Here is a 72,089-nt window from a genome sequence, read left to right on the forward strand (position 1 = left end):
TCCACCAAAAACTTACAATGATCACTTATTTTGGGAAGCACAGGTACATCAAAGCATATTTCATCATTCACCACTAGAGCATTCTTGGGTGAATGCAATGTAACATCTGTTATTTGGGCCTCAACACATATGTTGGTTTGATAATGGGCTGAATTGAAAAAAGTATGAGTGATTGTGGTAGCCCCTTTAACAATAGACAACCCACCCCATCTCCAAAATCCCAGTGATGAGTCAAAAGAGGAAAATAGCCATTCAATAACACCTTAAAATCTATCTCTGCTTCATTCACAATGCAGTCCGTTGGAAAGATTTTACTAATAAACAACTTAAAGACTTCCAAATTGACTGACTGGTGTTCCCTACTTACAGAATGATATGGGGTAACCTGAACAGTGTAGTTTCCAGGAGACATGTAAACATGAGAGGCTGAGCTTCCAGAGGGATCTTTCAGTACCGAACCATCTCCAAAGTCAAAAGTCAGTTTTATTTGTGTGCCTGCAGACACTTTGCAAGTGATTTCAAAGATGCAGTTAAGTTCAATGGAGCCAGTGTAATTCAGCTGGAGACCAGAGACAGCTTCAACTACCTGCACAGCTATATAGTTAGTCAAGATTGACAGGGTGCTGTTGGCACAAATGGTGACATCGTATGTCCCGGGTCTTTTAAAAACATGGCTGACTTTACTGTGATAGTCCTTCACTTTACTGGAGTTGTTGCCAAAGTTCCAGGAGTAAATCACTCCATATGAAGAGGGCCATAGTGAGACCTCGAAGACGATGGTGTGCTTGACCTGACATACAATTGAGGACGATGACACCAGCAATCCTTATATTGGAGTCCTTACTTTAACTGTTAAAGTCTTTTCAATATGGTCAAATTTGTTGTAAGCTGTTATTTTCAGTGTGTATTCACCTAAAAAAAATAACAAAAAATAATTACAATTAAAAAATTTGAAGGACAATTGCTACATTTATACACACACACACACACACACACACACACACACACACACACACACACACACACACACACACACACACACTGGCGGCCAAAAGTTTGGAATAATGTACAGATTTTGCTGTTATGGAAACAAATTGGTACTTTTATAGTCAGAACATTAATAACGTGAAAAATGACTATTACAATTGAAAAAGATGTTCAGAACGTCTTAAACTACTTCAAAGAGTTATCATCAAAAAATCCTCCACGTGCAGCAATTACAGCTTTGCAGATCCTTGGCATTCTAGCTGTCAGTTTGTCCAGATACTCAGATGACATTTCACCCCACGCTTTCTGTAGCACTTGCCATATATGTGGCTGTCTTGTCGGGCACTTCTCACACACCTTACAGTCTAGCTGATCCCACAAAAGCTCAATGGGGTTAAGATCCATAACACTCTTTTCCAATTATCTGTTGTTCAATGTCTGTTTCTTTGCCCACTCTAACCTTTTCTTTTTGTTTTTCTGTTTCAAAAGTGGCTTTTTCTTTGCAATTCTTCCCATAAGGTCTGCACCCCTGAGTCTTCTCTTTACTGTTGTACATGAAACTGTTGTTGAGCGGGTAGAATTCAATGAAACTGTCAGCTGACGACGTGAGATGTCTATTTCTCAAACTAGAGACTCTGATGTACTTATCCTCTTGTTTAGTTGTACATCTGGCCTTCCACATCTCTTTCTGTCCTTGTTAGAGACAGTTGTCCTTTGTCTTTGAAGACTGTAGTGTACACCTTTGTATGAATTCTTAATTCTTTTGGCAATTTCAAGCATTGTATAGCCTTCATTCCTCAAAACAATGATTGACTGACAAGTTTCTAGAGAACGCGGTTTCTTTTTTTGCCATTTTTGACCTAATATTGACCTTAAGACATGCCAGACTATTGCATACTGTGGCAACTCAAAACAAAGACAATGTTAAGCTTCATTTAATGAACCAAATAGCTTTCAGCTGTATTTGATATAATGGCAAGTGATTTTCTGGTACCAAATTAGCAATTTAGCATGATTACTCAAGGATAAGGTGTTGGAGTGATGGCTGCTGGAAATGGGGCCTGTCTAGATTTGATCAAAAAATAAAAGAATAAATAACAATTGTGATGGTGCTGTTTTTTTACATCAGTAATGTCCTGACTATATTTGTGATCAGTTGAATGCCACTTTGGTGAAGTAAAGTACCAATTTCCTTCCAAAACAGCTAAATCTGTACATTATTCCAAACTTTTGGCCTTCAGATCTTTATTAGGTTAGTGGTTCTCAACAGTTTTTTCCTTAGAACTCAGATTTTTCATTACAAAAGAAGCATTTTTTTCCTCCCTTATAAAATTTGGTAAGCCTATTTACTTTGCTGAATTAACTTTACATGATCATATGGTTTCTTGCATTTTATTATATGCATTTAGTTTTGTGCTGTCCACCACCCTATCAAAACAGACCTGTGACCCACAGGTTGAGAACCAATACTTCAGGTTTTTTTTTCAAATGTCATCAAATCTTTACTGCTTTCCCTATACTAGGTGATGGCAAAGAACCCTATGAGCTCTTAGTTAATTAGTTAATCAGTTAATAGCTGAACTTGCAGTAATTTCCATGTATATATATGTATATGTATATATATATATATATATATATATATATATATATATATATATATATATATATATATACACACATACATACATACATACATACATACATACAGGGTTGGGGAGTAAAGAAATACATGTAATTCATATTTAAAATACAAAATATAATTAACTGTATTCCACTACAGTTACAATTTAAAAAATTGGTAATTAGAATACAGTTACATTCAAAAAATATTTTGATTACTAAATAGATTATTTTGCATTTTATTGTCATTTGTTTCATTTAATATTTAGTGCTTTCAGATGGAACAAATGATTCGATCCAAAGTGCATTTAAACAGCGGTGAAACACTTTCTTATGATGTGTTACATTCATACAAGCAGACAGAGAAGTAAGTTTGAAGTAAGTTTGGAGCAGAAGAAATAGAAATAAACCATGTGTAAATTGTCATCTTTACGCTAAGCTAAAATGCTATTTCTAGCCTATTTACATGCATGTTACCAAACACGATCATTTTTTTATATCAAGAAAATTCAAGTTGGATCATAATTTCCTTTTTCTAGTAAGACCTTTGATATTAGGGCAAAATCATATTTGTATTGTTTTCCTGTAAAAATATCTAAAAATCCTTAAAACAAGATCAGTTTGATTTATCTTGTTTTAGAAACAGCACTGCATAAGATATTTAGGTTTTTCAGAGAATGTATTTTTAACATGTGTATTTTGTCTTACTGTACTGGCAGAGTTTTTATAGTCAAAACAAGTGAAAAAAATCTGCCAGTGATGAAGTAATCCAAAGTATTTAGAATACTGACCTTGTCTTTCATCTCTAAAGCAGCAGAAACTGGGTGACTATTAGAAGTCGAATTATCATCTGGAAAGATAAGTAACAGTACATCATAATACAGCATAATATAACCTATTAAAGAAGTCAAATGTACTTTCCTAACTTTAACTCAGTTAAAATAATTACATGTTAAATATAATATTAATTATAAATACTGGGGCAGTGGTGGCTCAGTGGTTAAGGCTCTGGGTTACTGATCAGAAGGGCAGGGGTTCAAGCCCTAGCACCACCAAAATGCCACTGTTGGACCCTGCACTCTGACCCCAGCTTAGCTGGGATATGTGGAAAAAAAAGAATTTCACTGTATATGTGCAAATGTGTGATAAATAAATATTATTAATTATAGCTTTAACTCCAATGGTGTAGAGAGTTGAGGTGTTTACAGCAATGGCTACTGAAGCTGTAAACAACTGTAGATAAAACTGATTAAGCATCCAAAAATGTTTTAAAATGCAGTAGAAATAAATGTTTAGAAACATTTCCCAAAATATCATGCAAATACCATTAGCCCGTAAAAATGTTAAAAGGTAACTGGCAAAATTTACAAAAATGACAAAAATCACAGGATTACCTACCTGTGGTAGCACAGTTACAGGGATATGAGACACAACTCTCAAACTCAGACTCTGGGAGTTCAGGCTGTTTGAAGCTATGATGTTTAGTGTATGTTCCCCTAGACTTGAAAGCACCATGTACACATGAGAGAACCATATGTCAGGAGTTTCCCTCACACATTCTCCATCAATCTCAAGCATCTTAGCAGGGCAAGACAGCCCTTCTGTCAAGTGTAGCGTCCACGTAAAGCAAGCTGATATCTCACACAACTCACGCGAAAGATGTCTGTGTTTCAGGTCTATTTCTTTCGGTGTGCGAAACGTTTCCAGCACTTTGGGTGTGAGACGCCAAAATACGGGACAAATGGCGGTGGCAACCCTAGCTGTCATTCTGCCTAACATCTCCTTTTGTGTTTCACAGGGGAAAGTCATATGCATTTTGAAAATCATGAGAATGAGTAACTGATGGCAGAATTTTTACTTACTGGTTGAACTATCCCTTTAGGAGCCATGCCACTAAGTGAAGCAATGCCACTTACACTAATGTGTGTGTAATTAGCAATCGGGGGCAATTTGAGTGACATGTCTGCCATCAAGTGGAAGAACGGTGGTGTTGCAGGGTAGTGGGGAGGAAGGGAGAATGCATAAGGGCTGCATAGATGGGCAGACAGATCTCAAGCAGGTGGCACCAATACTGCCGGCTGGCACATCCACAAGTGGTGTTACACATGGTCATCAGTGAAGAGCAGCTGAAAGGATTCAACAGAGAACTACAGCCTGATAGGGAGAGAGTGCAAGAGGTACACTGTGCGTGTAATCTGTAATGGTCTTTTTCAGAATATACAGCTACTTTTTAATGACAATTGACAATTGATAATTTGATAGCAAAGTATATTTTGCTAATTAGCAGCACTTAAAGACCCCATGAAAAAGCTTGACGAGTGCAGTTTTCTTTACTGTATTGAGGTATTTCCTATTGAAATTGGAAGTTAAGGTGGGACATATCGAAGGACTCATCGCTTGATTTTAAATAACCAGTAGCCTTTAATTTATGCTACAGCCATGAACTTGATTTGCTACTTGCTGTTGCTAGTCAGAAGTATGTGGTGTTAGGGAGGGACATTCTCAAACAAGAGAGCATTTTATTTTAACAAAATGAGTGAGTGCAAGAGGAGTCATCAGTATTTTTGACAATTTTCCTGGAAGAGAAATTCCAGCTTCCAAGCAACAGCTATAGAGCCTGCTAAAAGTACATTTTAAGAAAACTAGCATATAGCTGACCTCAAAAGCTGGGCTGAAAAACTCACAAAAATCCAGTTTTGAGTGATAAACATTTGATGTGTTGTTTTATTTTGAAAATGATTTTTAGGAGTGTAAAGAACAACATACTGCACAGTTGATTGATTTAATGTGAAAATACCACAAACACAAGAAAATAATAATAATAAAATTTGTATTTATTTTTAAAAACTATAAAAAGGAATTGCACTGTCTGTAAACATATTTTGTCTGGCAACATTAATTTTGTTACTGCTGTGTCCAAATATGTACAAATACCTCTTGATTTTACAGCACAAAAAAAAATAAAAAAAAAATAAACAGACTCCAAAAAACAGACAGCCTGCCATAAACTCACATGATTGGTTGAGCCAATGTAGCTATATCAGGATGCTCAAACAAACAAAGGAATTTTTTTGTAGCTCCACAAAGCCACAATGTTCCCACTTTTTGAGGGGAACCAACCTACGAATGACTTAGTCCTTGTTGACTCTTGCATTTAAGCAGGGATAGGAGAAAGCATTTTATCTTTGTAAAAAATGACATACTTCACCTTTTATTTGCAGCTGTCAGTAGGAGGGACATGCATTTATCAAGTAACACATGTGAAATGTCAGCACTCACCCGGTGGTACTAGATGATGACTTGGGCTACGGTAAGGCCGTACAATTTGCACTTTAGCAAAAGACAACTGATCACTTGGCTGCGTCACCAAATCCATAGACAGCACTCGACCCTCGTGACTGAACCAGAGACCTGGGAACAATATAATCTGTGGACACAGAGAAATTGACCATTGCTCTCACAATCGTTTAACATAAAGTGTGCATTGCAATAACTTATTCACAATACATTCCAAGAGCATTTACTTTGTAAGCTCTTATTTGGGAGATTATGCATTTGTTCTCTTCTCGTTTGGTTTGCTGGTTTTAGCTGGATTAAATTGGTCATAGCTGGTGTCCCAAACCCTCTAAAACCAGCCAAAATAATAGACCAGCCTTGATTAACAACAATTCAGTGAGATTATTTTCTTTACCATAACCCTTTGTTGTCCTGGGTCTGGTGGAGAGGGTAGCAGTTGTATCTGGGACACTGTGTATATGCCAGACATTAGTGGCACACCTTTCATATAGCTCTCCAGAGATGGCAAAGACGCTTTAAAAAGAAAATGAATGGCAATGCTGTCAGATAGGAGCTCTGGCAAAGGTTTTGTCACGCTAAGTGTGCTTTGTCACTCCCTAGCTGCTAAAAGTAAATTGATAGCAAACTAGCTCTGGGTGATAAAAGTATTTTATTTCCAGAGATAATCACTGTTTTTTTATCCAGTTATATAAAGTTGCTTGCATTAAGACCTACAAGTAATTATAATAATCAAACCACAAATGATGTGTAGTAAAATAGGAAATTTGACAGGTTCTGATCACGTAGAAATGCATGATTTGCCAGTGCATGTGCATGATGGTGCCAAGGTTAAGTACTTAGATGTTTGTACAAATTCTTAACCCTACAGTAAGAATGAGCAATTATAATAGTAATCCTTGGTTTACCAAACTCCACTCATGCTAATTTGGGTTACATGGCTTGGTTGTATCGACAGTTTTTATCAGCCTACCTGATTCGGTACCTTTTTCTCACATGATGAAATTTTCTTTGTCACATTGTTCATTTATCCACTGCAGAGGCCAGAGCCATTGAAGTACATGCTTCACTTTGCAACCCCCCCCCCATTCCATTCCTCAGCCAGACCCAAACAGGTGCTTCTCTGGATTTCACAGAGATTAAAAGCAAATATAGGATCTGCCCTATTACAGAAGACAGTTGCAATGCAATATAAATCTCTAACAAACTGATTTCCCTTCATGTGTTTCTGTGGGAGAAACCAGGCAGTCAGCTCTGATTTCATTTCAAACCATATGTAACCACATATAAGTCTTGTGATCTCTTACAGTTGAAATGAATTTTGTATGAAGGTCTGAACAGTCACATTGTTCACCGCAGCAAGGTCTCGTCCATCGTCTCTCTGACAGATGTCTCTTGCTTCTAGGAATGTTGATGTAAATATTGGCATCCAGTAACAGTGCAAACATCACGGTAAATTTTTGCTCCCTTTGGGCAGTAACATTCTATTGGAAAGCATGAAATGTTCCAAAAACACTGTGTTTATATGAGGTGCATCCACAAATAGCAAGCACATGCCACATAAGATAATGCTCTATGCTTGAAAACAATTAGAAATAATAATAATATCTATTACCGAGAAAGGTAGGAAAGACATCTCACCACTGAAGCAGCTTGTGAAAACAGAGAATCCATATGAGAGGCAGGTGCACAATATTTGCAATTTTATCTGTTCCCCAGGTAGAGCATACTAATGTGAGTAATAATGAATCACACATGAGAAAGACTTCAAGACGGTCTGTTTCATGCTCTGACAGTGAACCATCCACCTGACCCTGCTCTAACTTTTCCTTCTGCCTATTTGTCAGTACATTCTTTCTCCCTCTCTCTGGCCTCTATTTTTTGTCTTTTCTCTTACTTGTCCTTTTAGTGCTTGGTGACTTATAGCATTGTGCACTTCAACACCGTTTTGCCACCCCTCCCCTTAAACATTCACATGACTTTTGGTTTGTCTCACAACAACAGCCCTAGAAGCAAGTGGACAGAGCTGTAAATCCTTCCTGATGAATAGGCAGTTAAAAGCACTCATCCAGGTTAAATGCGTCATCACCTCCTTTATTACTTTAAATATGTAGAACTGTATAAAATGCAACGATGAAAAAGAGCATTCTGAATTAGGCAAGGCATGAGTGGCACTGTTTGCCCTTGGAATAGAACATCTATTGTGCAACTTTAATTTGCAGAACTGTATAATCCTTTAGCCTATGTCCAGACAAACACTTGAGAACTTGAACATATAGATTGGCCTTTGAGTAAAAAAAAAAAAAAAAAAAAGTTTCTCGAAGACCTTCCAGGACATACTGTTATTCTACTCTCTAATTCAAATGTACAAAAAAAAATAAGGGATGGGAAATGCAGAAAAAAGGAAGCATGAGTTCTTCTTGGGGGACAACAGCTGTTGCTAAGCAACTGAGTAGATAGAGCGAGGGTTGACAGTTATTCTTTTCAAAGCAAAGCAGACAGATGTAACAAGGGTTTCTTGGCTGTACTAGGACATAGCTTTCAGAGGTGGACAATGGAACAGCATCTAATAGTTTACAGCAAAGGGCCAATAAGAATTAGATGATTGATTCAAATTAACTTTCACCAAGGCTTCATGCAAAATGTTGTCTTTACGAGATCAGACAGTATGATTCTTGGTCAAACTATAACACATCAAGGTTGGTGCTTACAAAGAAATAAGAACTTAAAGGGTTAGTTAACCCACATTTTTTTAAATCTGACCCCTTTTGCTTCACTTTCTTTTTTCAGGAACAAGAGGAATAATTTCGAAAAATGTTGACGCTGCTCTTTCCCATACAATGAAAGTGAATGGGAACTGAGGTTATCTGTCACATTCTGAGTAACACATTGTGTGTTCCATAAAAAAAAAATAAAATAAAAAAAAAAAAACAGTTATTTTGGTTTGGAACAACATGAAGGTGAGAAAATAATGACAAAATGCTAATTTTTGGGTGAACTATCCGGTCCTGAATTCAATACATCTATGGTAGACATGACAAGAAATGTATGTATGTAAAAATATTAAATATTTAAAAAACTATTTAAAAAAATTATGATTACAATCATTGTCTTGTCATTGAGGCCATCACACATATCTAAGTGCTCATTAGCTCAAATTAAGATGACCTGTGCATTAAAAGGTGGCAGTGGGGGAAGGGAAGGTTTTAAAAAATACAAAAGGGCAAAAACTTCCATGGTGATGACTCTCAATTAAATAGGCAACTTCTGCTCTTAAATGATGAGCATGCCAATGAAAGGAGCGATATTGTGCAAATATGACAAAGTATAACCTAGTCACAACCCCACCCCCCCGAAAATACGTCCTGATGTCTTATAAACTCTCCCTCTTTGTTATCTAATGGAGTTTTAGTGATGTTAAATGTGCAAAATTAAATGTATACATTATTTGAGATTATAGTCTCCTATAGTTTGTACAAAATTTTACTCTGCCACAACACTGCATCTCACTAAAATATTAGAGGCAAGCTGTTATTCAGGGCTATTCAGTAAAATTAATGAATAATCATGCAGATTATTACACTAAGCATAGCTCAGAATCACTTAAAGGAATAGTTCACCCAAAAATGAAAATTTGCTGAAAATGTACTCGCCCTCGGGCCATCCAAGATGTATCTGAGTTACTTTCTTCATCAAAACAGAATTTAAGCCTTTTAGGATTTCATTTCAGGCCTCCTCCTCTAAACAATGCAAGTGAATATCCTCCATTTTTTGACCGTCCAAAATGCATATTTAGGGTGCATCAAAATAATCCACACGACTCCAGTCGACAAATAAAGGTCTTCTGAACGCAAACAATTGATAATTTTGAGAAACAAAACAATACTGATATACTTTTTAACTACAAATGTTCGCTTCAGTACATCTCTGTGAGGTGCGCTCATGAAAGGGATGACGTAAGCTCGTTGGTAAGGTCACGTGTCACGTGGAGGACGAGTCAGGAAGCGCTACTCTTGGTAGAGTGTGCCCGAAGCCCCAAGGGGGGCGGCATATCCTGGGCGATGGCGTCAACGTCCCAGTGGGCGATCCTCTGTTTGGAGACAGTGCTCCCATTTCGCTGTCCTCCAAAGCAGATAAAGAGCTGCTCAGAGCATCTAAAACTCTGCGTGTGATCCAAGTAGATGCACAAAGCACGCACAGGATACAGCAACGAAAAGGCTGAGTCTGCCTCCTCCTGGGGCAGCTTCGCTTGCAGGTTCACCACCTGATCCCTAAACGGGGTCGTGGGAACCTTGGGCATATAGCTCGGTCGGGGCCTCAGGACCACGTGAGAGTATTCCGGACCGAACTCCAGGCACGTGTCGCTGACAAAGAAAGCCTGCAGGTCCCCTACTCTCTTGATGGACGTGAGCTCAGTGAGGAGGGCAGTCTTCAAGAGACTGCCTTTAGCTTAACTGACTTCAGGGCTCCCCGCAGGATCTGGGAGGATTCAACCTCCTTGCGCCTCTAAGGAACCTGATGATCAGGTCGTGCTTCCCGAGAGACTTACCGTCAACTGCATCGTGGTGCGCCGCAATAGCGGCCACGTACACCTTCAAGGTGGAGGGGGACAGCTGCTCCTCCAGCCTCTCCTGCAGGAAGGAAAGCACCGACTGACTGCGCATCTCAGGGGGTCTGCGCGTCGGGAAGAACACCACTTAGCGAACAGACACCACTTCAAGGCATACAGGCACCTCGTAGAGGGCGCCCTTGCTTAAGTGATAGTGTCTACCCGTCCAAGGGTCAGATATGGAGATTCCAGAGGTCTGGTCGTGGGTGCCAGATGGTGTCCCGTCCCTAAAAGAGGAGATCCCTCCTCAGGGGAATTTGCCAGGGTGGGCTGTCACGAGGAGTGTTACCGAATCGACTCCAAATCAGCTGGACCACCTGGGGGTGGAGTCTCCACTCTCCCCTGAGCGTGACCTGCCGTGACAGCGCGTCTGCAGCACCATGCCCATCTCGAGACTCGAGTCTGAAGCGGTCTCATATGCATCAACCCGAGCGGCGTGACCACCGCTGAGGATGCCATATGCCCCAGGAGCCTCTGAAATTGCTTCAGTGGGACCGCCGTTCTCCGCCTGAATGACTTTAGGCAGTTCAGCACTGACTGCGCTCGCTCGTGAGGCGCGCCATCATAGAGACTGAGTCTAACTCCAACCCGAGAAAAGAGATGCTCTGTACCGGGGAGAGCTTGCTCTTTTCCCAGTTGACCTGAAGCCCCAACCGGCTGAGGTGCCTGAGCACTAGGTCCCTGTGTGCACATAACAAGTCTCGAGAGTGAGCTAGGATCAGCCAGTAGTCGAGGTAGTTTAAGATGCGGATGCCCACTTCCCTTAGCGAGGCAAGGGCTGCCTCTGTGACTCGTGAAGACATGAGGCGACAGGGACAGACCGAAGGGGAGGAGCTTGTTCTGGTATGTACGACCCTCAAAGGCAAACCGCAGAAAGGGCCTGTGCCTTGGTCAAATTGAGATGTGGAAGTACGCGTCCTTCAGGTCTACCGCCGTGAAACAATCTTGATGCCGGACGCTCACTAAAATGTGTTTCTGTGTCAGCATCTTGAACGGGAGTCTGTGCAAGGACCGGTTTAGTACTCACAGGTACAAGATTGGTCGCATGGTTATGTTCTCGCAGTGAGGACATGACCCGTCCACGAATGCTGTCTCCACATGGGCAGCGCCCAAGCATGTGCGACAGCGATCGTGGCCATCGGAATCAGAGAGGTAACGACTACAACCAGGAATTAAACACAGACGGAAAGGCATCTTTAAAAAGACGCACTCCATCAGCGCGACTCTTTTAGAGAAAATATACTCTTTTATTTGCAAGATTATATACTCTTTTAGGCTGTTGAAGTGCCCAGGGGCATTCTCTGCACTCAACAGTGCACGAGGGGTAGAAAATGCTGTAATGCGCCATAAATCCAACAGCTTTCTCTGAGATGAATGGAACGGCAGAGGGATTCAGCTCGCCGAACTCAATCGCTCGGCTCCGAAGAAAAAATCTGAATGAGTGGTTGCGAGCCAGCTCCTTTTATACCTGTATGTCCGGGGGAGTGGCATGAAAATCCCACTTGCCAATTCTCATTGGCCTTTTCTCAAAGATCAGAGGTGTCTGGGGCTCCCAAGAGCGACCCCAAGTGTCACTACATCGACAAAATGTCAAGTGAGTGACAGAGAGGGAACATTCAGGCTTTGTTTCCCCTAATCCTTCTGATACACATGAATAGCATGCTGAGCCCAAAGGGAACAGCTACTAAGACAGTTCTTGCCTATTTTATGGAAAAGAGAGACAGTCTAATCTTTAACAGTTAAGGCGGCAGAAGTTTAGGGAATATAAATGGATATGGAGTCAATAAAGTGGATTAAAAAACACCAACAGGACAATGCTTGTGCTGTTTAATGCTCCATGAAAAGCATATCTCAAAAAGCAGCAAGTGCTTGTAAGTTTGTATTGATCTGCTGAAAAACTGAGCCTTTCTTTCTGCTGAATAAAATCTAGTCTAGTTCAAATTTTTTTAATATCCTGTCCCACTCGGAAATGTGTCACATTACGGAGGTTCTAACGGTTAGAATCTAACCCTAACACTTTTTATATATATATATTAAAAAAAATATATATATATATACATAAACTCAGCTAAAAAAGAAACTTCCTCTCACTTTCAACTGCTTTTATTTTCAGCAAACTTAACATGTGTAAATATTTGTATGAACATAAAAAGATTCAACAACTAAGACATAAATTGAACAAGTTTCACAGACATGTGACTAACCGAAATGGAATAATGTGTCCCTGAACAAAGGGGGGGGGGGGGGCAGATTTGCCAGTTCTTGCTGTGAGATGTTACCCCACTCTTCCACCAAGGCACTTGCTAGTACCCGGACATTTCTGGGGGGAATGGCCCTAGCCCACACCCTCCAATCCAACAGGTCCCAGATTGAGATCCGGGCTCTTCGCTGGCCATGGCAGAAAACTGACATACCTGTCTTGCAGGAAATCATGCACAGCATTGAGATTGCCTGCAATGACAACAACCTCAGTCCGATGATGCTGTGACACACCGCCCCAGACCATGACAGACCCTCCACCTCCAAATCGATCCCGCTCCAGAGTACAGGCCTCAGTGTAATGCTCATTTCTTCGATGATAAACGCGAGTCCAACCATCACCCCTGGTGTGACAAAACCATGATTCGTCAGTGAAGAGCACTTTTTGCCAGTCCTGTCTGGTCCAGCGAAGGTGGGTTTGTGCCCATAGGAGACATTGTTGCCGGTGATATCTGGTAAGGACCTGCCTTACAACAGGTCTACAAGCTCTCAATTCAGCCTCTTTCAGCGTATTGCAGACAGTCTGAGCACTGATGGATGGATTGTGCATTCCTGGTGTAACTCAGGCAGTTGTTGTTGCCATCCTGTACCTGTCCCGCAGGTGTGATATTCGGATGTACCGATCATGTGCAGGTGTTGTTACACGTGGTCTGCCACTGCAAGGACGATCAGCTGTCCTTCCTGTCTCCCTGTAGTGCTGTCTTAAGCATCTCACTGTATGGACATTGCAATTTATTGCCCTGGCCACATCTGCTGTCCTCATGGTGTTTTTCAGAGTCAGTAGGTAGGTCTCTTTAGTGTCCTAAGTTTTTATAACTGTGACCTTAATTGCCTACCGTCTGTAAGCTGTTAGTGTCTTAACGACCATTCCACAGGTGCATGTTCATTAATTTTTTATAGTTCATTGAACAAGCATGGAAAACACTAATGAAAAAGTTATTTGGATTTTTACAAAATTATCTTTAAAATACAGTGTCCTAAAAAAAGGGACGTTTCTTTATTGAAGTCAGAAGTTTACATACACTTAGGTTGAAGTCATTAAAACTCATTTTTTAACCACTCCACAGATTTAATATTAGCAAACTATAGTTTTGGCAAGTTGTTTAGGACATCTACTTTGTACATGACATGAGTAATTTTTCCAACCATTGTTTTCAGGCAGATTGTTTCACTTTTAATTGACTATATCACAATTCCAGTGGGTCAGACGTTTACATACACTAAGTTAACTGTGCCTTTAAGCAGCTTGGAAAATTCCAGAAAATGATGTCAAGTCTTAAGACAATTAGCCATTTAGCTTCTGATAGGTGGTGTATTGAATTGGAGGTGTACCTGTGGATGTATTTTATGGCCTACCTTCAAACTCAGTGACTCTGCTTGACATAATTTTTTTGGACCTCCACAAGTCTGGTTCATCTTTGGGAGCAATTTCCAAACACCTGAAGGTACCATGATTATCTGTACAACAATAGTACGCAAGTATAAACATCATGGGGCCACGCAGCCATCATATTGCTCAGGTAGGAGACACATTCTGTCTCCTAGAGATGAATGTAGTTTGGTGCAAAAAGTGCAAATCAATCCCAGAACAACAGCAAAGGACCTTGTGAAGATGCTGGAGGAAACAGGTAGAAAAGTATCTATATCCACAGTAAAATTAGTCCTATATCATCATAACCTGAAAGGCTGCTCAGCAAGGAAGAAGCCACTGTTCCAAAACCGCAGTAAAAAAGCCAGACTACAGTTTGCAAGTGCACATGGGGACAAAGATCTAACTTTTTTGGAGAAATGTCCTCTGCTCTAATGAAACCAAAATTGAACTGTTTGGCCATAATGACCATCGTTATGTTTGGAGGAAAAAGGGTGAGGCTTGCAAGCTGAAGAACACCATCCCAACTGTGAAGCATGGGAGTGGCAGCATCATGTTGTGGGGGTGCTTTGCTGCACAAGGGACTGGTGCACTTCACAAAATATATGGCATCATGAGGAAGGAAAATTATGTGGAAATATTGAAGCAACATCTCAAGACATCAGCCAGGAAGTTAAAGCTCAGTTGCAAATGGGTCTTCCAAATGGAAAATGACCCCAAGCATACCTCCAAAGTTGTGGCAAAATGGCTTAAGGACAACAAAGTCAAGGTATTGGAGTGGTCATCACAAAGCCCTGACCTCAATCTGATAGAAAATGTGTGGGCTGAACTGACAAAGCGTGTGCGAGCAAGGGAGCCTACAAACCTGACTCAGTTACACCAGTTCTGTCTGGAGGAATGGGCCAAAATTCCAGCAACTTATTGTGAGAAGCTTGTGGAGGGCTACCCCAAAAGTTTGAGCCAAGTTAAACTGTTTAAAGGCAATGCTACCAAATACTAAAAGTGTATGTAAACTTCTGACCCATTGGGAATGTGATGAAAGAAATAAAAGCTGAAATAAATCATTCTCTCTACTATTATTCTGACATTAAACAAAGTAGTGATCCTAACTGACCTAAGACAGGGAAAGTTTTCTACTATTAAATGTCAGGAATTGACCTTTCAAAAGTTTGGGGTCACTTGCCTGAAATGTTTCTCACAATCTTAAAAACCTTTTGATCTGAAGGCGTATGCTTAAATGTTTGAAATTAGTTTTGTAGACAAAAATATAATTGTGCCAACATATTAATTTATTTAATTACACAACTAACATTTTATTAAAAAAATTTAAAAAAAAATTAAAAATGTTTTTTTGGGGAAATGGATGACTTGGCCGAATAAATAAGAAAAGCAGCCACTAAGTGCCCAGCATATGGAGGAAGGAACACTTATGTGAGAATGCTGTTTGTAGACTACAGCTCGGCATTCAACACCACAGTGCCCTCCAAGCTTGATGAGAAACTCCAGGCTCTGGGCTTAAACAGTTCGCTGTGCAGCTGCATCCTGGACTTCCTGTCAAGCAGACGCCAGGTGGTTAGAATGGGCAGTAATATCTCCTCATCACAGACCCTCAACACGGAGCCCCACAGGGCTGTGTTCTCAGCCCACTCCTGTACTCCCTGTAGACACATGACTGTGTGGCAACACACAGCTCCAATGCCATCAGTAAGTTTGCTGATGATATGACGGTGGTAGGTCTAATCACTGACAATGATGAAACAGCCTACAGAGAGGAGGTGCACACTCTGACACGCTGGTGTCAGGAGCACAACCTCTCCCTCAATGTCAGTAAGACAAAGGAGCTTGTGGTGGACTTCAGGAGAAGAGAAAGAGAACACAGCCCCATCACCATCAATGGAGCACCAGTGGAGAGAGTCAGCAGCTTCAAGTTCCTGGGTGTCCACATCACTGAGGAACTCACATGGTCTGTCCACTCTGAGGCCGTTGTGAAGAAAGCTCATCAGCACCTCTTCTTCCTGAGATGGCTGAGGAAGTTTGGAATGAACCGCCACATCCTCACATGGTTCTACACCTGCACTGTAGAGAGCATCCTGACTGGCTGCATCTCCGCCTGGTACGGCAATAGCACTGCCCACAAACGCAAAGCCCTGCAAAGGGTGGTGCGAACTGCCAGACACATCATCGGAGGTGAGCTTCCCTCCCTCCAGGACATATATACCAGGCGGTGTGTGAAAAAAGCTCGGAGGATCATCAGAGACTCCAGCCACCCGAGCCATGGGCTGCTCTCACTGCTACCATCAGGCAGGCGGTATCGCAGCATCAGGACCCGCACCAGCCGACTTCATGACAGCTTCTTCCCCCAAGCAATCAGACTTTTGCACTCTTGATCTCTCACGATCAATATACATCAGCACTGCACTTTATTAATCTTATTATCTCACACTGGACTGTCATAAATTATATTCTCTCTTAACAACACACTGGCAACTGACTATCAACCAACATTCTGAATGTCAATACAGTACAATACAACCTACTGTACATTTTATATATACTGTATATACTATTTAATTTTTTTATTGTATAATGTGTATTCTATATTGAGTGCATTGTATAATGTACATTGCATGTTATTATTTGTATATTGTGTTGTGTGTAATTATGTGTATATTAGATTTTAAATTGTGTTGTGTAAATTTGATGTTTATTGTAGATTGGTATATGTCTCATCACTGTCATGACTGCTATGTTGCTCGGAACTGCACCTAAGAATTTCACACACCATTGCACTTGTGTATATGGTTGTGTGACAATAAAAGTGATTTGATATAGATGGGAACTCCTTCAATACTGTTTAAAAAGCATCCCAGTGTGATACCTCAAGAAGTTGGTTGAGAAAATGGCAAGAGTACATTTCTTCAAAATCTAGGCAAAGTGTGGCCACTTTGAAGATGCTAAAATATAACATAGTTTTGATTTATTTAGGATTTTTTTTTAGTCACAACATAATTCCCATATTTCCATTTGTTATTCCATAGTTGTGATGACTTTACTATTATTCTAAAATGTGAAAAAATACAATAAAATGCATAAGTGACCCTAAACTTTTGAACAATAGTGTGTGTGTGTGTATATATATATATATATATATATATATATACACACACATATACACACACACACACACAGTACTGTGCAAACGTTTTAGGCACTTGGGAAAAATGTTGCATAGTAAGGATGTCTTCAAAAATAATGCCATGAATAGTTTTCATTTATCAAATAATGTCATACAAAAGTCCTGTAAACATAAAAAAAAAGCTAAATCAATATTTTGTTTGACCACCTTTGCCTTCAAGACAGCACCAATTCTCCTAGGTATACCTGGATACAGTTTCTCTTGGTTGTTGGCAGATAGAAGAACTGTGGCAAATTCTCCAAGAAGTCTCTTCTTGTAATCCCAGACTGACTCTATATTCAGTGGGGGGCTCTGTGGGGACCATGCCATCTGTTGCAGGCTCCCTGTTCTTCTATTCTATTCTGTTTGCAAAAGAAATGTTTGGGAGTCTAAAATGTGTATTTCCTATTGACACACTAAAGCTGAAAATATAAATAACCATCTTAAGACAAATGTTTTTGTGAAGCATCTATGTGCCTAAGACTTTTGCACAGTACTGTGTATGTATGTATATATAGATATTTCTAGATTGTAATAATTAGATTTTTTTAAGTGCAAGGGATTAAACATAGTACATTTACAAGGTGTTAAGTAAAAACTTTTATTAGAGTAGCACATTTAAATACATAACTGTACAAATAGAAAGAAATTAAATATTCCGACTGACGAAGTAGGTGTGGCAGTCCACTGCTATATTTTTAGACACATATCAAAAGACAGCATCAAAATATTTCAGAGTGGGTTACCAGTAAAAAGAATCCAAACCAAAATGTGGTAAGGTGGCAAAGTCTCTCACACCATGTCCACTAGTTTAAATTTATTCTCCTGTTTCGTGGGGATGATATTGATAAAGGTCTTGTAGAGAACTGCACCCTTGGGAAGTTTTGGGATCATGTCCCGGGTTTCAGCACTTCTTGGTGGAGGAATGTACACCTCCTTGGTGAACCTGACAATACCGTCTTCTAGGGCATAAATTGTTTTGTTGGTTCCAATACCGACCTGTGAGGACAGGCAATAAGAGGTTAATTCATATTTGTTAAATCTTGTTTACATTACGTTCATTTCTGAGATACGTCACACTGTCCCGAATGAAGCCATATTTCAAAACTTATACTAAATCAATGCTCTTAAAAATGCCTCCATGCATGCATCTATAATCCACAATCATTTTCTATTGTATACCTGGTTGTATTAAGTGTTTTGATAAAAAAAAAAAAAAAAAAAAAAAAATTCACTAAATGAATCAAAGTAAATCCAATCAAAATTAATCTATATGCTGCCTTTGTGTTGTCAATCTTGTCATGTCTTGTGAAAACAGGTACACGACTGATATTCATAGGAAATGTTTAATTCAAGACATCTTACATGGGCTCCAGGATGCCAGCGCATTAAACCTTTCCGTTGTGTTGCGAGGATGTTGCCAGCATGCACAAAGTTCCCTTGGAAGAAGATAAGGCAGAAAATGGGTTGTAATGCAAGACAATGAAAGATGTTAAGACACCTTTTTGCAAAGTTTAGCTAGAGTGAAATTAGTGTACAAAAAAAATCTATCTCCATATATTTCTTGTATATGCTCAGATCAAGATCAGTGGTCTTAAAAACAGTACCATCTTGTTTCTTGAAACCATATCTTCGGCCAGCACTCTTCCCTCCCAGGTTTTTGCTGCTTCCTCCTGACTTCTTTGAAGCAAATCTCGACAATACAACTGTGGGTGTTTGAATTGACAGCAGAGTGCCTGCAAAAATATAAATAAAAAATCCAGCAGAAATTATTGTCTGAAACACGTTTGGTGTTGAAACGTTTCTCCACGATGTCATCATTTTGATATAAATAGATGAGTGCTGTAAAACAAAAATAAGCTTAACCATTAACTAACTGAATTACGATTTACAAAAGATAAGCCACATCGGTGTTGTATCTTAATAGTTTCATAAATAACCGTTTGAATGCTTCGGAGTCTGTTGTCAACATTGAACACATGCTTACTTAAAAGGTGTGAGTGAGTTGAAGGTTAATGTGCTACCAACTACCGAATGTCATTACAAAGCGTTGAAAGAAAGAAAAAATGCTCATCTATAATAAGTAATTCACATACGACTCCAGACTAGCGCGCTGTATCACAACAAACATTACAAAATATATTCCACTTACAAGCTCTGGATTTAAGCATCAAGGACGCGAGCGCCGCCATTTGGAATCACGTGATTGTAACGCAGCGGACGAGCTTCCGTCATTCTCCAGAACCCGCGAACTGCGGAACTTGATTCGCGTGAGGAGAGAGAGAAATTTAAAGTTCACGCAATTGTCATTCATAGAGCTAAAGCTGAAGCTGTAATAGAATGAGCAGTTGTACTTTTTTATTTTCTGTGGTCCGTTGTCTCGAGCAGGAAACTTGAATTTTCCACAGTCCTCTTTATGTCTGCGCGTGCAGATGTAAACAGTCGACTGAGGTCAGAAATGTTGCAGTTCCGATCTGATCGTGTGTGATTGCATATGGTAAAATGAGCTTTGTTTGTTTTTTTAATCGAATATAAATTCGTCCTTTTTCAACAAAGTGATATTGTAAAAATATTTTAGTAGTTCCATAGGTCAGAGTTACAAATGTTGTAGATGCTGGGACTCTTCCTGTTTTGTTCAAGAGCTTCCTACATTAATAATTTCACTGTAGAAAATACAAAGAGGATTTCTTGAGGATTTACAACAAATATGCTATTGCTTGCAAAAATACCATAGTAACCAGAGTCTGCAAAAGAATACCATAGTTACAGTTACTGTGTTATCCAACACCATTAAATAAATTAAATGAATAATAATAAAAAATAAAAAAAAAATAATTCTGGTCAGATTTTGCAAGATCTTTTCACTGCTTGAAGGAAATTCCATATTAATCTATTCTGATTTTATAGTAACAACTGAAGTAATTTTGATATTTTGCTTACATTTTTAATTTGGTCTCTCCTTTCAGTGCATGTAGATCATTGGATGACATCTCAGCATGACCTGCACCAGTAAACCTGGATTCCTCATAAGTGACAGTGACTCCAGTGATACAGATGAGCTGCCTGTGTTTGATTTCTCACAGTCAAAACCCAAACAAGCCAACTTGGTGGTTTTAGAAAGTTCAGACTCAGAAATGCACCTGTTGCTGATCCAGTTTCATCAGAGGTTCATGTTCCTTCTAGAGCTGCTGGATGTGACGTCTTTATGGTTAGCAGTGACAGTGAGGAGGAAGAGGAGACCATGATTCCTTTAGCTGTAAGGCTAAAACAGAAACAGCACGGTCTGCCTAAAGCAGCCACTGGTGCAGGAAAGTACCAGGCTTCTAATGCGGTTTCTAAAGGATGTTCACGCCTCTTAGATGTTCCATCTATATAAGCTGCACATTATATCAACCCTGAGGCCCAGCCAGTAGAATATAACAATATCTTCAACACTGTAACAAGGAAGTGCAGCTGTGACTACGAAGCACAGCCTGCAGGGGAGAATGGCACTTACCTGTCCAAACGCAAGAAAACCCCAGCAGAATTGGAGGCTGCCAGACAGGAATCCCTGAGGGAGAGTCATGCGAGAGCATCAGCAGGTAGAGAAGGGGAGGCTGAGAATGGAGAAGAAAGCTCTTGCTGATGCTGTGAAAGCCCTAAAGCCAGAGGAGTGCATCAAACACATGGTGGTGACAGCTGACCCTGGTGGGTGGCAGTGTGACTCCAGTACTGTTATTTTCAGTGCTCTGTGCTCTTTCATAGTTTTCTTGAGTTGTTAAAAAAAACACTGGCATTGACTCCAGTCAGGTCTCCTAAGCAACCAAATTGGCCTGGTTGCTAGGGAGGGTAGAGTCACATGGGGTAACCTCCTCGTGGTCGCGATTAGTGGTTCTCGCTCTCAATGGGGCGCGTGGTAAGCTGTGCATGGATCGCGGAGAGTAGCATGAGCCTCCACATGCTGTGGTTCTCCGCAGTATCATGCACAAGGAGCCATGTGATAAGATGCGTGGATTGACTGTATCAGAAGCGGAGGTAACTGAGACTTGTTCTCCGCCACCTGGATTGAGGTGAGTAACTGTACCACCACGAGGACCTACTAAGTAGTGGGAATTGGGCATTCCAAATTGGGGAGAAAAGGGGAGACGCACTGGCATGAGATATTAAGCTGCTTTTGTGCAATGGATTATCAATGATTAACTGTCTCCTCCCCATAGGCCTGCTGCAGCTGGAATGTGGTGGCACTCTCCTGACTTCCCTGCACTCTGTGGGATGCAGTTGTGCCATAGAGAAGCAGTCTCTTTCTTGCAGTGTCACCTGGGCTAGACGCTCACCCTGCCCTCAGGCATGTTTACCCCCAGCACATACACAAATTATGAAGCCTTGTTCCTTTTGTAATTGGCTTTAAGGCCAGTGACAAAAATATAATGATAATGAAATATAATGAGTACTGGTATATAACTTAACAGTATTAATATACCCAAATAGGACACATACTGTATGTCACTGACACATCAATGCAGTGTGTTCATCTCAGTGTTTTTATCTCAGTAAAATAATGAAATGCAATGTTTTCCATTTTAATCTAGACAGTGTAATTTTTAGAGTGTTTGCTCATCTGCAACATGTCTCTTTTTGTTGTCATACATTCCGCATCTGTATTCACATGATTAAGATACAATGTAAGATCTAATGCAATAAACTAGATGCTTTAAATAAAACTTGATGCTTTCCAGCTGTGTCACTGTTGCACATTTCACAAATTTATCTGTGCCATCTTGTATCTGGTTAGAAATTAGTAATATCTAAAACTCCACATGGTTTTAGAATATTTGAATATTTTGTTTGCAGACTGGTGAGGTGCTGTCCATTCCAAAGTCCCATACTGTAATCCAAGTTCCAGTGGATAACTTTGTGACTATGATTAACAACTACTGCAAATTAGGCACATTATATTCCAGCACTGCGTGATTTTTCTATAGGCCCAAGGCCCATTAAAACTACTTAATTATCCATTAGTAGGATAATTGTTTAATTTGCTGGTTATGCCCTTTTTGTATGGTATAGCATCTAAAGATGGAATTAAAAGAGGTTTGTGGCCGAAAGGGCTCAAGGAGTGTCAGAGCAATTGAAGGTAATGAATATAATTACAGCATCACCTCTCAATTATGTAAAAATTACCCATAAGCTCCTTAAAGTATGCAGTTGCTTAATCTTTGAGAAATGTTTGTCTTTAGAATTGAGGATTTTTTTTTTTTTTTTTTTTTTAATGTGAATAAAAACTTTTAAGACCTGGGTTTTCTGTTTTTAATGTAGAGGCAAAACAATGGTATGTCAACTGAAAGCAGTATATCTCTGACCTCCTGGACTCAGGAGCAGGAACCTAGACAGAACCCTCAGCCTAGATTTGATTGACATAGAGAAGTATTAAGTAAGCAATGCACCAAGAGTGTCAGACATTTATTTATTTTAAAATCGAAGACTTCATGTGAATCCTGTAACAAAAATTTAAGCTTCTGTGCACTTGCCTCATAGACTCCCATATATATATATATATATATTTTTTTTTTCTTTTTTTTTGGAGGGACGAATCAAAATAATTTTCTTTGTTATTCAACAGCATGTCACAGATGCTGTTGACAGAGCTTGAGTTGTATTTAACCTGGAATATTTCTCTTGGGTAACCTATGTTAAGATATTTAAAATGTTTGCTTATTTTCTAAAAATTGCAACAGTAATGGGTTTAAAAACCATCATAGAACAAACATATAAAATACTGCATGCACTTTAGGCTTTATTTTTAATGGCTGACTAATGAAGAGTCTAATCTGATTACATTTATTTTTATAATAAATATTCCTTTGCAGATCGCAGAATTCAAAATGCCAGAAGAAATACTGTAAGGCAGTGCTGGGCGAGGACATGGGACTACAGGGAGGGCAGAAAAAGAGAAGAAAGAAAGATGATATCAATCAGCTTCCTGAGGTCTCAAGAGTGCAGGTGGAGGAGGGAAGCTGAAGTACCTCATTGGCAGTCGAGTCAAATTTATGACTGCATATGCTTTTATACAGTGGTATGTGAGGTTGTCTGAGTTAGCTCTGTCTTTCACTCCCCTCACCTGTCCATCAGGCTTTGGTAGACCTGCAGCTGCACACTAGGGTGCAGGTCCGTTTCTACTCAACCTGGAAGAACTTCACTGATTATATTACCATGTCAACTAAAGCAGTAGCAGAGGCACCTTTCAAGTGAGTGGGAAGCCAGTGTTTATATAAGCCATATTTATCACTTTCCAACCAGCTGAGTCTTCAGCTATTGTGGTTCATTTTTTACTTTTGTGTATCGTTGTTCTCTCCCAGATGGGAGCGAGAGAAGACGGGATTTACATTTTGTTTTGAGAGTGAGTGGGCAGGGGGTCAGAAGGTGGACTGCACAGGGAAAAGTCTTTTGCAGGTTTGGAAGAGGCAGATCCAGCAGTTGAACCGCGTCAGCCCTGATATGGCCATTGCTATACTCTGTGCCTTCCCCTCTCCTCAGCTTCTTGCTCAGGTAAACAAAACAAACAAACACAAACAAATAATTCTGTTCTTAAAGTTTTCCCAAAAACAAAAATTCTGTCATCATTCAGTAAGTAAATGATGACAGGATTTAAATTTTTGTGCAAACTATGCATTTAATTATGTCATTTCTAACAATAGTTACTCTTTTTCCTAACCTTACACTCTCATAATCTACTGACTGTGCACAAATGCACTTATGGCATATCATTGATTTACACTACCAGTCAAAAGTTTGGACACACTTAACTGAATTTATGTGTCATTATTTAAATTTTAATTTATTTTTTTATTTTTTTATTTTTTTTAACTAAATGCCTTTTTGTACACAAATATAATTTCTTTCTACATATACATTCCTGTACAAACCTAAAATTATAATTGACAATATTTAATTTTTTTAATCCATGAGTCGGACTGGATAGTGAAGCAGCCTACAAGTGAATAGCACACATGGGAACACCTTTAATATTGTTTAAAAAACATCCCAGGTGGCACCTCATGAAGTTGAGAGAATGCCCAGAGTGTGCAGAGCTGTAATTTAGGCAAAGGGTGGCTAATCTGAAGGATCTAAAATAAAAGGGGTCTTTTACACTGGCAGTGTCATCCAAAAAAGAACACGGTTCTCATTAAATATTGGTCATATGAAAGCTGTTTTGCGGACTGTGGTACAGAACCTGAGACAACCTGTAGGAGGTTGTCTGAGCTCGGTCGCAATGCAACTGTGGCATGGTTCGCTTTAGTGAGAAAGCAACCTATACTCTGGTCCACACTTGTTCAGGAAGTAAAAAAAAACTTGAGCATGCAACATTATCATTTGCACAAAACACACACACATGCATGAGTGGCAGAGGAACATAAACAGTGCTGCAAATACATTGCTCACAACCAGCTGTCTCCTCAAAAAAGATATAGTCGCCTGAGAATCAGATATTGTCGCCTTCTCCTGGACATGGATATCTGCTGAATTATGGCATGTTACACATAGAGGCACAAGTGGCGTTCACTCTGTTGTGACACCAAATTAATGAAAAACACAAATATAAAATCCTGTGGTGTGTTCTCCATCATGTGCACGTTTGTGATGACGTAAGTTGATGATGGAAAAATCACCAGGGCTCAACAGAATTTGAAAGAGTCTGAAGCCAGACCAACGCCGCAGGGGGCGCCAGGAACAATTTAATCAGATTTGGACTGCAGCATATGTGCCCAGTATAAAAACCACCTAAGTGTGATTTGTTTGTCAATACATTATTCCCATAAATTTAGTAGTGTATGACTTTATTGTAAGATGTGGAAAATAGTAATAAGAAAAAATAATTCGGTGTGTCCAAACTTTTGCTTGTAGTGAATGAAATACTTTATAGTGAGATCTGAGGTCTCATATTTATATTTGTTACATGCAGGCATATGCACGGTGCAAATCAGAGCATGAAAAAGTTGGCCTGCTATCAGACGTGCTTATTCGCCGTGGAGAGGGCATAACGTCTACAACACGCAGAGTAGGTGTGGAGCTTTCCAAACAGCTGTTTCTTCTGATGATGTCATCCTCCGCCAGGCCCTTGATTCTGCAGTATAGGTTCCTCTGTCTGAAATCAAAAGCAATTTGTTACAGGGTCTCAAGTTTTGGTGCATTTTATATAACTGTAAAAGGTTTGGTATTTATTACAGTTAAAATATTTTATGACCTACATGCTTACATTTGAAAGTGCCAGATTTTCAATGTTTTGTTTGTTTGTTCCTACTATACATTTTTTTTATTAATTTTCTTTTTTATTAAATAAGTTCCTTAAAACCATTTATTTTGTCTCCATTAGAACTAGTTATCCTCAAATTTCCTTAGTTCAACATCAAACCTTTATATACCTTTCTGCGCTAGAGAGGTAAACCTTGAAAGTTTCTCTATCATTGGAATGCTTTTTTAGTCTCTTTGTTCTCTTCATCCCCATTGCCTTGGATGCCGAGAAGCCTTTTCAGCATACATCAAAAATAGAGTAAATTCTTAGAAATGCTATATGCTTGCAGTTTTTCACATGCCACTGACCTGCCACTTTGTGGTCTGTAAAGAACTATAAGTCAAACCCAAGCCATTTTTTATTTTATTTTGTCCCTCGCTTTGTATCTTAACACACTCTAGCAGTGTTAGACAGAGTTTTAGTAATTGCAGAAACAACAGTTTCTGATTCTGTTTAGGCTCTTTTCCTGTTAAAGACACTGCAGCATGCCTTTCGGAACCAAAATGGCCCCTTGAGCATGCCGTACTTACTGTCTAAGGACTGTAGAGGCTCATGGCTCATTTCCAGCATATTAGAGAATGGCACCTGACCAAGGATTGCCGTGATGCCTGAAACGAGTAGTGAGGTAACGAGCCATTAAATGTGCTTAAGAGATGAGCTGCATGCTTCATCCCTGTCCCTGAAGGCAGTATTTCCACTACAGTTTAAGGGATGGCGTAACAAACTATGGCTAGTTGGTGTGTACTTGTGCCAAAGGGAATTATACGAGCAGAATTATGGTAGCTTGAAAAAGGATCACCTTGTAGTGATTGTTTAGCTGAATAGAATGAAATCCAATTTTTGTGTACTCTAAATGCCGACTATTATAACTTTTATGACCTAAAGTCTGCAGAGCAAACATCTCCACTGGCTTGTAACAGTTTGAATAGCACTTTAATTTCCAAAAAACTTGTTGCAGGATATTACGACTTGCCTGGATATATAAAAACATTGTAACTTGTCAAAACTGAATAGTCACCCCAAAGATGGGAAATTATACTCACTCTCTTGATGTGTACCATTTGTTCCAAATACACCAAAGCACAAATATCTTTGTAAGTGCTGTTGGTTTATTTTTTCCAATGTGGAATGTGCAGATTTAAATCATGGCTATTCCAGATGATAGATTGGGCCGCTGTAAACCATTTCTGTTCAGGAGAGTAGCAGGCTCTCTCTCTCTCTCTCATGTCTGATGCACATCTGAGATTCTTCCTGTTTCTTGTTGGAGATTAATAGGGATTGGGAGTGGCGGAAGGTCACTGCCGGCCCCTTTTACTCAAAGTCAGTGGAGTGGAAAGCAAAGCAGCGCTGTTAGTCACTGTCTTTCTGTTCATATTCTCAACTCGACTCATCCTTTTGAAAAATGTGCCTTCTGATCGGCCGGCACACAAGACTGAATACCACAAGCAGTGCTGTTTACAGTTTAGTGAGACCGTTTTGTTACCATTTTCCATTCATACTCTTGGGGATTAGGTGCCTTTCCAATTTCTTGGGCTATAGTGTTCTGCCAAAATAATTGCATCTGTTCTGCTGGCCCTTCGTCAACAGTGGCATAACAAAATTCAGCCTCAGTTTCTGTATGCTAAATAATGCATTATCTCAGGCAAAGAGAACTCTGGGTAAAATAGCAACATGGCAATGCATCTGAAATTAGCCTTATATTGTGTTCAGTGTGTGTTTTGCCTCAGCGCTGAGTGAATCTGAATGCTAAAACAACAAGATAGAATGTCAGAGAATCTACAATCTATTTCAGAACACAAGTAGACCGGCCACTGTGGTATTGGTTTCCTTGCCACCAGCATTCAATCAGTGTTTCCTGCCTCTCTTTAAAAAACAAATCATTATACTTCTCTGCATGTTCCTTTTGTTCATTTGCAAATCAGAGACGAGTGATGATTCAAGTGTTCAGATCCAACTATTCAGGGAAACTAGATGCAAGAAAACAACTTTTGCTGCCAGAACTGGGGGCTCATTTTACTTCAGAGTTAAAATGTTGCATTGTTATTGCAGAACTGGGTTTTCTGCCTTGCACTCTCCTACCAGACTGCATATACTATGTACATACAGTAGTTCCTTCACTCACAGTGGATTTTTTTTAATGTGGTTGGCTGAATTTTTTGAAAGCCACATGGTGGCAGAATTGTTTCACACTGCCTATACTATCAGGGTGTTTTTTTTTTTCAGAGGAGGCAAGGGAGGCAGTTCCTCCTCCCAAAAATGTGGATGAGGAAATAATCAACAGTGCAAAAGTGAAACAAAACAAATATTAGGCAATATGAGATCAAATAGTTTGAAAAGAATTCTAGAGTAACACTGTCCAACCTTGAAAAAATTGGATGTCTCCTTTGCCTCCCTTGAGCTTGTTGTGTTCTCATAGAGGTCTTTTAAGTGTCGTGAACATTAGGGGAGTTAGATTCCATAGCACAACGATTGACTAATTATCATCATTGGGTTAATGCCCACATTCGTTTTTTTTTTACAACCAGTTTGCAATTCAGACTGAATTGTTCAAATTGGTGGAAATTGGTTAAATTAAATAATAAAGGAGGTCCATAACACCAGGAAATACTTTTTAATGGCTGTCAAATGGTTTTTGCCCCATAATGGTGTAGTTATGTCATCTTCCAGCAGGGGCTAACTGACCCTTGCTAACCAGCCAAAACCTGACCCCTTGGGACTAATTACAAACTCAACAACTCACGCATTCTCACATATCACCAAGTTTGGTCACGTCTGGATCGAAAGGAACCTGAAATTCCTTTAAATGAGTTTAAGTAAGCTGGATTTTAGTGATGTTTAAAATAAAATGTGCTCTTCCATGCCTGTGACCATCAACACACTTGTGGTGTTTTCCAGGGATTTGTTGACTAATGTTCCGAAAAGAAGGTGACTAATAATAATAGCTGAATAACAGCTTGCAGTACCAAATAAGAGATTTACAAAATATGCTTGTTACTGAATTATCAAGCACAGCGTCAGTTCAGGTGGTCACGTGAGTCAAGCTTGCAAATCAGCTATGCTCGTCTACAATACTGTTCCAATCAAAGTTCCCCCTTCATACATTCTTTCAACCACCTTTTTATTGCTGGATGCTTGCTGCACTCAACACCCTCCTCTATCCCCAGCTCCACCTCTTGAATGTCACATTTATTATTTATTTATTTAGTCATCTCAGCTAGGGCTGGGCAATTGTTTTCTATTTTTCCGATTCAAATTTAAGTTTTGACACATTTTTTCTAGAGGTTTTGCATATTTTATTTTGCAAATGCTATAGTAAGAGGCTGTCAATCCACCAAAGGCTGAATAAGGAAGAGACAAATTTTCATTGCACTTGGCTTGATGCTGCTTCAAATCTGGTCAGCTGCACGTATGTGTGCACTCCAAATGAACGTAACTACTGTAAAGTACAGTAGGTCAACAACATTGAGACTGTTATACAAGACACTGGTAATATTTCCAGTATAATTGAACAATGTGATTGTAGCTCATCTTCATCCATCATGCATGCACCAGCTTAATTAGACCATAACTGGCCTCTGCATTCTGTGCATGTTGATGAACGGTCTCTTTTTCTTTAAATATCCATAATAAAGTTAGTTACACGACAGTTACGGTTGCTTCATATCAAATCATATGTATATATATGGGATAATCAAACATCCACTGCTCCTGGTTCAGATAGACAGCTAATTATTGCTTTGATCTGTGACGTGTTTCAAGTTTACTGTGCCTATAACCAACATTTGGCACGCTATCATTTTGACAAACTTTGTGAGTTGAATTTGAATGATAAATCGTGTGCCCTTTAGGACTGGCTCTATCTGCAGGGTATAGACTTGGTTTAGATAAAAAAATCTTACCTAAATTGGCTTAGTAGTATTTTGCAGTTTTCTTATACTATTATTTCTCAACACCTAGGTTTATTGCATTTTAATTTATTTTACATTTACACTATGTTGACAATTTCCTGTGTGATATCCACAGCTCTCCCTGCTCCATCCATGCATGGCTGCATGGAAGTGCGAGGAGTTTGCCCATAACAGAACCATACTGCCAACACCAACAGATGCTTTATTGCAGAGTCAATAAAGTATTCATTCAAGTATTCAATCTATTCATTTGATGGAAGTGCTCCTGACTGTAATGGTAGTTATTATTTGTGACACAATGGAAAAATGTTTGCCTCTACCCCTGAAACTGTGTAGACATCACTCAAACATTAATTTACATTGGCCTAAAAACACTGAGAAGCAGGGCTGGGTTAGGACTTCTGAGTGCCCCTGAGCATGAACACATTTAGTACGTTTTATATCTTATTGGAGATATTTTTACACTGGATAGTTAATTTTTATAAAAACAGATAATTGCAAGGATCCATACCTGTGAATGGAAATCCGTCTTAGCAGTATCTATTAAAACATTTTTAAAATCCTTATCTAGCAATAACAAATGGCTGTGATTTGCCCATCCTGGCCAGCGATGAGAAAAGTAAGAGGTACTATGTGACAGCAAGTCTACGCTCTGCTTTGATAGTGGTCTGGACCTCTGGACAATAATTTACACATGATTAATTATACTGACAAACTTTAATAACCATTTAAATAAAAATGGACCTAAGACCATTTTAAAAATGCCATTGCATGGTGCCCTCCTGGACGTGGTGCCCCTGAGCATGTGCCCAATTGGCCATATTGTTAATCCAGCTCTGCTGCTGAGAAGGGACTACAGTATGCATACAGTATGCATCCCTAACACACACCACTGAAACATACTAACTGGACAACTTTGTCTCAGTGGAGAACAAACTGGCCTACTGAGCATAAGAGGTACAAATATTAATCATATACACAAGCACATTTCACTTTTTTGCTCGGGGTACTTATTTGAGAAATTATTTTGAGGTTTTTGATGTATTATAAAAAAATACAATAAAAAAAAACCTTTCAAATGTAGATGTATATAAAGCACACCCAGAGATGCTTGATCATGCACTGGAGCCATGCATGAATTGCCTGCTGTCCTAATCAGTGATTAATGTTTGAGAAGTATGATGTAATGGTTTTTGTATCTCCTGCATCCATAATAATGTCGATGTGCTTATTTTAAATGTAAAATTCTGAAACCAGGCTTCTTTTTCATACTTTTTCAACAGTATGTAGTAAATAAATCAGTGGCAAACATATGATGCGGTGGCTTGACAACTGTGCGTCCCATTCAAGGAGGTTGATAATACCCGGAGAAGGTTATTCTTTAGCATTCCCATTCATTTTAAAGGCAGTTGCTTGACTGATGCAGGACCTTTGCATGTAGAGACTCAGTTCTGTGTATGTGAGTTTCTGAGGCAAGCACCTGAGCTGTGGATACCATGTGACTAATCACTCTGAAGCTGCATTAAAATGATGTCATGACAATGATGATTGGCTGGTGGCACAAGAATGCACACAGTACAGAATTGTTCACCAGTGACTATCCTGAGATGTGACATCAAATGGAGCAAACAGGGTAAAATATAAGTCCTTTTCATGCTATTAAGAGCCCTCCCAAAAAAAAAAAAAAAAAAAGAAAAAGTAATTGGTAACAAAACATCTACTATATTATAATGAAGAATTTGTGATTTTTTTTTTTTTTTTTTTTTTTTTTTGTTGTTGTCAGAACTCACAGCTACATTTGAATGGTCATCAAATTAGATTCTTTTAGCCCCCAGAATGGTGTAGTTACAGCATCTCCCAACGGGAGCTAAATGCCCATGCTATCCTGTGAAACCCTAGCCCCTAGGTCCTATTACACTGTGCAGCTTTTACTGTGCAATGTCGCTTCTCAAACTCTTGGTCAATTCTGATTATCTTGCTACAGAGGAGAAACATTTGAGTACATTGAGGTCTGTCCAACTACATCTCAAGCACTTTTAGTATCCTCATAAATATCCCGTTCTAACAGGTCATCAAATAGCAGATAGAGAAATCTTAATGATGGTCCTTACAAAATCTGATCATTATCTCGCTCCCTCTATCTGTTCCATCTCTCTTCACAATCTAAGTGTCGCTGTGGGAGGCTCTTTGCGGCTGCTGTGTGGAATCAGGCCAGGGCTCTGTTTACTCTAGATCCCAGGCCTCATCCCTGCAGGGACCCCTAATCAATGCCCGCCTCTCGCCCTCCTCTCCCGTAGTGACCTGATGTGATCGCTAATTGGGCTATCTGTGTGAAGGCGAGCAAGCCCGCCGTTCTTTCTGCTTGTCAGTGGAAGGCTTAGTGTGTGTGTTTTTGATGTATCTGAGTTGTTTACTTATTTATCTGAAGCATGCACCTTCTGGAGTCTGTAAGGTGGTTTGATGGACTGCGTCCCGGAAGAGTCTCCTGAGGCTCTGCGTGTGTGTGTTGATGTGTTCGAGACACCACAGCAGGTCTGCAGGAGTGTCCTGCACGCCGCCGCTCAGCATTCATTACACGCCGTCACCCTCTGGGGTGTTTTTATTAACATTCCAATCAGTGCCGTGCCAGATTGCTCGATCTGCAGAAACAAATTGGGAATAGTCTTTGATATAAGGTCTGAAAACACTCTGACAAGAGGAGGCACACAAATATGTATTCATGTGCACGGCACATATTGAGATTTAGTCAATGAGCCAAGTCAGGGCCATTACTCCGCTGTTTGTTATTCAAATGACACTACACAACAGAAGCACCTGGAGAAGGCTATCAGTTCCACATACATTGAGATCTTGTTCAACAAAACAACAGGGCTGTGCAATAGAATGATATACAGTGCATCCGGAAAGTATTCACAGCGCTTCACTTTTTCCACATTTTGTTATGGTACAGCCTTATTCCAAAGTGGATTAAATTCATTATTTTCCTCAAAATTCTACAAACAATACCCAATAATGACAACATGAAAGAAGTTTGTTTGAAATCTTTGCAAATTTATTAAAAAGAAAAAAAGAAAAAAATCACATGTACATAAGTATTCACAGCCTTTGCCATGACACTCAAAATTGAGCTCAGTTGCATCCTGTTTCCACTGATCATCCTTGAGATGTTTCTACAACTTGATTGGAGTCCACCTGTGGTAAATTCAGTTGATTGGACATGATTTGGAAAGGCACACACCTGTCTATATAAGGTCCCACAGTTAACAGTGCATGTCAGAGCACAAACCAAGCCATGAAGTCCAAGGAATTGTCTGTAGACCTCTGAGACAGGATTGTATTGAGGCACAGATCTGGGGAAGGGTACAGAAAAATTTCTGCAGCATTGAAGGTCCCAATGAGCACAGTGGTCTCCATCATCCGTAAATGGAAGAAGTTTGGAACCACCAGGACTCTTCCTAGAGCTGGCGGTCGGGGGAGAAGGTCCTTAGTCAGGGAGGTAACCAAGAACCCGATGGTCACTCTGACAGAGCTCCAGCATTTATCTGTGGAGAGAGGAGAACCTTCCAGAAGAACAACCATCTCTGCAGCACTCCACCAATCAGGCCTGTATGGTAGAGTGGCCAGACGGAAGCCACTCCTCAGTAAAAGGCACATGACAGCTCGCCTGGAGTTTGCCAAAAGGCACCTGAAGGACTCTCAGACCATGAGAAACAAAAATTTAACTCTTTGGCCTGAATGGCAAGCGTCATGTCTGGAAGAAACCAGGCACCGCTCATCATCTGGCCAATACCATCCCTACAGTGAAGCATGGTGGAGGCAGCATCATGCTGTGGGGATGTTTTTCAGCGGCAGGAACTGGGAGAGCACTCTGGACCTCAGACTGGGGCGAAGGGTCATTGTCCTGTTGGAAGATGAACCTAAGCACACAGCCAAGATAACAAAGGAGTGGCTACGGGACAACTCTGTGAATGTCCTTGAGTGGCCCAGCCAGAGCCCAGACTTTAACCCGATTGAACATCTCTGGAGAGATCTGAAAATGGCTGTGCACCGACGCTCCACATCCAACCTGGTGGAGCTTGAGAGGTCCTGCAAAGAAGAATGGGAGAAACTGCCCAAAAATAGGTGTGCAAAGCTTGTAGCATCATACTCAAAAAGACTTGAGGCTGTAATTGAAAATAAATTAAAAAATTTAAATTAAAAAAAAATTAATTGGTGCCAAAGGTGCTTCAACAAAATATTGAGCAAAGGCTGTGAATACTTATGTACATGTGTGGGGTTTTTTTTTTTTTCTTTTTTTTTTTTTCTCATTTTTTATTTTTAATAAATTTGCAAAGATTTCAAACAAACTTCTTTCACATTGTCATTATGGGGTATTGTTTGTAGAATTGAGGAAAATAATGAATTTAATCCATTTTGGAATAAGGCTGTAACATAACAAAATGTGGAAAAAGTGAAGCGCTGTGAATACTTTCCGGATGCACTGTATTGAAATCTTGCAATACTTTTTTTAAATATTGCATTGATTTTGGATCCCTGTATCGATATTTTTATTGATCTATTTAAGTATTCATGTCATGTCCTACAGTTCAAAATGTATGCAGCTGGTCATTTAAATCAGAGGTTTTCAAAAGTTTTTTTTTTTTGCCAAGTACCCCCAAAAATAACAATCACCTTGCGCTGGACCCCTCAGAAAAAATGTTATTGTCGCTATGTATTTTGGTGTATAAAGACCAGAGGAAGTGTGATATTGTAAAGACAGTTTTAATAATTAGCTTTTATGTTGTTATTTAACTGGAAAAGAAGTGGGCAGCGGAGTGCGTGTGCTTCACATCCCGTTAATACAGTGGCGTTCTTGGCAAACATAGCAGACCAGGTTCTGACACATGCTAGATTGAAGCATAATGCTTATGTTATTAATTTTTAAGAACTTTAAATGTGTTTTCAAGCAAGCACTAAATGGAGACAGAATCCATAAAAAACTGAAGTGGAGTCTGCATGTAGGAAATAGAATGAAGTGAAAAACAAACTGCCAGTATTTTTTTCTTATTTGAATCGGAACTTCCGGAACGCAATTTAACCCCTGTTTGTAATACTTTGAAAGCGTATCTTTTCTACCCAATGACTGAGTAATGTTAAGTGTGTAAACCTGAAAGCAACATTCCATTAAACTGAAATTGCAATAATGTCAAATTCTGTAAATATTGTTTTTTTTACTTTTCATTTATGAACACTTTTCTTTTCTCTGAAATTTTCCATGGATCCCTAGCCTCCCCTCGCAGCCCCCTTGAAAAACCCCATGTCTAAATAAGCTCAAACTCTGAGAATGGAGACCTATGCGATGTTCACACTAATCTGTTTGAAACCTCCATTTTCATTTTGTGGTAATAGAGAGCATTTTCGAAACACTCCGTTCTAGTAATTCAAGCAGTTCTAGAGTGGATGAGAGGCATAAGCATAGTGAAATTTATGCAGTTACAAACTAAAATGTATTTGTGTGGATGTGTCCTCAGTGTGGTCAGAATCGCTTCAATGAGGTCCGCGAGAGATTCAATCTTAACCTGAGGATTCCCTCTTTCTCTAAAGGACAATCTAGGTCTCTCGCACAGTTTGGTGCAGTTTCAATTGCAATTCAATGATGATTTCATGATGCATTGCAAAATATATTGATTTGTGACGTGAGGTTGTTGGCAAAACCCAGCCCTACAAAACAACCAGTGGAAAGCTGCTGGTTCTTCCTGAAAGTTATGGACACTTTTCTGGTTTTCTCTTGTTCTTCATTGTTGTCTTTATTTCATCTTTCTCTGCAGCTGACTGATTCTCAGAATGGAGGTGGTTGACCGCCACAGTTGCCCGCAAAAACACTTTATTCTCACTGGAAGTCAGCGGTGAGATGGAGAGATGAAGGAAAGACAGAGGATGTCATTCATCGTGTCTCTCAATTCACAGGTCTGTCACACTCCCCTCAACCCCTCAATCCACTGAAGGCTTCACAAGACTTAGTGCTCTACGTTCTCTGGTCAATAGCAATACTTTACCTTTAACATCAAAAAAGTTTATGTGTGTGATACATACTTTCCCACAGCGTGTGCCATTTACTGTGTCACCTTTGGGTTATCCTTCTCCTAACAGGTCTTAGGATCAGTCCTTATTTGTGTTATATCTGCTATCCTTAACCTACCTTTCCTGGTGCTCACTTCATGTTGAATGTGTGAGGATGTCACAATGACGTTAGTGATTGCTGCATGACAAAGGCATCTAAGCTCAACAGGAAATGGAATGATGATAATGACGCATCTTTTAGAAGAGTGGAATGAAAAGACATGGCAGGTTCTTCTTTTAGTGTTCACTCTGTCCAGGATAATACTACATTGTTTATTTCATTTATATGTTGTCTCATACTAAAGGAAAGAAGTACTTTCAGAAATGCATATATGGTGACACCCAAAAATATTTGGATACTTTTGGACACTTAAAGGAATAGTTCGCCCAAAAGTGTTTGTTTTTTTGTTTGTTTGTTTTTACATTTTATTTATTTTATTTTTTTATCATTTACTCATCCTCATGTCATTCGAAACCTGAATACATTTTTTCTTCCATGGAACACAAAAGAGATGTTAAGCAGAATGTTAGCTAATTTATTAATTCCATTGCATTAGTTGAAAAATACCAAGCCAAGTGGCATCTGCAAATAAATTATGCAATACCTTTTCTCTGAACTAACTTCATGTGTCTCGGCCATTTTCTAAAATTGCTTTTAATGGACTGATTTCAAGGTGATTTTTTTGTGAATAAATCATGAAGTCAGTTTCCTTCATAGATTTACCACAGGTGTAGTTCATATTAAAGCAATTGTTCACCCAAAAATTACAATTCTCTCATCATTTACTTACCCTTAGGTCTCAAATTCATATGACCTTCTACTGTGGAACACAAGTGAAGATATTTTAATGGAGATATGATGTGAGTATATCCATACAATGCAAGTCATTGGGGTCTAACACTTCCAAGCTCCAAAAAGATATAAAGGCAGCATAAAAGTAATGCAAATGACTCGAGTGGTTGAATCCATGTCTTCTGAAGAAATACAGAAGCAGAGCATGTGTGTAGCACGTGTACTTGGGCAGAGCTTGTGTAAAATGCTCTGCACATGTGTCAAGCGTGAGGAAGTGTAATCAAGCTTGAAATCATGATCGCACCAAGTAGACTGCAATGTAACTTTTTTGGTCTATTTCACTCCCAAAAAGGATTGTATAGAGTCGTATGGATTTCCTTTATGCTGCCTTTATGTCCTTTTTTGAGCCTGGAATGTTGAACCCCATTGACGTGCATTGTAGGGATACTGTATTTTCACATAATATCTTTGTTTGTGTTCCGCTGATGATTTTGTATTTGGGTGGATGAATGATTTGAGAATTATTATTATTGAGTGAACTATTCCTTTAACTAATGACATGTTCCTCCAATGTTTGACAACCAGAAAAAGTCCAAATACCTATTGTCTTATTCTTACAAATGTCTATTGTTTAATAAAGCTAACAAACTTTGTCAATGAGGAAACTTTTGTTTGTGTGTTTGTGCTGTATATCTTTGGACACTTTAGTATGGCTGAAGTTTCCAAATAGTTTTTGGGACCACTGTACAGTCTGGGAATCTATATGGACATTGCATGTATCAAATGTACAAAATTATATATAAAATTTTAATTAACTTAAATAATATATATATATATATATATATATATATATATATATATATATATATTCTGAAGACTAATTGTAGCCCTTGCATTTTATAAAAACAAAAAGTTGATAACATGCATTGACGAGGTACTAGAAAAAAGAGCTTTTTGTTCTGTGACCTTTATTCATGATTGCTATGAACAGGATTTGCAGCAAGACACTAAGGTTGATGAATCTGCTTATTGGCTAATTGCAGCAGGGTCCCCTTAGCTTTCATGCATTTCTTTTTTATAAATGTCTGCATATTTGAAGTTATTATCCTTGAGATAAATATATTGGAGCATTCAAAATATGAGGGGAAAGACAGTATGCTCCTCCTCCTGTATTCCTAATAAAACACCAAAAACAAAGAAATGCTGCTCTGTAAATCTCTTTTCTTTCTATTTGAAAGTGAGGAAGGTGAGCACTGCTCAAAATGAAAAATGGATGTTCATTCTTTTTATCAAAAGAGCATCTTGCTTTTCAAAGAACTTCTTAGCTGTGGAAATGCTAAACACTATGATGTGAGGCTGGCTTTTTCATCATACATCGATTAAAATGCCCAAGCTGGTAAATAATTCAGGGTATGTGATGTACTTCATATTTCCTGAGCTTTGGGATTTATGTAATTTTCCCAACACCAAATGGTGATTGATAGACTGATAATGATGTAATTATCTTAGCGAGACTTGGTGCGCTCCCATTAAAGAGGATAATGTTGCTGTTGTCCTTCTGGAATTCAGTTGCTAATTTTACCCTTTAAAACTATTACAAAATGACAGTGCACATCTTGAAATGAAGGGATCATTTAAGGAGCAAAGTCTGATGACGCTATGCAAAGGTTAAACTCTTCTTCTGAATCAACTTGTAAAAGTTGAATGTTAATACTTGCACAAAGAATTAAAAAAAATTACAGCCATATTGTTTTATAAAAGGACTTAAAGTTCACACACATTAATAGAGAGACCAATTACTTTAGCTCAACTTCATAATGAGAATGTTGATCAGCTTGGTCTCTCTTTCATGAATCAATCCTTTATTGACATGAATTTCATTATGTATTTCTCTAATTTCTGTTTGGGAATTTTGTGGATTTCTTTCCTGTTTTATATAAAAAAGTAAGAGTTTTATGTTTCGAGTTTAAGGTCGGTCCATTCATCCATCCATCCACCCACCCCTTTTTAATTGTATTAAAAAGCACCATATTTTAGCTAGTGGAATAGAATAATGAAAACAAAGGAACAGAGGAGAGGTTTTCAATGTATGCACTAATTCGAATCTAATATATAGTAGTCTAATATATATAGATTATCTCTGTTAGCAAAGACAGGTTAAAAATTTACCTGGTTACTCTCGCTTTGTCTCTTTGTGAATATACCAGGCAAGGATATGGAAGGGACATTGATGGAATGTGATGTAACCGTGGGCATTGCTAGAGGCAGTCTTCTGGGGCTAAAGCCCTGAGTGAGCCTAGCCCCAAAAGTTTTTTGTTTGGAGATAGCCAGAAGTGGAACATTAGGGAATTAATAGGTAAATATGGGCAATTGTTACTCAGTCGCTTTGATAAGGATGGGTTGTACACTGGCTACAATTATTCAGTTCTCGGAAATTATTAGTTACTAAAACCATGAGGAATTTGTGGCCAAACATGTCAAAGGGGAACAAAACTTTGCAACACAACTGAATCAAGGTACAGACCAGTTACTTTTGTAGTTGGTGATCCAATGTGGTCCAGCTATGCAATAGGGATTTTGCTCCTTTACTCAGAAAACATTTAGTATTGAACTTTTGTCTCAAACATCTCTGACATTACCCGTGTCAGCTAAATTTTAAACTGTGCATACAATTTTCTATTGGCTGTATAAATGTAACTGAAAAAAAAAAAAAAAAAAAAATCATACTGTTAATATCTATTCTTAGTGTATGCATTAATGTAGATTAATACAAAACACATCCTCAAACACTAGACATGTCCCCAGAGTATAAAGCACATACTGTATACTATCAGATCACATTTAAATGGAGCAATCAAGACAAGTTTCTATGAAAAATACCACCCCTGATTTTCACTTCAATAGTTTATAAAGATTATAAATTATGTGTGCAAATACTGGACATGATATGGCCATTGTTAGTGTATTTTGCATTAATTTATTACTAATGTTAAATTTATTGAATGTTACGATTTTCCTTTCTCTCCCCTTCTGCAGTCGAGTGGAGGCAAGATGAAGTTAATGTTATTGTGAGTAATTTCACAGTTCTTTTTGTCTCTCCCCACATACAGGGTAAAAATAAATGATGTGTGGAAAATCGTCGCAGGAATTCTCAGCATTCTAAGTGAGTTTGATTCATGCATTGATAATCGTTCATCTTGTTCATGATATGATGCATTATGCACTGCTGCAATTTATATTCAAAGGCTTTCCCCTCCAGAATGTAAATTTTTAGTGGCAAAAAAACTGATTCCATGTCAAACTAGAATGACATTAATTTTTACTGGCAACATTGCAATTATATATATATATATATATATACACACACACAGTACTGTGCAAAAGATTTAGGCACTTGTGAAAAATGTTGCATAGTGAGGATGTCTTCAAAATAATGAAATAAATAGTTTTCATTTACCACTTAATGTCATACAAAGTCCAGTAAACATAAAAAAGCTAAATCAATATTCGGTGTGACCACCTTTGCCTTTAAAACAGCACCAACAGTTTTTCTTGGTTGTTGGCAGATAGGATGTTCCAAGCTTCTTGGAGAATATGCCACAGTTCTTCTATCTATTTCGGCTGTCTCAATTGCTTCTGACTCTTTATGTAATCTCAGACTAACTTGATGTTCAGTGAGGGGCTTTGTGGGGGCCATGACATTTGTTGCAGAGTTCCCTGTTCTTCTATTCTTTTTGTTATTAAAAGTTTTTATTGATTCCATATAATATATATATATATATATATATATATATATATATATATATATATATATTATTATATTTTTTTAATTATTTTATTTTATATATATATATATATATATATATATATATATATATATATATAAAATAAAATAATTAAAAAAAATAACAGAATATTTGGAATCACATTATATTATTTACAACCCTTCCTCCCAAACATTAACCACCCCACCCACCACCCAACACAAACAGATACCCCAGTGGTCAAATACAATTGACAAAGGCACACAAACAAACAATAAAACAGAAGAAAATATTTAGAAATACATTTAAAAAAGTATGTGTTCAAAAACAAAAAGGCTACAACATACACATTTAAAACAACACGTCTCCCTCCACTGCCCCTCCCCGAGAGCCCTCCAAAAAGGCCAAATATCTGCCCCACCTCCTGATGAACATATCCATGTTGCCTAGCCTTCTATATGACAACTCTTCCCAAGCTGCCACCCTGCCCATCTCCTTGCACCACTCATGAAACGAGGGGGCTCCAGCTGACTTCCATCCTCTAAGGATAACCTGTCTGCCCACCATAACACTAGCCAGGATCCAATTCTTCATGTACTTATCTCCTACATCAATGACTGCCCCATCACCCAAAATACAGAGCCTGGGGCAAAAGGAGATCTGAGTACCCAATACGTCGCCCATAGAATTCTGGACCCTCAACCAGAACTCCTGTATCTTACGACACCCCCAAAAAACATGGATGGTGTCTCCATCTTCTGAATGGCATTGCCAGCAGGTGGGTGTGTCCTTAAGACCAAGCCTATACAATTTAGAAGGGGTCCAATAAAATCTATGTAGAATCTTAAATTGCATAAGGCGCACCCTTGCATCTCTAGATGCAGACTTGACGTTTTTAAGAATCCTAGCCCACAATCCCTCCTCCAATAACAAATTAAAATCTTCCTCCCATAATCTTCTGAGGGAATTTAAAGCTCCGTCCCCCAGACTCTGAATTAGCAGGGAGTAATACACTGATGCCTCATGACCTTTTCCAAAAGCAGTAATCCCAGAGTATCTGTCGCACTAGGGGGGTGCGTGGCACTACCAAAAACAGTGCAGAGTAGGTGGCGCAGCTGTAAATACTTATAAAATTGAGATCTGGGAATCCCAAAATTTTGAACCAAATTTTCAAAAGGTCTCAATACTCCACTCACATATAGGTCACCAAGTGTATTAACCCCCCTCACAATCCAATCTGACCAACAGAAAGGGGACTTATTAATGCATAGTTTAGGGTTCTGCCATATGCTCGAGGCTACGTTTAAATAAATATCCTAATTTAACACTCTGGAAACTTTTGTCCATATCGAGTGTAAATGCAAAATAACGGGGTGTGACTTAACTTCTCAGATTAATTTGATCGAAAGGCTTTGCAGAGGCGACATAGGGCCAAGAGCTTCCTTTTCAATACAAAACCAGGGAGGGGCTCTCTCAGGTGGAAGCGACCAATGAGCCAAATGTCTGAGACCGAATGCATAATAATAAAACAAAATCTTGGGTAGGCCTAACCCACCTTTGTCAATCGGCCTATGTAACTTATTGAAATTTAACCTGGCACGCTTACCATTCCAAATGAAGGACTTCGCTATGCTATCAAATTGCTTGAAATAAGAGAGGGGGACATCTATAGGGAGAGATTGTAACAGGTATTTGAATTTTGGAATACAATTCTTTTTAATTATATTAACCTTCCCAATCATTCACCTGTCCACATCATTCAAAAACCTTTTTATTAAGGGATCAAAACTAATTCTGACTTAATCAGACAAATTTGCTGGGAATAAAATTCCCAAATACTTAATGCCCTGTTTGTGCCACTGGAAGGCACCTGTTTAGAAGGCCGTTACTGGACAGTACGCTGTCAAAGCCAAAGCTTCGGATTTAGACCAATTGACTTTGTATCCTGAGAACTTGGAAAATGTATTAATAATTCTGTGGAGGCAAGGCATAGATCTAGTGGGGTCGGAGACGAATAATAATATATCATCTGCGTAAAGCAGAAGCTCTGTGCCACACCTCCTGCCACCGCCCCTGGAAAATCATCCTCCTTTCTTATCGTGGCTGTTAATGGTTCCAGGGCAAGACAGAACAATAATGGGGAAAGAGGGTAACCCTGCCGAGTGCCCCTATTCAGAGTAAAATAATCTGAAATTAATCCATTTGTTTGTACCGCTGCTAAAGGGTGTCTATAAAGTAAATTAATCCAACCAATAAATGTACTCCCGAACCCATACATTTCCAAAATCTTAAAAAGATAATTCCATTCTACCATATCAAACACCTTTTCGGCGTCAAGTGAGATGGCAGCGACCAGAGACTGATCATTCGCTACTGACCACATAATACTGATGAGACAACTGATGTTATCAGAAGAGCTGCGGCCCGAATAAACCCCACCTGATCTATATGTATAAGAGATGTCATAATCTTACTTAATCGGTTAGCCAAAATTTTTGACAACATTTTTACATCTAGTTGGATCAGGGAGATTGGACGGTAACTTCCTATCATATTTCTTACGTTTAAGAAAAGTAATAACCTTCCTTCTTTTTATGGAGTGCCCCAACTCATTTACATTCCATGTGGAGAGAGACAATCCACTCATATTAACATTTGACATTTTGATATAGGAGAAAAAATAAATTGTGTGTCAAAAACAAAATTATACAGACCATATTGCCCATTAGTGAAAAAATCAAACCCCAAACTTCCCCCTGAACAAAACAAACAGAAAAAAGAAAAATGTGTGCATTAACCCCGCGCACGATAGCGCCAATCCCTTTAAACTCAAAAGGTCCATGAACGCCCACGAGCCCCCACGACAGCTTTGCCATCGGATTGCTCAATTTGTGAGGCAAAATTACATAACAGAGAATATTTTGTAAAATAAACCCCAGCCAATAGGAAGAATGAACACAAAGAACGTGTAGATTCATTCACAGAACTGTCTCAATGGTCTGATCTTCCACAAAACAAATTCCAGCTGATATAAAACCTTTCAGATTCCTCGGACAGACAAAAAAATGTTCAGTGAGCCAACTGTTATGAGTTCAGCGGATGACGTAATCATTCCAATGTCCCATAAAAATACTCAACAAAACAAACTCCAGCCAGCAGGAGGAATAAGCACGAAGAACGAACAGATTATTCCACAGCTGTTCCAAAGGAGTGTTATTCAATAGAAAAAGCTCCAGCTGCTAGGTGGAACCAATACAAAAAGAAACAAAACCGGCATCCCAATTCCCCGGATGGTCAAGTCAATTCACTCGGAGGCCGCATAAAAGTATATACCATGACTTACTCAATCCGTCAACTTTATAAAAGACATCATTTGTGTGAACGTAGATATTTAGCTGTCATCCGTAGTGTCCACTCTCAAACTGGCCGGGAACTTCAATGCAAAATTAATCTTCCGTCAAATCAAAAGTTTCTTTAAGGAAAAGTGTTATTCACAAAACAAACTCCAGAAAAAAGACTTTGCCTGATTGAGACATGTAAATACTTTGCGACCGTCCTTCATTTCTATTCTCAGTTTGGCCGGAAACATCAGAGCAAAAGTGATCTTTCGCTGATTTAAGAGTTTCTTACTTTACTTGAACCGATCGCGTTTCTCTCTTGTCGAACTCGCAAAGTCCGGGAACAAGAAAATATTATGGTTCTTCCAAGAAAGCTTCCCTTTGCTCCTCGCCTGGCACAACATAAGATCTTTATCAGATGATCTCAGAAATTTGGCCAGGATTGATCGGGGCCTTTCTCCCTCAGCAAATCTGTGAGCTGGGACTCTGTGAGCTCGCTCGATTTCCAGTTTATGGCCTGTTATGTCGAGCAGACTCGGGATAAGCTCGTCTAGGAATTTCACCATATCTCTGCCCTCCTCATGCTCTGGAATTCCAACAATTTGAACGTTATTCCTGTGGCTTCTATTCTCAAGATCTTCAAGTTTTTCAAGAAGATGTTCCAAATCAACTTTGATCGTGGGCAGATTAGCGGTTAATTCCCTCTCCGAAGATTCCAGACAATCAATTCGTCTCTCAACATTAGTCACTCCTGTAACTTACTCAGAGAATTGTATTTCCATTGCTGTAATCGATCGACGTATTACAGCGAGATCCTCCAAGTCAGCAAGAACCTTCGTCAGCATCACAGACATGTTGGACAACTGACGCTGGATCTCCTCTCCTGCCGTGCCATCCAAATCGAGTCCCCGGTCTGTAGGCCTGTCGGGACTTTCATCCTGAACACGTAAGTGTCTTTTAATGTCTCCAGAGCCCGAGGATTCTGACTTCTTTGCCATGTTTTGCCTCAAAGAACAAATGTGTAACTGGGTGTATCAAATTTCACCAGATTATAACATGAAAATAATTACAAATTTAGCAAAATGCGCAGAGCTCGTCGCTCACATATATGCTTCTTGCATGGTGTCACATGACCTCCCTTTTTCTTCTATTCTAATCTTTTCTATTTGCAAAAGGAATGTTTGGGAGTCTAACATTTATATTTCCCATTGACACACTAAAGCTGAAGATATAAAAAACTATCTTAAAACAAAAGCTTTTGTGAAACATTTTATGTGGCTAAGACTTTTGCACAGTACTGTATATATATATATATATATATATATATATATATATATATATATATATATATATATATATATATATATACACAGTGCTGGGAGGATTACTCGTGAATTGTAATCCTGTACTGGTTACAAATTACATGAGAAAAAAATGCAATCAGTATCGTAAACTTGTAGATACAATTTTTGGGGTAATCTGTTCTGATTACTTTTGGATTACTTTCAACCTAATTCTATTTTATTTTATGTCACATGCATTTGTGTAGGATAATCATTTTAACATAAAAGTACAAAGAGGAAGAAAATGTGTTCCATTTTTTATTACTAACAAAAAGAGCCTAAAAAAAGAAAAAAAAGTGCATTAAAAATTACATGAATGAAATAAACATTAAATCTAACAGCAATGACAGTGCATGGCCAAAGTGTATAATTCAAAACATTGAGACATCAACTTAATTTTAAGTGCATAAAACAATAGCAACATTAAGAACATTAATGACCATAAAATCAACTGCAACTGCAAAAACACTGAAACACATTTAACCCTTACTGTATACTGAAAGTCCATGACCTATTCCAAAGCTGAGGTGCAAGATATTATCTTTTGAACAGCAAGAGTTCCACAGAGTCACACAAGGAACAATTGTGTGAAGTTATATGTCAAGTTTTATGCAGTGGACTCAACTGCATCAGCAGCAACTGTAGAGTGATAGGTTTTGTTTCATATTGCTGCACATTTTGTAGTTGAACTATTTTTACCCTGTGGGCAGGACCCTTAGAGATGGCATACACTAGATCCTTCGAAGCAATTAAGTTCAATGTGTGAGCTGCACACCATTGATTTAATTTCATTCTTAAAAATGAAATTATCTTTATAGATCCGGTGGTTCAGTGCTGAAGTAGACCGCTCCATCTTCACCGGCTAGTAGTGAGTGTCAGTTCTGAGTGCAATACACACAACCCTCCCCCTCTCTTCTGAAAACACTCGAAGACTTACACCAGCGGTGTGCTGATTTAGAATGAAAAATGTAAAAGATTGAAAAAAGAGAATGATTAGGATGATCAATAGATTATTAACAATTTACTGCCATTGCCTTGTTATATGTAATCTTAAAAAGTAACTGTAGTCTGATTATGAGTATTTTAAAATGTAATCCAATTACAAGTACTTGATTTTGTAATCTTATTACTTAACACTCAGGGGTCGACGGATGCCGCTGACGCGTCCTGCTGGATTTTTTTCCTCATAACAACTGAAACAACTTAAAATACTCCGTCATTTTTGGGCATACAGATAAGTGTAAGACATCATTAGAGACTATAAATGGTCTATTTTTAATTGTGTACACTCACAATAACAACAAAACCTTATGCTTTTGTAAAATAAAGAAAATAAACAGGGTGCGCTTTCAGCCGTCTTTGTCTCCGCAAGCATCTTTCTGAAACACGTCACAAAAATGAACTGAAACTCCATGAATACTTATCAGACAAACATGAAACATATGTCTAAAGAAAGCTTAAAATGTCTACTTTTAAATAAAACAATTCAAATGTAAAACAAATATTCTCCTGCAATGTAATCCGTATGAAACTAAGTGATGTACAGTTTCTCCTGGCTCAGCTAATTATCGCTAATGGGATCACACCCACCAGCAGAGCGCGCTATTCATATGGTAATGTACTGAGGCGATCAATGCAAATGGTAAACGCCCCCAACAGTGCCTTAAAAAACATCAAGTTCATTCACTTTCATGCGCGTTTGGAAGATGGCATGCTACACAGGTAAGGAAGCTCCTGGATAGTGACGAAGAGTTCACATTTTCCTCAGAAGAAGAGCGGGAATCTGACGATGAACGTTTGAAGAGCGACTTGATCCAGCCGAGGATACAATTTCAGATGAGTAAATCTTTACTTACATTAGTTGACATGCTATTTTATATAAACATGTACATATTTTACTAGTTGGACTATTTCCAGACTTGCCAGCCAGTATTCAGAGTACTGAAATTTGAAATATGTCCTAATAGGCAAGTTTTAGTTACATTTAAATGTTGTTTCGGCTAATGCAGGTATTTAAATTGTATGCTGTATGATATAAATATGATCTGTAATATGATATAAAAATAATATGAATGTTTAGATTATATTTTAACTAGTGTTTATGCTGCCTCATTATCATTAACGAAGCTTGTGCTTGCAAATATCTGTTCGGGTGTAAATGTGTCAAATGTGCTGTAAATATGCCCATATTAGAAAATCAGCATATTAGAATGATTTCAGAAGATCATGTGACACTGAATACTGCAGTAATGATGCTGAAAATTCAGCTTTGATCACAGGAATAAACTGCATTTTACAATATATTCAAATAGAAAAGTTTTTTAAATTGTAAAAATATTTCACAATATCATTGTTTTTGCTGTATTTTGGATCAAATAAATGCAGCCTTGGTGAGCAGAATAATCTTACCGATCTAAAACTTTTAAACGGTAGTGTAGGTCTAAAGTTTTTAAGTAAATCTTTATGTAAAGAAAATGTATAGTCAGATTAATTCTTTTAACTTAAACTTGATTTTGTGAATAAGCTACAAACAATACATTCAATCATTATGTCTCCTCACATTCATTCTCTCTCAGGGGAGGGATCTTTGTCTCCTTAGGTGTGAATCACATCAATATTCGTGATCATCCTCACCTCCTCGCATATGGCCTTTCTAACACTAAAAGTGTCTTACAAAAGTTAATTGACTATATTGTTTTGTATGAATGAGTGATCAGGATGGTTTTCACATCATTTTGTAACAAAAGATCCAGTTCTCAAAAGTCTTGTGAACAAATGTTTAGTTTGTGTTATAGGGCCTTATTTCAGTGACTTCAATTTTTTTTTTTTCAAAAACCATGCATAAACATTATTTTCTCAAAAATACAAACATGTACATACATGTTGCTCACATATTATTGTAGCCCAGTTTGTGCTGAATACAGTGTTATTAGACTTTAGCCATTAATATGTTTTTAAGCAACTGAAAAAAGCACAAATGATAAGGCATGTCAAAACGTCTCCAGGGCCCAAAACACCCTCAGACCCCAGAGGGTTAATCCAGATTACATGTAATCTGTTACTACCCAGCACTGTATATATGTATCTGGCACCAACAATCATGCCACGGTCCAAATCACTAAGATCACATTTTTTCCCCATTCTGATGGTTGATGTGAACATTAACTGAAGCTCCTGACCCATATCTGTATGATTTTATGCACTGCAGTGCTGCCACACGATTGGCATGTTTCCTTCTACCTGGTAGATAAAACTGAAATACGCATCTTGAGAAATCACACCTGTTTCTTTTACAGCCCTAGGCTTTGTAAATTGCACAAAAAAAATAAATAAATAAATAAATAAAAAAAATTGTAAAAAATTTGGGGAGGGGTTAGTGCTCTTTTAGCCAAATAGATAACTTAGGCAATCAGAGAATGCTCTTTGCCTTTCTGCCTTGTATTGCTGCATTCCATTTAAAGTCGGATGCGGGGTATTCCGACTTTATATCTCTGATCTCCAACTATAAAGGCATTCCATTACCTGATGCTCAAAATATGACGTATAAGCAAATAAAATGGCAACACCCCCATTAGCTTAGCAGGTATTTGATTATCAGCAGAGATGGTTTGGTTTAGTTTGGTTTGGTTTTAATCACAACCAAATTCTGTCTAGCGGAAGTTAGTAAAATTGCTGATTTTTTTAACAGCACTTATAAAATCAAAAAGTAATTAAAAAGGCACCCACTAATCAACTATTCACTTTTTAGCTTGTCACTTTTTCTGAAGCTCAAACATCAATTGTTTGGTAATATTTTCTACATTTTCTTTATCACTTGAAAGTGTTACTCTGTCATGATTCACTGTTGTTTGCCTTGTGTTTCTCCCGTCATCTGTTCCTCCCAGACTACATTTCCCATAATTCCCTGCCCTCATCACTGCCAGCTGTCCTTGATTGTCCTCACCTGTGTTTCATTAACTCATTAGTCTTTGTGTATATAACGCCCTGTTGTTTGCTTAGGCCTTGTCAGTTGTTATGTGTTTTGACCTCCCGTGTATTACCAGTGCCTGTCATATATGTTTCCTTTGTTCCTGTGTTTTCCCATCGTGGATGTTTATTTTGTTCCTGCGTTTACCCATTATTTGGTACTTGTTTATTTCTCATTAAACTCTTAAACTTAGCTGCACCTAGATCCAGCTCTCGTGACTTCCCTCCATATCGTTACAACTCGAAGCTTATACACTTATATGAAAGTTTTAAATGCAACAACAACAACAAAACACTTTAGATACAACAAACAAATCAACTGAAAATGTACAGTACATCTGGAACGCATGCTATGACTTTCTAACTTTTTTCACCTCTCATGAGTTTGCATCCTGCATGTCACACTTTTCCCCTTTTTAAACAGGACTGCATTAAACTATTCTGGTGCTTTTGGAATAAAAGAGAGGCGTATGCATTTGGTGTACATATATTTTTAGTGAAACAGTGGCCTTGACATTTTTGTGCATGGCTCAAGATAATCAGAGATCTTCATGAAGTAAATAGTCTAATGGCTAAAACAATGTAAATTTGATGGCTTCTACAGGTGCATCTCAAATTAGAATGTTGTGGAAAAGTTCATTTATTTCAGTAATTCAACTCAAATTGTGAAACTCGTGTATTAAATAAATTCAATGCACACAGACTGAAGTAGTTTAAGTCTTTGGTTCTTTTAATTGTGATGATTTTGGCTCACATTTAACAAAAACCCACCAATTCACTATCTCAAAAAATTAGAATACATCATAAGACCAATAAAAAAAAAACATTTTTAGTGAATTGTTGGCCTTCTGGAAATGTTCATTTACTGTATATGTACTCAATACTTGGTAGGGGCTCCTTTTGCTTTAAATACTGCCTCAATTCAGCATGGCATGGAGGTGATCAGTTTGTGGCACTGCTGAGGTGGTATGGAAGCCCAGGTTTCTTTGACAGTGGCCTTCAGCTCATCTGCATTTTTTGGTCTCTTGTTTCTCATTTTCCTCTTGACAATACCCCATAGATTCTTTATGGGGTTCAGGTCTGGTGAGTTTGCTGGCCAGTCAAGCACACCAACACCATGGTCATTTAACCAACTTTTGGTGCTTTTGGCAGTGTGGGTAGGTGCCAAATCCTGCTGGAAAATGAAATCAGCATCTTTAAAAAGCTGGTCAGCAGAAGGAAGCATGAAATGCTCCAAAATGTTTTGGTAAACGGGTGCAGTGACTTTGGTTTTCAAAAAACACAATGGACCAACACCAGCAGATGACATTGCACCCCAAATCATCACAGACTGTGGAAACTTAACACTGGACTTCAAGCAACTTGGGCTATGAGCTTCTCCACCCTTCCTCCAGACTCTAGGACCTTGGTTTCCAAATGAAATACAAAACTTGCTCTCATCTGAAAAGAGGACTTTGGACCACTGGGCAACAGTCCAGTTCTTCTTCTCCTTAGCCCAGGTAAGACGCCTCTGACGTTGTCTGTGGTTCAGGAGTGGCTTAACAAGAGGAATACGACAACTGTAGCCAAATTCCTTGACACGTCTGTGTGTGGTGGCTCTTGATGCCTTGACCCCAGCCTCAGTCCATTCCTTGTGAAGTTCACCCAAATTCTTGAATCGATTTTGCTTGACAATCATAAGGCTGCGGTTCTCTCGGTTGGTTGTGCATCTTTTTCTTCCACACTTTTCCCTTCCACTCAACTTTCTGTTAACATGCTTGGATACAGCACTCTGTGAACAGCCAGCTTCTTTGGCAAGTAATGTTTGTGACTTACCCTCCTTGTGAAGGGTGTCAATGATTGTCTTCTGGACAACTGTCAGATCAGCAGATTGTGTAGCCTAGTGAACCAAACTGAGAGACCATTTTGAAGGCTCAGGAAATCTTTGCAGGTGTTTTGAGTTGATTAGCTGATTGGCATGTCACCATATTCTAATTTTTTGAGATAGTGAATTGGTGGGTTTTTGTTAAATGTGAGCCAAAATCATCACAATTAAAAGAACCAAAGACTTAAACTACTTCAGTCTGTGTGCGTTGAATTTATTTAATACACGAGTTTCACAATTTGAGTTGAATTACTGAAATAAATGAACTTTTCCATGACATTCTAATTTATTGAGATGCACCTGTATATTGAATGGCTCTCAAAAACAAGGTTATACATAATTCATCTAATGGATTGAATTTTGTGTGTTTTTAATAGATTATTCATGTCTTTTTTTAAGCCTTTTTACATTTCCTTTTGAATAATCAGCAGGCATGGACGTCACCGTCTACACATTTTTGAGATGTCTAAATACATTTCTGGAACATAAATAGTAATATACATTAGATATTGCAAGTATATACAACTCCATTCAATTGTACTGTTGGATGATCTCACCTTTCTCTCGTAAGAAGCACTGTGACTGGTTTCAGCAATCATCCAGTGCTTGATGATGTGTACCTGTTAGCACTATCCGTGAACTGAAATGTGCTACATATCAGTGGTTACCATGGTCACCACAATGGAAGTGTCTTCCTAGTAGTATTTTGCACTGGTGTAATATCATGTAAACTCAGAAGCAGTTTCAAACTTTGTACTAAACCTTACGTCGATGTTTGTGCCCTATGGTTTTGGCCAACATATCTGTTAAAGTCAGTGCATTCAGATACAGTAAAAAGTCGCTCTGGTAAAAAGCATGGACATCAGATTTATTGCACACTCATTTCCCACATTATTAGGTACACCTGCCCATTAAAGGTGAAGTGACAATATACTTCACATTCCATTCATTTTCACATCTATGTATGAATTGGTAAAGCAAAAAGACCAATACAGGGTCTATACATCAAAGACTGACTTCTTGGCTCATTACAAAAGAATACTACTATACATTAAAGCTGCATGGTAATTGTGCATGCTCAACACCTAGTATGAGTGCAACTTAAAGGTTTACAGGCTACACCTAGTGGCGTGGATGAAGCATTATACAAAAGCAAGGATTCCCGTTACCTATACCATTGTAGGATTGCACAATTAGCAGTCAGCCATGACTTGTGTATTCTATGAGCGAAGGTGTCCGATAATAGAGGGATTACTGATATTAAGCAAGCAGTGTTTGGCTGGTCATTTGATCTCAGTCATTCATGAGACAGAAACAATGCATAAAAGCATGCAGACGTGTTCAAACAAAATATAACAGGCAAGAAATATGATGTAAGTGACAATGACCATGGAATGATTGTTGGAGCCAGACGAGGTGGTTTGATTATCTCATAAACTGCAGATCTCTTGGGATTTTAAAGCCAACAATCTCTAAAGTTTACAGTGAATGATGGGATTAAAAAAAAGAAGAAAGTTAAGCACTTCGTAAACTGCAGTTATTTGGGTGAAAATGTCTTGTTAATGAGAGAGGTCAGAAGAGAATGAGCAGACTGGTTCAAACTTGACAAGAAGGCTAGAGTAACTAAAATAACTATGTGTAATAACAGTGCAATGCAGAAGTGCATCTCTGAAAATATAACATGTTGAACCCTGAAGTGGATTTATGTGAATTACACATAACTGTAACAATTATTTTAGTTACTGTTGCCTTCCTGTCAACGGCTCAGGCTAATAATGGTGTGGGGAATATTATCTTGAAACCAATTGACTCCTTAAAAGCCAATTGAGCTTTATTTTAATGCCATAGCTAACGTGAATATTGTTGCTGACAGTTATTGCCGTTGATGTCCAAGTGAATCCCTTTATGGTGACAGTCTACCCATTTTAAAATTGCTACTTCCAACAATGTGCCAATACAGCAGGAATATGTGTTTCTATCATGTCAGCACAGACCAGAATCTCAAACTAATAATTCCAGTATTTTGTCGAATTTATCACATAAAAAATAAGGCTGCTCTGGGAGCAAAGGAGGGTCCTTCCCAATGTTTAGAAATGTGTATCTAATAAAGTGACCATTGTGCAGTGCAATTAAAATCTTTCAGGTTGTAATTTGATTGTATTTTTTGAAAAGACTCTTTGAAAATGAAGAAAAACACAGGGTATCCATTTTTCCCCACAGGAAGCAACATCTACTAACAAAATATTGCATGAACTGATTGTCCTGCGTTTGACCATATTGCCCATTTTCAGTAACAATGGCCTATAATGCCTTTTCTTCCGTGGAACGCAAAGTCACCATTCACTTTCATTGCATGTTTTTTCCTTACAATGATAGTGAAGGGTAACTAGACTAACATTCTGCCTAATATCTTTGTGTTTCACTGAAGAAAGACATACAGTCATACATGAGGGTGAGTGAATGATGAAGGTTTTGGATATACTATCCCTTAAAACAAATAAATGACTGCAGACTTTGAAAAGGTAACAAATGTCACAATTTTTTTTATAGTATGCACTTTTGAATGCAGCTGAGAATGCACTGACATGCCGCTGATAGAAAATATCTAGCCAGAGGACAAATGCACTTGCTGCTGATGTATTAATTGGGAAAATGGCTGTGGTACTCACAACTCCTGCTGGGAGCACTTCCTCTCCTCAGACTTATTCAGGACACAGCCAGACAAACACCCGCGGCTGCTACACACATATTCTGTGTAACCAACACAAGGAATTTGATGTTTTTGCCACACTGTGTGGCCAGTGGTTTCTGAGAAAGTTGACAAATAGCAAGACAGATGAGCAGTTTCAAAATACTAGTTCCTTTTGAGAAATGGTGATCTGACAAGGGTGGTGAAATGAGGTGCCGATGAAGAGTGTGGATCTGTCAGACTACAGACCTAACTATACACAACACATGTACCAGTTTCAGGTAAAAGTCACTCTTTCACATTGTCACTGGGCAGTTCCATCTTAGAGTAACCTTAATGTTGGGCTCTGACCTGTGGAAAAATGCTCTTCAGTGTGATGTACAGTAAAGCAAGGGTTCAAGGTTTGGCTGGTAAGCATGACCCAGTTAGCCACTTCTGTTAGATGTTTTAACTACACCATTTGCACCCAAAAAGCCAGTTTCTCCATTGACAGACATTACAATTAGCAATATATTCTGAGGAAATAAAACATATAAAACACACATATTTCATTATATTACAGTAGATGTTTAATCTGCGCCCGTTTTTTATAAGGTACTTATAAGAGTGAAATGGACTTGTATTTTACATTTTCCGCTAGGGAAGGCCTTGTGACTGTGCTCGTTCTCGTGGTGCCATCAGCCAATCAGATTTGTCATTATGCTGCTTTCTATTAAAGTCTTATTTAGGATATTTCTACTTGACATCTCTGATCATTAAAGCATCTATTGCCCGATACTCGATAGATGATGTGTAAGGAAACAAACCACTCCCATTAATTTAGCAGCTGTTCAATTGATGACAGAGATGAGGAGAATAAATGATATAAGCAATGCTAGCATATGTTCCACTAGGGTACGATTATCAAAATAGAGAACAATTTACCTAATTATACACACCTGTCTCTGCAAATGTTTGTTAAAAAGGTTTTATTATCATGGAATGTACAAACTTTGACTGACAGAGGCTTTTTATTTGCTTAAAAAGTGAATATTAAAAATAAATAAATTCATAAATCTTCATATGTGCTGACATGTTTGCATGACATATTATATTTATAGTGTTGAGGATTTCGGTGTAAGTTTCCAAGTTGGAAGTGCAATGTCAAGTGGTGTTCTGTTGCATTTTTCCCAGATGAATGGATGCAGTATTAGTCACATGGCATTTATGGCTCTGGAGATTGGCTAAAAAAAATCCTGAAAGTGCCCATGAGCAAAGATGGCTGATTTCAAATCACATACTGGGGGCCGAGCAACTGCCTTTGAGATGAATGGGAATGCCAACTGATAGCAGACTCCAGGTAATATAGACGTCCTTAATATATAGGCTAGAACTCAAATTCAACAAGTTAAATACTCTCTTGACTGATTACAAAACACTAGCAGATTTTAGGTTTTCTTAACTGTCCTTTATTCTGACAGATTCTTTCAGTCTGCTTTATCCAGCAGACTGCTGACTGCTGACTGCTGACAGCTGAGATAAAAAAAGTAGGCAAATCTAACAAAATGGACAGGCTCTTGGGTTCCAAACAGGGTCGATGTCTGCCAATGCTTTGCAGTAATGTAATGACCACAGTTCATTCAAAGTGAATGAGCTCCATAATGTACAGACAGAGTAAATAATAAGACTAATATGTTAGAAGGAAATGCAAGCTGATATACTGGCAAAAAATGGGACTGAATCTGAAAAACAGCTTATTTTTAATGGAATTATTGAATCTCACATAGTGGGGTGTAAGCTAAAGAAGTAACACCACACAAGTGTGCCCTCTCATATAAAAGTATTATTGAATAAAATAATTTTACATAACAGCAGGCGATTTCCAACACCAAAAAAACTTAACAGGTATTAAAATGCACAACAAATGGCAAACAAATCCAATAAATTATTGACTGCCCTTTCTGCACATTGATTGCACATTAGAAGTCACAAAGCTTCTGTAATTTGTATGATGTCTACAGATTAGTTCTGGATGCTATCGTATAACCAGACTTCATATCCTTTTAAAGGTTGCAACAACAAGCTGGCTGTGTGGGAAAGCTTTGCTTTTCTAGAGAAAAAAAACAAACTTTCAGGAACAAAATGCTTTTAACATATTGGTTTGTGTCATTGGAGACGAGAATAAGAAAACAGACAAAGACAAATAGTTGTGCCCATGTGGTAGAATTTGGATTTGCCAACAATATCTTAAAAAAATGTCAAGGATCTCTTCAACAAACTCCCAGTGCCCTGGATGCAAAACAAAGCAAAAGCAAACAATAATAAACCAGTGCCTTTTGAAAAGTGCATTACCACTTCAATTTGGCTGAAGCTGGGTCACATCTCCTGTCCTTATTATTTTTGTGACTCTGTTAGAAGCCATGCACAGCGACCACGGTGTCAGTTCTCCAGCAAAAGTTGCTATATATACAGTATATATATATATATATATATATATATATATATATATATATATATATATATATATATAATTTATTTATTTACATTTATTTTATTACATTTATTTTATTTATATATTTACATACAGTTCCAACTCTGTAAATTCTGATTGGATGAGCCATGTTCGGAGCCACTGGAAAATGACTAATTGGAAAGTTGCTAATTGTTTATTAGTGTATAATTAGGTATTCCAGTTGATGCTGTAAACTGTATTGAGTTTATTGAATTTTACATATGAATTTTTATGCTTAATAAACTGTCAACGTGTAAGGTCATTTAAATGCTTTAAACAGTTTTCTTTTATTGGGGTAATGTCATGAACAGTTTAAGCAAAAGCTGATGGACACATAGAGATTTTTGCCTATTATCTCGATTTCCCCAATGTAAACACACGTGCTGGCATTCTTAACGGCCTATCCAATGCACACAAGTGTTGTGCACTCTGTTTTGTCAACATGCTATTTCTAATCTTATAGCAAAATAGTAAAACCTTTTACTCTGCTCTCTGGAATACTCAATTCTGATTAGTCAACCACACATCTGGGGATTAAGTGATATCAAACTTGTTCTCTGGGTATTGTGAGTCATCTTTCCTGCTTCTTATTTTATAGGTAAGATTATAAAATAATTTCAACTGAAATCAGTGTTTCATGTCCATTTATTTATTTGGCAATCAGTCTTGTAATATGTGGAATAATGAGCAGTCAGACAGTAATAAAAAAAAAAAAAAAAGTCAGAGGTGGAATTCAGCTGCTTTTAGACACTCTTCGATTTCTTTCATCTCAAATAATAATATTGTTTCACCGCAAATCAATATTTTATGTCCATTTTTTAATTTATTTGGTAGGTAGCAGTGGCGATTTTAGGGGGTGGCCTGTGGTGGCCTGGGCCACCCCTGAAATCTCATTGGCCACCCTGTGGCCACCCCAGAACTGATTGGTAGTTCATCATGTTCATCAACACAAGAACGAAGAACCAATAGAAACACCTGTCAATCAAAGATGACATCTCAGGTCATTTGTTGATTTAGAGCCACACTGACCCAGGGTCAGTTTTATATTTCTGACCATTATAGTAGTGGTGGGACTGAAGCTGTGTGAGCTGATCTTTGATTAGTGGGGGGTGGGGCAGGCCGCGGGTGGCCAGGCAGGTGTAGCAGGTTGCGGGCAGCGGGCGCCAGGTCTGGAGTATAATGGTCGGTCAGAAGCACGAAGCTGACACGAGCTAGCGTCTACCTCCAACTTCCAAAGAGCTGACGACGTCGATTTGTGGTCAAAAAGAAAGCTGTTATTTGAGAGGTATGTTCATCTAATCTATCGTTTAATTTATCCCGAATTTCCATGTGAATGTGAAAACATTGTTTCATTGTTACAGTAGCTAGGTTAAAGAGTAAACTAGACCCTACACCACATTCAGCATGTTATCTTTATATTGACATGAAATATGAAATGCCATGTTTTCTGATTTAATGACGGAGGTGTGTAAAGCGTTTTACAGATGTATATGTTCAGTAGCTAATGTTATATATATGGCTAACCTGTGTGTGAAATGGAAGGGTTTGTGCTGTGACTGTACTTTAAATCTTTACATGAGTTATTTATGAGCTCTTTATGTGTATTATTGGTCAGTCAGACCAATAAAATCTTCAATGTTTTTATACCTTATTTGACATTTTAAATATGCAGAGGCAGGGCAAATTGCACTTAAATGCCACAAATGATTTGACTAACTATTTTATTTGGTAATATTCAAAGTAATTGAAGCTATCAGAACATGTGGAAAATAAACCTGAGTAGGCACTGTAAATAGAGTTTTCTTTTTACTGTATTCAGAGCTCAATCTGCAATTGTGGGGTTTCCAGACAGACACCTATAAGCCCTCGTAGCCAATTTCACACACTGATTTGTACCCAATTTAACAATATTTCTGCTGGACAGTGCAGTTATAGCTAATAAATGAATGAATAATTGATTGAATGTTTGATTGAATTGCGCCTCAATCAGTTATCACCTGTACTTGTATCTTTTTATGATTATACACTATACCTGATGTTATACACAGATTAATTCTCTACAATGAGAATAGCTCTTAAAAATGTGTAACTGAATTTTCCTAAACAATTACTGATTTAAAAATGGATGTTATGTTAAAATAACCAGAGATTCCCAGAAACCGTAATAGGTTGAAATAGAACAGGAATAGAAAACTGTCAAATGTCAAAACAAAAGTCTGATATTGAATACAAACAATTCAGTGAATGCTAACATGAGTTTAATAATTCATTTATTCTACATGTGTAGATGTTGAAGCAAAGCAATGCGATATTTACACATTTTGATCATGTGCCATTCATAAAGGTTCTCCCGGTAACGCCACCCCACACTAGGTCTGTGCCCCATCTTGGCCACCCCAGTAAAAATGTCCTGGATACGCCACTGGTAGGTAGCTGTGCAATAATTGGGATAATGTACCCTCAGCCGGTCATTATTGCAAAGTAAACCCCTTCAGTTCAGGATCGCAACATGACCACGATGTTGTTTCCGATACTTCGGCTACCCAAGGATCAATCCCACCCCCCCCCACACACAATATTTATAACATGATCAATGGAAACACGTAAATGCTTCACGCTGCAACCCCCCCAATGTTCAAGACAAATCTACACACTTGCCCTTATATTTTTATATATTTTTATTATTTTTAGTAACTTGTAATGTAGTCTACTTTATTCGCAACCTGGTCTCATGGTGAAAACGTGACTATATACATTTTTGCAAAACGTCTTATACAGGTGCATCTCAATAAATTAGAATGTCGTGGAAAAGTTCATTTATTTCAGTGATTCAACTCAAATTGTGAAACTCGTGTCAATTATTGTCTTCTGGACAACTGTCAGATCAGCAGTCTTCCCCATGATTGTGTAGCCTAGTGAACCAAACTGAGAGACCATTTTGAAGGCTCAGGAAACCTTTGCAGGTGTTTTGAGTTGATTAGCTGATTGGCATGTCACCATATTCTAATTTTTTGAGATAGTGAATTGGTGGGTTTTTGTTAAATGTGAGCCAAAATCATCACAATTAAAAGAACCAAAGACTTAAACTACTTCAGTCTGTGTGCATTGAATTTATTTAATACACGAGTTTCACAATTTGAGTTGAATTACTGAAATAAATGAACTTTTCCACAACATTCTAATTTATTGAGATGCACCTGTACGTGTCTCTATTTACAATTCCCTGCAGTTTCCAGTGAAATGAACACTAGAGGCGCTACAACAATTGTGTGTTTTATTCACTTTCACTCAAATCGTGACTAAAGGCTGATTATGACTTATGACTATGTAGGCGTTGATTGTAAAGAAACAACACAGGATACCAGAAATATATTTTGGGGGTTTTATTCTGACGTATGTTAAAAAAAAAAAAAAAAAAAACAACTGTGTTCGATGGGGCTGTATTGTATTTAAAAAAAAATAAAAATAAATAGAATAATGATAAATTTAGCAAAATGAAACAGTAGAATGAAAAAACAGTAATGAAATAAGGTACAATGAAATAAGGTAGAGGCCAATGTAAAATAAAAACACAAACAGGGCAATAGCCTAACCATATGCTTCAGCATACATCACCTTAATACATGCTTATCATTCACAGCATTTTTTGCATTTAACACATGATTAAAACACTCAAATCATTTCATGCATTTAACACATGCTTAAATCACTTAAAGCATTTTATGCATTTTTAACCAGGCTTTAAGGACATGTACAACAGTATAAAACAATATAATTCTCATATTTTCACATTTAACACATATTACATTTATTTGGAAAACACTCTGGGCTTTAAATCAATAAATAAGATATGATTAATACAAAATGTACATACCAAATTCCTGCACATGTAGGAAACGTTGTCAAACTCCACACATGCAATCCATATGCATCCCTCAAAAATGATCCATAATCAGTGTTGGGAGGGTTACTTTTGAAATGTATTCCACTGCAGATTACAGAATACATGCTGTAAAATGTCATTTGTAACATATTCCGTTAGATTACTCAAGGTCAATAACGTATTCTAAACACTTTGGATTACTTCTTCAGCACTGGTAGATTTTTTCACTTGTTTTGACTATAAAAACAGTAAGACAAAATACACATGTTAAAAATACATTCTCTGAAAAACCTAAATATCTTATGCAGTGTTGTTTCTAAAACAAGATAAATCAAATTGATATTGTTTTAAAGATTTTTAGATATTTTTACATGAAAACAATACAAAAATTATTATCAGAATACGATTTTTGCCCTGATCAGGACTCAAGATGGCGCCGAGTATGGCTGCTGCGTTGCGAGCTCCGACACAATATGGTAGTGTTTTGTTTGTTTTGTTTACAATTCTTATGTTTTCTGTCTTGGATGTTGTCTGCCTTATTGGCTACGACAGACAAACACTTTTGGACATTGGTTCAGCAATTTCACACCGTAAACCAGACTTCAAATTCCTCAATGCCAACCCGCTGTTTACAAACACGCAAGCGGAGCCCTTTGTCTGAGCAGTCCAGACGCGGAAATGCAGGAGGAAAAGGGGAAACAGAGCCGGCGTTCTCATCAGAGTAAGACGCCACACAAATCGACCCCCGCTACCCAGTATTCTACTGGCAAATGTTCAGTCTCTGGATAACAAGCTCTGCGAGCTGAAAGCGCGGATCTCTTTCCAACGAGAGACGAGGGACTGCTGCATTATCTGCCTTACAGAAACTTGGATGTCTGCGGAGATTCCAGACTCAGCCATTGAACCCGCGGGGTTCTCCGTGCACCAAGCGGACAGAGCGAAAGACCTCTCAGGTAAAAGCAGAGGTGGTGGTGTATGTTTTATGATCAACAAATCCTGGTGTGATCAGAGGAATGTACATTCTATCAAGTCTTTCTGTTCTCCTGATCTGGAATTTCTCATGCTTCTGTGTCGACCATTCTGGCTACCGAGGGGATTCACAGCGGTCATTATCACAGCTGTGTACATCCCGCCACAAGCCGACACAGACCGGGCACTCAAGGAACTGTATGGGATTATAAGCAAGCAGGAAACCGCGCACCCTGAGGCCGCGTTCATTGTGACCGGGGTCTTTAATAAAGCCAGTTTCAAATCAGTCACACCAAAATACCACCAGCACATTAGTTTCAACACACGAGGGGACCGGTTTTGGACCGTTGCTACTCTCCCTTCCGGGATGGCTACAAATCCCTCCCCCGCCCACCATTTGGCACATCGGACCACTCTTCCATTCTGCTTCTGCCCGCTTACGGACAGAAACTGAAACAGGAAGCACCCACCCTCAGAATGATCCAGTGCTGGTCAGACCAATCAGACTCTACACTACAGGACTGTTTTGATCACACAGACTGGAAGATGTTCCGGTCCGCCTCTGATGACGACATCGAGCTTTATGCTGATAGTGTAATGTGTTTCATCAGAAAGTGCGTGGAGGACGTCGTTCCGACCAGAACAACACGGATCTATCCGAACCAGAAGCCATAAATAAATAGCGATGTTCACGCGGCTCTTAATGTGCGGACCTCCGCTTTCAATTCCGGGAACGCGGAGGAGCATAAACCAGCCAGTTATGCCCTCCGAACAGCAAAACGCCAGTACAGGAACAAGATTGAAGGACAGTTTAACACCACCAACTCTAGAGGCATGTGGCAGGGAATTAACATCATCATGGAATTAACATCATCACAAAACTCCGCCATGAACACCGCTGCCTCTCTCCCGGATGAGCTAAATACTTTTTATGCTAGTTTTGAGGGAAATAACACCGCCCTCGCGGAGAGAGCTCTCACGGCCGAAGCTACAGAGGTTAGTTCACTCTCCGTCTCTGTAGCGGATGTAACCCGATCCTTCCAACGGGTGAATATCCGCGAAGCCGTGGGTCCAGACGGCATTCCGGGCTGCATCATCAGAGCGTGCGCGAACCAGCTGGCTGGTGTTTTTACTGACATTTTCAACCTTTCCCTCTCTTTGTCTGTAGTCCCCACATGCTTTAAAACATCCACCATTGTGCCTGTTCCATAGCAATCAAAAATAACTTGCTTAAATGACTGGCGTCCTGTTGCTCTGACCCCCATCATCAGCAAATACTTTGAGAGATTAATCAGAGGTTACATCTGCTCTGTGCTGCCTCTCTCTCTAGACCCATTGCAGTTTGCTTACCGCAACAACTGCTCCACTGATGATGCCATTGCATCTACAATACACACTGCTCTCTCCCACCTGGAAAAAAAGAACACTTATGTGAGAATGCTGTTTGTAGACTACAGCTCAGCATTCAACATCATAGTGCCCTCCAAGCTAGATGAGAAACTCCAGGCTCTGGGCTTAAACAGCTCACTGTGCAGCTGGATCCTGGACTTCCTGTCAAGCAGGCACCAGGTGGTTAGAATAGGCAGCAACATCTCCTCATCACTGACCCTCAACACTGGAGCCCCACAGGGCTGTGTTCTCAGCCTACTCTTGTATTCCTTGTACACACATGACTGTGTGGCAACACATAGCTCCAATGCCATCATTAAGTTTGCTGATGACACGACGGTGGTAGGTCTGATCACTGACAATGATGAAACAGCCTACAGAGAGGAGGTGCACACTCTGACACACTGGTGTCAGGAGCACAACCTCTCCCTCAATGTCAGTAAGACAAAGGAGCTTGTGGTGGACTTCAGAAGAAAAGACAGAGAACACAGTCCCATCACCATCAATGGAGCACCAGTGGAGAGAGTCAGCAGCTTCAAGTTCCTGGGTGTCCACATCACTGAGGAACTCACATGGTCTATCCACACTGAAGTCGTTGTGAAGAAGGCTCATCAGTGCCTCTTCTTCCTGAGACGGCTGAGGAAGTTTGGAATGAACCGCCACATCCTCACACGGTTCTACACCTGCACTGTAGAGAGCATCCTGACTGGCTCCATCTCCGCCTGGTACGGCAATAGCACAGCCCACAACCGCAAAGCACTGCAAAGGGTGGTACGAACTGCCAGACACATCATCGGAGGTGAGCTTCCCTCCCTCCAGGACATATATACCAGGCGGTGTGTGAAAAAAGCTCGGAGGATCATCAGAGACTCCAGCCACCCGAGCCATGGGCTGTTCTCACTGCTACCATCAGGCAGGCGGTATCGCAGCATCAGGACCCGCACCAGCCGACTTCATGACAGCTTCTTCCCCCAAGCAATCAGACTTTTGAACTCTTGATCTCCCATGATCAAAATACATCAGCACTGCACTTTATTACTCTTACTCTTTTATCTCATACCGGACTGTCATAAATTATATTATTATTATATTATATTCTCTCTTAACAACTTACTATCAACCGACAGCCTGAATGTCAATACAGTACAATACAACCTACTGTACATTCTATATATATTACTATATATACTTTTTTTAAAAAAAATTTTTATTGAATAATGTGTATCTATATTGTGTGTATTGTATACTGTACAGTGTATGTTATTATTTGTATATTGTGTTGTGTGTAATTATGTGTATATTAGACTTTAAATTGTGCTGTGTTAATTTGATGTTATTGTAAACTGGTATATGTCTCATCACTGTCACGACTGCTATGTTGATCGGAACTGCACCCAAGAATTTCACTCACCATTGCACTTGTGTATATGGCTGTGTGACAATAAAAGTGATTTGATTTGATTTGATTTTAATATCAGAGGTCTTACTAGAAAAAAAGAAATTATGATCCAACTTGAATTTTCTTGATAAAAAAATATGACCATGCCTGGAATGATGTGCATGTAAAATGGCTAGAAATAGCATTTTAGCTTAGCGTAAAGCTGACAATTTACACAAGGTTTATTTCTATTTCTTCTGCTCCAAACTTACTTCAAACTTACTTCTCTGTCTGCTGGTATGAATGTAACACATCATAAGAAAGTGTTTCACCGCTGTTCAAATGCACTTTGGATCACATCATTTGTATGTATAAATGTTTTCCATCTGAAAGGACTAAATATTAAATGAAACAAATGACAATAAAATGCAAAGTAATCTGTTCAGTAATCAAAATACTTTTTGAATGTAACTGTATTCTAATTACCAATGATTTAACCTGTAACTGTAATGGAATACAGTTACTAATATTTTCTATTTTAAATACGTAATCCTGTTACATGTATTCCGTTACTCCCCAACACTGTCCATAATAAACTTTCTATTTTAACATTCAACTCTTCTGAACACATTTAATGTAATTTATAAGCATCTTGTGTGAAAATGTATATTTACCCAAAGAAATATCAACTGATGAACAAAACCAGGAGCTCTCTTGCCTAATGTATGTTCTCACGTTTCCAACATGAGAGAGTGCCGGAAAGCAGGCGTCGCAAACCTCCGGTGTCGCAAAACTCTGGTTCTTAAAGGGGCCATGTCCAGTTTATGAATAGAGTTAAATTACATGAAATTTCTCCACTTGGCTACATTTATAAATACTTATTTTTATCTCTGTTACTCAGACACTGCTATCTTATGATATCGACAAACTTTTACTCAAATACATCTTTTGAAAAACAGTACAAAAAACATTTTAATGCTTGAATTACAAACCCACCTACATATATACACTTATTACAACATTAATAGCTTGTGCGGTAGCTCACCTGATAGGGTGTTGGTCTTAGAGTTGGAGGGCTGCAGTTCAAGTCCAGCCATAAACTCAAGCTGAAACGTGACATCACAGAATCATAGAAGCTGCACAATATGGTGTGGTTGCTTCAGAAATTGTGCTTTTTAGGTTTAGACATTGAAAAGGTAAGGATGACCTCAGCTGGATGATTCACTGTAAAACTGCAGCCAAACATGTTATACAGCAGGTATATATTTAATTGCAAAAATGTTGTCATGTTCACATAAATTTCATGAGACCACACTGTTTATTCTACTCAACTTTAACAAAAGTTTTCAATACATATATATATATATATATATATATATATATATATATATATATATATATATATATATATATATATTGTACAAATTATTTTAGTTAATGTTTTCAGAAATTTTTAATTATCCAAAGCTTGTATCCTGGCAGGCAAAATTTTGAAAATACCTTCCCCAACACTGATTATATGTAAAAATATACAGTATATCTTAAAAAGAGTCAAATTGTTTTGCTTTCTTTTTTAGGCTTGTTACTCTTCAAAAATAACATGTGTTATTCTAAATCATTAAAAATGCTCATGAATAGCATAAAAAAAAGCTACTAAACTGAAGCTATATGCTTTCAATGTTATAGGCTCCACCACTCTTAACCAGCAGGTCTAACTCACATTCTTCATGTGAGTTCATGCCAAGGTCATGGGCGCTTGAGGATACATGTACTATGAACATCAATTTAATTTTAAATTTAACAGCTGATGACAAGGGCAGCTGTACATATACCAAATCATGTTTTAAGAGTAGACTCGTTTGGGAGGTGAGAGATAGTAGGGCAGGCATGAAAGATGCAGTGCAGCTTCTTTATATGCTCTTCAAATGATTGGAGTGGAGGGTATTATGTTGGCGGCGCTCTGAGCTTAGGGTGATGCTAATCACAGCAGCTATGATCTTTCAGAACAGCCCAGGACCACGAAGCTACGAATCTGATTCAATCTTCCCTTACCCACCTTTTCTCTTGTAATGTATGGAAAGCATGTACAACAGTAAAGGTCTACTTACCTGGAGCTGATTGCAGTTACAGATATGACTGCTGATAAGATATTAAGGGACTGCTTGTGGAAACTGAGCACTAGGCACTTGGAGGGTGGAAGTTTCTTTTTGGAAGTGGGCACACTTCCCACTGTGAGGCTGATTATGCCAGCCAGGCTCTTCACAATAAACAGATGGCTATGGCAATCATGGTCACTTATTTATTTATTCTGCCTTTCAGCCACTACACAGTGTTGGGAAATATTTTATTGTTAGTGTAAGTTTGCATTAAAGTTCTGTCAAGGGTTTAATAATTAAATGGAACTGCAAAAATAATTACAGTTTTCAACCAGGTTTCCTGAACACACCCTCCACCTTCAGTTGGTCAGCCAAACAGATAGACTAACCCCCAAACTCATGCCATTGGTTGGGGCGATGCTGCTGTGTCAGGCTAGTTGGGATTTCATTATTTATTTTTTTTAAGAACCAACTCCAAATATTCTTTTAAGGTTTTATTTTTTTGTTAAACATAAGCAAACAGTTCCAGAATGTTCTGGAAACCAAAACTTGTTAGTTGGGAAAAGAAACAATGTTGTGAAAGCACTCCAGAGCCAAAGTGTTACACTTCTGAGGAGTTCTTATCATTTTCTCTGTATTTTCAGCATGGAAAAATAAAATATTTTAACACTAGAAAAAAAAAAAAAAAAAAAAAAAAAAGACATACTTCTCCTTTAAGTAATAGTATTGACCAGAATACAGAATAAGACTGATATCTCAGACATGCAAATGGTTTGGCTGTTTTTTTTTTTTTTTTTCTGTTTACCTGCAAACAGACATGTCATTACATTTGTCATTATTTATTTATTTTAATATAATAAATAGAACCTAGCATTTTCCTTGTCACAGTTTTGCTCTGTAAGGATGTTAACCATTAGTAAATCCAAGACACTAAATATTTTTGTTCATAATTATTTTTTATTCATAAGGAGCATCAATAAATGCATATACATACATATACACATTATATATATATATATATATATATATATATATATATATATATATATATATATATATAATTTATTTTTATTTTTTTCAGAAACAAGAATGAAGGATGACTCATTCAGCTCCATCCCAATTATTATATCTAATCATAGGTTATTGTTCAGAACACAAATAGACATTGGCAGCAGGACCCTGCACATGGGGTTGCACGCTGATAATTACAGGTTTATGTTTTTTTCACAGTAGCAATTACTCAAGGTGAGGAATTTGAATGAAGCCATGGCTACCTGCCAAATAGTTTTTTTTTAATTTAATCTTCTCAATGCTGTTGCTTTTCAGAATTTTAATCTGTGTGCCTGTATGTTAAAACAACAAACAGCTCATTAGAATCTGTGAAAAAAGAAAGAAATAAACAAACAAAAGAATGAATCTGTTTTATGTTCTCACAATGCAGCGGTTGAGCATTCCGACGGTGCCACTATTTCCTTCAAGTGGCAGTAAACAGGAACTGAGGGCTAGAAAAATAGATGAGCCAGAAATTATTTTTTGTAATCGGTAGATCTTTTTGCATGCGTGAGGAACTGAACAGGAAAAGGTAATTCAGGCAAGAATAGAGGGAATAAAACAACACTTGTGACTTTGAGTGTGTTTATATAGTTTAAATATTTTTTGTTGTTGCGAAGGGTCTTGCTGACAGCCCCTGTAGAAGTAAATAATCTTTCTGTGTTTGATCTCTCCTTCGGCTCTCCACTTTTGCTAAAATCCTGCTGTTTTTACAAATGTGTTTTGTAAAACACTGCTGTGCAGTGTGTGTGAAGAGAGAGATTTTTATTTTTATTTTTTATTATTTATAAACAGACTTTATTCAGTCAATCAGCATAACAAATATATCAGATTACTGTCATTCAAATGTTTCCAGATCATGCATTGCTTTGTAATAACTAAATTAATCAAAAATTCTTGAGTGAATATATGATTTAAACAGTGGTATAAGGTCCTGACCACGCCTGTTCTCTATTCTGTTCTTTCTTGACGTGTAAATTGCAAGATTTGCTTGAACAACAATAAAATTAATCAGCTGACATTTAATCCTTTGTTTCTGATTATTCCCTGCCCCCAAAATAAAATCATTTAGTGCAAACTTTTCCCCAAAATTCGAAAACAATTGACACAACAGAACAAAGAGTGATTTAAGCCTTACAAATTCAAAAAAAAAAAAAAAACAGAATACACACTTATCAGAATTTGGATTAATAATAATGCAATGACACGAATGCATTTACAGCCACAGCCCCATGTAAAAAAAGTGGAAAGGAGGAAGCTGGGACCAGGTGAATGATCCAACAAACTTTAATACTCAACTTAAACACACTACACTTCTCAACGTCACACATTACATAATGATGCACACAGCTCCGTGCGTCTCTCTTCGCACATGTAGAACTCGTTCACTACTTTTCTTCCCGGTTTTATCTCATTTCCCAATCCGAGAGAGAGAGAGAGAGAGAGAGAGAGAAATTGTACATGCAATATAAAAAGAAAAACAACAGCACTAGGTCATTATGTTTGGACAAACTTTGGCACAGACAGAACACATCTCTTCCTGGGGATTCAGCTCACACTGTGATTGAAAGTAATTATTTTTATAGTTGTAATGCATCTACAAGTGTGTGTTTGTGTGTTCCCGAAGTCCTGCTGCCCTCCTCAAACCCTTTTCCTGTGTTCTTTGTGTTAACTGCTGTGTTCAGTACACACACACACGCACGCACGCACACAGAAAGTAGTGAAGTAGTAGAAAGTCAGTCTGGAGCTTATCTCAGCATCTGGCCATCTGTGGAACGCAACAGCTGCAGCATCATCAGAGATGACCCTTCACCCAGTCAGACCACACACACTCATACACATTTACAGTCAACACAAAAGAAAACAAAAGGGAGTCTGGGATCTGCTGACTGACTGACTTGATTATTGAAGGATATGCCCATATGCAAGGGCGTAGATTTTTTTAATGTATTTTTTTTAAAGAGTTTTTTCTTCTTAATCCTATAGACCTTATTCAAGCTACAGCCATCTTTGATTTTTAATGGGAATGACAATGAGGCTGTGAGGGATAGATGTACAGTCTCTTCAATGACACAAACGGTATAAAGCTGTATAAAGCTCCTAGATTACATCTGATTTTGAACAACTCATGTTGTCTGGAGTATACTGAATGTTCTTGGACAGATATTTTATTAATGTTTTGTCAGCGGAATGATCCAAAAACACTTTAAACTACAGTGCAGCCCATTGAAGAGACAATCATTGAAGATTACTATCAAAGATGGTGCTAGCGTAAATAAGGTCTGTTCACATATCGTATCTGAAAGCACCAAAGTACATAAATAAATAAATAATAATAATAATAATAATAAATAAATAAAAATAAATAAACAAACAAACAAACTGAAATTTTCTTTAAATTTTATTGATTTTATTTCACTTTGTTACACTTGTTGTGTGCCCGGTCAATAATGACATGTAAATAAACAGGGACTAAAAATGAAATGAGCAAAACATTTATTTATTTTTTGTTCCAGTTCAGAAGTTCCGCAGCTTCATTTCCAAAGGGTTAGTGGTAACTAAGAGGCCGTTTACACGACAACTTTTTCAACTAAAACCTGAAAACAGCGTTTTGGCTGTTCGTTTAAACGACAACGGCGTTTTGCGGCCTGAAAACGGGTTTCAAAGTGCAAGTTTTTGAAAACGATGCCGTTATCGTCTCTGTGTAAACATACAAAAACGTGAATTTGTGAAAACGACGACGTCATGCGCAAGTGTATTACATGTTCAGTCTATAGTCATGTGCGCGAGTACTTCAAAACAATGCGCGAGACATTCAAAACTACAATGGCGGACTACAGGACTGTATGCTGCTCAAGATTGTGAGTTTATTGACGCTTCTCCAGCAAAGTAATTGTAGTAATAAAGGAAACTCATCGTCCGTCCTGACAAAATTGTTCAATGCTTTAGCCATCTTCATTGTTTATATTCACTGCTCTGTGGAAGAATGCTAATGTGCGCAGGCGTGTAGTGTTTCTTTACAAAGTGACATCACCAACTACTGGCCTGGCATGCATAATACAGCGTTTTTAGTCGTTTTTGCAGATCCGTGTGAACGGGGATTGTTTGACAACGCTGTCGAGTGTTTACGCAAAACTTTTCAAAAACGCAAAAGGAAAAACTTTTCCATTTTTAGTACATCGTAGTCGTGTAAACGTACAATAAATAAAATAATATCTTATAATATATTATCGGGATTACATTTAATCGTGGATTCAATCCACTACATCAGCGTGCTACAGTCCGCAGTGAGGACCGTCTCGGTCGGCTGAATTCCTCCTTCAGACATGCCTCTAGTCCACACTGTTTTACTGTAGCCTACATCAGAGTGTACACGCAGTCAGAGGTTGCGCAAGAAAAATATATGAATCTGTCACTCTGACGGACTGAATTGTAAAATGTCCGTCATGGTCTATTTTTATCTGTCATACTTGTTTTAATTTTATAAGTACGACATTCAGGGCGTAGCATCCATTATAATGGCATATACATGAGAGTGGATAGGCTTAATGATATTTTTGACTCCCCAAGTGCAAGTCTGGTGAAACCAAGGAATTCATGGGTGAATTTAGTTACCTGTCAAAAACCGCTGTGCTAAAACAAAATTTTTCAACTTTACCGGTACGTGCGGCTTTTAAATGAAATAAATGTCAGATCGGAAAATGCACAGGTTCGGAACTTCTTCAATGTGCCTGATAGCCTATAACAATGAAGTCACAGATGAGAAGCACATGCATCTCTGAAGGATTAGCTGTCAGTAGGTGGCTCGCACAGACCCAACACTTACAGTGCAGTATTAATACATTACAGTATATATTAATATATAAGTATGATATAAATATTATATTAATATACACAATATTTACTTTTAATATTTGTAGTATTTTAAAGATCCAAGTATTGCAAAATAATTGCAAAATGTAGCAAAATTAGTAGTAAAAATAAAGGGCATCTTGTGGAGCACTTGCTTCTGTTTCACACATGACAATAAAAGACTGAGCACAAGCTGGTCCTGAATAAATTATTTAATCAATTACAATAATGACAATTGTGCATGTGCATTGTGGGATTTATATGTATCCAGGTGGCTCCAGTATTTTGTCTATGTTCACCAAAATTTGTTCAGATTAATTTAATGATTCAGTGACCATTTCTGGTGATGTCAGAAGGTGGTGACAAATGAGTGTCATGTGTGAAATGAGTTAGTCACTGAATCATGGATCAAAAGAAAAATGTAATCCTTTAAAATTTTTATGTCTACAGACCTACAAAGAGACTTTAGTAGAGGTTTTAAGCATTATAAGAACAAAGCAAATCTATGATTTCCCTACAGTTGGTTAGCTGCTGAGCATGACTTTTATCAACAGACAACAATAATATGTCCGTACGTTTTCATGTATAAAAAAGCATGTCTACATATCTATTCACTTCAGTAAAATGCATGTGTTTTAAGAACACATCATATCTATCTTTTTTCCTAAAGTTTGTCAACTGCACACCAACATAGAGGTAAAAAACAGGAGCTGATATTAAAAATAGCATTACATATTTAACACAGATATAGTAATCTGCGTAAATTGGCAAAAACAACCGATCAAACTTGTAGCAAATTAGCTTAAAAAGGGAATTATTTATAATTAATTATAACTGGTTATAATTAATAATAAATATTTAGATTAGATCTTAGAATTAACTGTAGCAGAATCGATATTACAATTACCTGATCTGTCCGTCCACTGAGCAGACAATATAATTATTTATCAATTCTAAGAAGATTACTTTCCTGGCCAAGGAACAATAGCCTTCCTACTTATACAGTGCTAGCAGTAGTTTAGCATGTAGCAAGGAGCAACATTCAGTGACTTTGAATTGTGAGCGGAACACAGAGACAATCAATTGTGAATATAAGGGATTTAATAAATGAAACTATAACTAACATACAAACAAACTAAGCAAAACATACACATATAGAATGAAGGAAAGTAAGGAAAGGAGAGAGAAGAGCAAAGAATGGCAGTATTTCACATCAGTTAACCACAACCTAAATGAGAATCATCAGAGGCACAATTCACCTTAAAATGGGTTCAAACTTAAACGCGCATCTAATCAGTTGTAAATGGTTACTTGCATTGGTTTTTTGCTGAATAAGAGTCTTGATGCGGTAGACGAGGTTCTCGACGATTTCTTTAGGAATGAGTTGAAGAAGTCCACAGCAAATCCACAAAGTTACTTGAAGGTAAACACTGCCAGAAGGTTAAACTCAAGAGGAGAATTTTGGAGTGTGTTGGTCTCAAGAAGAAGAGTTTTGAGCGATGATTAGTCTGCGTTCTGGAGTTTTAATAGTTCATTGCCGCACCCATTTTGTGGGTGGAGTGACCAATCAGAGGCATGCATTTTGAGCGGGAGAGACATCCTTTGTCTCTGTTTATGGCCCATTCGCATTTTATT

The 72,089-nt window shown here is 38.2% G+C and overlaps 1 protein-coding gene and 1 pseudogene across 1 annotated transcript; one reads left to right on the plus strand and one right to left on the minus strand.

Annotated features, from left to right (window-relative positions):
- Window positions 1–17,889: 17,889 nt before the first annotated feature.
- On the minus strand, window positions 17,890–19,601 carry LOC127427495 (39S ribosomal protein L27, mitochondrial-like). The gene is made up of 4 exons (XM_051675146.1): window positions 19,466–19,601; window positions 18,921–19,049; window positions 18,679–18,752; window positions 17,890–18,312 (listed from the first exon to the last, which is right to left on the minus strand). Exons 1-4 carry the CDS (start codon window positions 19,503–19,505, stop codon window positions 18,106–18,108), a joined length of 450 nt encoding a protein of 149 aa, XP_051531106.1. The 5' UTR covers window positions 19,506–19,601; the 3' UTR covers window positions 17,890–18,105.
- A 62-nt stretch (window positions 19,602–19,663) lies between these two features.
- On the plus strand, window positions 19,664–30,742 carry LOC127427497 (crossover junction endonuclease EME1-like; annotated as a pseudogene).
- Window positions 30,743–72,089: the final 41,347 nt, after the last annotated feature.

This window comes from Myxocyprinus asiaticus, chromosome 36, assembly GCF_019703515.2.
Source record: "Myxocyprinus asiaticus isolate MX2 ecotype Aquarium Trade chromosome 36, UBuf_Myxa_2, whole genome shotgun sequence".
NCBI lineage: Eukaryota > Metazoa > Chordata > Actinopteri > Cypriniformes > Catostomidae > Myxocyprinus > Myxocyprinus asiaticus.

Excerpts from the sequence above, each read along its gene's own strand:
- LOC127427495 (XM_051675146.1), bottom strand. The coding sequence starts at position 19,505 with ATGGCGGCGCTCGCGTCCTTGATGCTTAAATCCAGAGCTT. Across the intron at positions 19,050-19,465 it reads GATGCTTAAATCCAGAGCTT|GCACTCTGCTGTCAATTCAA; the intron begins GTAAGTGGAATA and ends ATATTTTTGCAG. Across the intron at positions 18,313-18,678 it reads GCTGGCATCCTGGAGCCCAT|GTCGGTATTGGAACCAACAA; the intron begins GTAAGATGTCTT and ends CTGTCCTCACAG.